Genomic DNA, 72,089 nt, shown 5'->3' with positions numbered 1-72,089 from the left:
CACCGGGTCCTTTGTCCCAGATTAAGGGGTAAACCGCGATGGTGCAAACTTTTTAAGGATATCTTCGACTAAAATTTATGCTGAAAAGGGAGACTTCTGAATTCCCTGAATGGCTTGTGTTGCTGTTGTGCCTACGTCAACACTCTTCATTACTTCCTTCTCCTTTCTAATCATCTCTCTAACCTCTTCTCGAGTTAAACCTATTACGAGTTCTATTCGAGTGGCTACCATAGCTACCTCCATTCCATCTTCCCTTGTAGGGATTAATAACACTGTGCTTCCTTCTGTACTAGAGGCATGGCAATCCTTACTTGCCGCCTGAGGATCCTTCAACATGCTATATCGTTCCACCTGCTGTCGATCGTCGAGACACTGACTCAAGTTCCGATTATATTCTACCAAATCATTCATCTTCTTCTGCATTTCCTCCTGCTGTTTTCTCATTGCCTCCAACATCTTAAGAAGCTGTGCTTTTACGGTCGAAGCTGTTGGTGGGCGCGCATTGACTTCATTTGTTCTTGTGGATCTCACCATTGTTTCAACTGAAATCAATTTACTGTTGATGAGCCCACGAACGGCGTTAGTTGTATGCAGTCTGAATCTAGTGGACGAGTCTGATAGTCTCAACCCGCACTGATCTAAAGTCGTTTCTAGCGTCTCCCTCCTCGCAGCGGTCTGGTACTTGTCATAGATACTCTGACGCTCAAGTTAGAGAAGTAGAGGAACAATAATCAACACTGGTTAGCTCTTGATCTCTTCAATCCCCCCTTTTAATAGTGTTTATTGTGTTATTTAACCCCCTACCTTACCCTAGGATTTCCCCCTCTATAGGCTATAATCATGGGATTTCTACTAGTTCTGCGGGGTTGTTTACCTAACTGGGATATTCTAGATTGATCGAACTTATCTACAGAGATCCCTTCCGGGATTTCTGGGATTTACGTGCACGCAACAGTATTGTGATTTCCTTGAGGCCTGGCCTGCATTGCCTGGCAAGACTTGCTTCACTTATTGCTACATTGCCCTGCTAGTCAGGCTAGGGAGGTCTCCGCTCTAACCTACCCTACTTGTTGGACAGGCTTCATGAGCTAATATGTGTCAGGTACCACTTAGCTGACTTGGACACGTGTAGGGTTAAGATCATTGCGCAATTTTTTTCCTTTACAACTGGGATGGCAATCCTAACATGTCCTACGAACACGACTCGAAAACAATATGGAATTAGTGAATTTGGTCAAGCCTAATTGGTTTTCGACCATAATAATGTCGACCAATCTAACACAATTATAAAATGGGTTATTTCTAAGTCAGAGACACCAACCCACTTAACCTGTTTGACATGTTTAATTCAAAATTTTATTTAAGAATTTTTAAAATTACTTATTTTTCTTAGAATTTTTTCATAATACATTTGTTTTCAAATTTTATAAAATATAAACGGTGTTTTGAAATATTTTTCAAATAAATTAAGGTTTAATTTTTTTTAGCCTGGGAAAGAAAAACACTCTCCTTACTTAGTATGGAAAGTTTCCTAACTACATTATCTTATGGGATCTGAAAAAGAAATCTAGTGCCATAGGGACGTAGATGATAAAATTATAAGAATGATGAATTTTTTTTCAAAGGTAGAAATGAAACTTATTGTTTCCACTTAAGATTAATGTTTTACTTAACAGGTTACACAGTCGGGTTAGGTTACCTATGTGATAAATGTGTTGGATTTGGGTTGAAATTTTTAACACCGTTATTAAATGGGTCAAGTTTGGGTTGGGAAAATATTTAGAATACCCTTAACTAAACAGGACATGAACACAACACAATCCAATCCATTGCCACCCCTAACAAATTTGGAATATTTTGTTTTCGTTTTCGATTTTCAACAAGAATTTATGTTGGAATCATACTAGCCTCGCGAATTAACTTCAAAGAAGAAACAAGATTGTAGACACCCAATTTGAACGGGCCCTCCCACTCAAAAGGGCCTAAAAACATCAAATTTTCAATAAAATTCGCCAATGGGCCTAAAAAGCCTGATTCATCCAAATGTGACATTTTTTTATCAATTCGAATATTCCTAAGACCCTTAAAAAAGTTTTAATGAATTTATAATAAGACTTGGGATATCACTACTTCCCCTATCTTTCACCGCTCCACCCTCGAAATCAAATTACCCCAAGCCCGCTTAAAACCTAAAAACCCTCAACTCACAAAAAAATCATTTTTCACTTTATCCAACCTAACCTACACCTAATTCCATATTATCCAAACCCTAAAACCCACAAACCATTAAGTCCCATATTAAGCTAAACTCTACCCAACCCCAAATAACCTACAACCTTCCAAAAACCCAAGTCCAACACTCCAAAGCCCACAAACCATTATCCATATAAAATCCACATCCACACCCATAACCCTAACCCACAAACCATTATCCATATCAACCAATCACCCTTTTGATCATCAAATGGGACACATGTCACTACCCCAACTCACCTCCCTCATTCAACTACCTACCCCCATCACTTTTATCTAATAAATCATCTACCCACATTACCTCTTTCTAAAAATCATCTTAACCCAAACCTTTCCCTAATCTACCCACATCATCTTTAAAAAATCATAGCCCCATCTCAACTCCTACATTTTCTCTAACTTACCATCATCATTACTTACAAATTCATTTCCACAAACCAAACCCACACCCCTCATCTCCAATCAAACACTCATTCTCTTCAATCAACTCATCTAATCACCCACCTCCCCATCCCTTTTGGACACATGTCATAATCCCTTAACCCTCCCAAAATTCAATCAACTAACCCTTTACACAATCCATTCTCCTAATCTAAATACCACTCCTATTTAACTTATATAACACTCAGTTAATAAATCACTCCCTTACACCCACATTCTCTCCACCACACATTACTCATTTCACCTCACCAAACACTCCACCCAAATGGATTGGTTATGATCCAAACCATTTAGATCAAAACAACTATCCATTTACCCTCATTACACAACTACTCTCACCCCAACTCTAAATTTCATACCCCCACCTTCAAAACCCATGCCATTCTCTACTCTTTCATTCATTCACCCCATTATAATCCTAAAATAACCTCTAAGCACCTATAAATACCCCCCTCACCTACCAAAATGGGCACCAAGTCTAACAAGAGAAAAATCTTCTTTCTATTCTCTTCTACTCTACTCTCATACTCTCACATAATTTTAAAAAAATATTCTCCTAATTCTACTAAGGACTTAAAGAAGAAGAAGAAAAAAGGGAAGAAGAGATCTAGGCTTCAAGGTGGGTCAAAGGAACATATACCCCCATCTCTCTCTCTCTCTTTCTCTACCTTCTCTATATCCCTCTTCTACTATCCCCTTCATCTTTTTAAATTTTTTTTTTTATTAAAAAACTTCTAATATGTAATGCTTCCCCCTATCTCCGATTGATCCGACTTCTGTTTGGTTGAAAGTATAGGGGTTGTAACCATTTTCAAAATAAAATTATTTTTAAACCTTCGAATCATTTTGAGGCAACCGGTATTCGGGTCCTTCTCAACCCATGACCCCTAACCACTAGACAACACTCTTCAAAAACATGTTAGTTCAAGGCTAAACTTCTATATAGGTCATCTCCTTCGATGAGATGTTCCCTATAGTCAAAGCCGATAATGAATCCCTACTTAGGGTACAAGTCACTAACACGTGACACCTTTATTTTATTTATATTTTCATCCAAAAAATGACAGAGTTGTATTGATGTTACCACCACTTGGTGGGGAGAAAGGGGTGCCAACACTTTTCCTTTTCTCCAATTAAACCGCTTATCCCGAACTCAAGTTAATTGGTATCTTATCAAATGAGAGTCACTAAATGATAAAAATGACGCTTTTCTAAAAATGTACATCGGGTGACCATTCACACCTTTTGCAGATATGAATGATGGCGACTCCAAATCTTCGTAGAAGTGATATTCGTAATCGAAAATCGCACATCTACAAAGATTTTTTAAGACATTTCAATCAATTTCATTAATGTACAAGAGAAGAGCAGGGTCAAGGGGCACATACTCATTTTCTCTATAGTTGTACTACACTCATGACTTTGTTGGACATTGCGTTCAACATTGCATTGATCTGGAAATGAATAGATAACCATAACTTATTTCTCTCGAGATACAAGTAAAAAAATCTACGATTTTCTATGCACTTTCACGTCAACACAATGTGGAAGACAGTGTCCAACAAAGTCAATTCGGTGTTCTCCTTTTTTATAGAATGGGGATAATATGACTCCCCCACATTGCATACTCAATCGACTCATTGACATGGAGTGTACCAAAAACATAGACTTCATGCCTCTGGATACTCGATCATACATCCCCATAAATCTGTGCAGTTGTGTATGTGAGGATGTACAATTGTGTATCCCAAAGCATAAAGTCTATGATTCTCGTATAGCCCACGTTAGGGAGTCGATTGAGTATGCCATGTGGGGGAGTCATATTATCACCACTATTTTTTATAACCTAGGGATATATAGTAAAGAAGATGTGGTAGAGCCACCTCAAAAAATCGCACGGTTTTGTTAAACTTTTAAAGCTATCTTTGGAAGGGTAGTTAGGTATTTTATCTTAAAAAACTACTTCATATGTCCTTTTGAGAGTAATATTCTAGAAAGTATATGCCAAAGATTTCATATTCTTGATGAGAGGTCTTTTTGATATATTTTTTTATTAAAATAAAAAACTATGTAGTCATTTTCGCAAATTTTCTTTTAGTTGACTTTTGGTCAAATAAAATAAAATCATGAGATACCTCTCATTAAAAGAAATAAATAAAATCCCATGCTGGCAACCCTTTCCAACTTGGCCGAGCATTCTTTGACTCATCCAACCTTTTAAAATCATGAGATGCCTCTCATTCTAACAAACGAAGGTAGGTTGCAACTTACTTGAGTCTTTAGAATGCAAGACTTCAGAGTTTTGGTTTTTATCATAAACATAGGAATCAATTATTTAATTTTTCAACTATTAAAATAAAAACAATGGGATAGAAATTTACTTGAAAATTTTGTATTAAGTATCTATTAACTAATATTTGTTCAATATTTGAAAATCTACAACGTGTGAGGAGCAAACTTATTAAAATCATTGTGTCATTCTTTTACCTTAAGGAAGTTAACAACCTCCATTGTATTTTTGTAAATAACTTTTTCGAAGTCTTATAATACTTACAAAAATGCATATCTTCCACACTAAAAAAAAATAAAGATTCATCTCAGCGGTATTCATGTACGAAAAATAATTATAGAGAATGCGAGATATATAAAGTAATGTTGTGTCATCAACCCAAAGAGAAAGAAACACCAAATCATCATTCAAAAAACAAAGAAATACTAGGTCTAATGCAAGCATTAAATGATGGCCACCTCTAAAATAATTCATAAAAGTATTCTCTTATCCTTTTTTACCAAAACATGTATAAAAAATGGAAAAATTCTCAAAATACATTATTCAAATTTATTTCGAAAATGGTAATGTACCATTTTTGAAATTATTTTATTTTATTAAAGCGGTAAGTTTTGATATGAACAGTAATTTCCATATTTTTAGTACAAAAAATACCCTTTTTAAATTTCTATTCAAATTACTTTTATAACATCCATTCTTCTTTGTCATCACTCATGACTCAATGCATTGTTTCCAAAATACAGCAACTATCTTTAACGGTGCAGAAGAATTTCAAAATTCATTCTTTACAAATTTTTAATCTATTTGGCATTAATTAAGAGAAATAGTTCGAGTGGGAATCAAGCATCGAGATAAGTAATCCAGAATTCAAAATGTGCATAATTGAAGGAGCTGAAGACCAATAAATTTTTTTATACCAAATGGACCAAATGCGGTGAACAAGAACAAGAAGAAATAATAGAAATCACAGAGAGGACCAAAAGAAAGAGATTCAAGAAATTGGAGAAAAATCAACAAGGAGTGGACGAATGGGTTTTCTCAAGTGGTTAGGCTTTTACTTTTCAGCATCTAAGATTTTTCCAACTCAAAATGTATATATATATTTTTGTCAGAAGTGATTGTATAAAGTAGTTTTACTTTGTCTTTAATAATGAAAGGAAAGAGTCTCAACATTATTTGCTAGAATATTTTTCTACAAAGAACATTTGGGAATGGTATAATATTCAAAAGTCTTATTCCTAAATAATATTAAAGCCTTACTATTTCAATAAATAAGTGTAGAATGATAAAAACATGATTATTTGAAATTGTAACATCTAATGCTTATATTTACATTCACATTCCTATATCATTATATTGTGATGGTATGGTAGCACTAGCATATATAAATGATCCTAAATACCATAAAAAATCGAAGTACATCTATATTCGTTACTACTACATTCGAGACATGGTTGCACTAAAAAAAGTAGTCCTATCACATACTTCTTCAGGTCAAATGGTAGTAGATTCTATGACTAAACCTATTTCTCAAGACATTTATCATACTCATGTTAGGAGTTCAAGACTTCGTAGGTGTTGATTTGTGATTGTAAAGCTTTTAGATTTATTATCACTCTTAGATAGTTCTTTTTATATATATTTATTCCTTTCATTTGATTATATCATCATTATAATGCGTTCTTTTTTAATTATCTTATGCCCACACACTTTTAACTACGTTTTTTGAATATGGACTTGATTTTCATCATCAGTCTAAGGTTATTCCCTCACATAATGACGACCTTGGCACATAGATTGCAAGTATGAAGACTTTGTTTAGACAATTAAACCCTAAGAGTTGAACCAATTTACAAGGCGCAATGATTGTCAGTTTGATAATTGTATTAATTTCACTTCGAATATTATCGAGATGAGATTCATTGGAATCAAACATGATTCGTAGACTTATAAAATCATATAGCCTTACAAATTCAAATGTGAACTTTAATCTGATGCTTTGGTAAGTAATTGGATTGGGAAGTTCAACTTAGGCACTTACTGTGTTACTAGAGTTAGACCCGTATGATGTCAAGGTCAACAAACTCTTAAGGACCTCTACCATAGCATGTAAGTCATACTACATGTGTTATTTATTTTTTGACATTTTTTTTACCTAAATGAATAAGTGAATGATTCGTTATTTCCTTACAGTGTCAGTATATTGAATAATTATGCGATTATTGTACCCTTAGTAACTAATGTCTATGTCGTAAAGTAGCGGTTAATGTTTACTGATTCTAGCATGATACCTATGACTAGGGTTGATAAGGTCTAATGAAATATGATTGGAAAAGTAACTTAACTAAAACTAAACAACATGAGGGCTTGAAGAAGATTATTTAGCCTCACATTTTAATGATAAATTGTACACAATGACTAGAGCTTATGTCGGCACTGATATTTCTACTTTCAAAAGAATTTTTTTCTATGTTATTTTACTAAATTCATAAATTTACAAATTATTTTAATTTTGAAAAGAAAGCTCGTGCATTGTGTACATGGTTGAACATTGTTTGAGCTTAAGCTCATGATGATTTAGAAAATGCACAATCTGATGTGGCCACATAAGTCTGGGGCATATGTGAGTTATAGTAGATGAGATGTGTTTTTTCACTTAGATAGAAACTTGGCATAATGTTCTCTCCGGAAGATAAAATCTTGTTGGTCGCACACCTTATTCCCTTGTATGAATAAAATACATGGATAAGTTCAGTTGAAGAGACGATTGTTGAGTCCCACCATGGATGAGTGGGAAATGTTGGTTATTTAGGCATACATGTGGACCCAACTCACCAAGTCACGTACTAGGATTCTTCTAGGAGTCAGAATCCCAGTGAAATTGAGTCGCTGTTATATTAAGAGACTGCAATCTCTTTACCTATTTTATCTCTATAAATAAATTATAAAGACGTGAACAAAAAAAAATCAGTATTCTCTTTATTTCCTCTCCTCTTTAAGTTCGGTAGATTTCTGGGTTTCTATCGAAGTCCCTAGGATTTAAAACGTAGAAAGAACCGTGACTGCTCTAATAACGTTGACGTAACGCGTGTTTGAACTTTTTGATCTCCGACGATCGATTCAATGTAACATAACTCTAGGTTTGAATCTCTGCTGCGTTTAACAGGTACGCTCCCTAAAAATCTATCAAAATCTATTGTCATTGTTTTTACATGGTAGAAAGCTTAGTCTCTCTTGAGAGACCAATCTTGATAGTTCTTAGTAGTCCACCTTCCGCTGGCGGCGATGGCATTTCTATTGGTGGACAATTACTTATCAACTTCTATTAATTATGTCTATAGGCATTTCATCAAACAATTTTCCTTCACATCAATTCATCATCAGCTTCCATCTTATTTTGTTTTCTCCTCCAACAACTCATTTTTATCATCAAGATTTGAATCATTTTCTTCAAAAAAAAAAAATTTAAAAGAAAGCAAGAAGAAGATGAAGAAGTGAGCATAGAATCCCCAGGTTTAATGAAGCTGAATTCGTTGTCTTCACATTGGATCAGACAACACTTTTAACAACCATTGAGATGTCATTGCCACAATTTGTACTAGTTAGAAGAAAATGGCGCAAACTTTAAAGGAGGGTATATACTCTTTCTCATTAATAGTATTTTGCATGTAAATATTATTGGTAGAGTATTTGGTGCAATGCTTTGTCATAAGATATGTCGTTAGATGCACCAAATCATTTCTAATAAGAGATTAATAATAATTAATGATAAATAATTTGGTGCATCTTAGTACACCTTATTACATTGCATCGTACCTAATATTCTAATAATTTCTATATGTAAAATACTATTAATAAAAAGAATATTCGTCTTCCATTTTTTTCTAACTACTGCAAATTGTGGCAAAGACATCTCAGGGGTTGTTACGAGTCACTGTCTGCTTTTTACCTATGCACTAGAGGTGGAATTAATGAATATAGTTGGACATTTGCATATACATATAGGTTTAAATTATTGTAGAAACTTTTATTTTGAGTATAATTAGTAAATTTTATTTTCATAAATATTTTCTATTATCTACAAGCCTTAGCCAAGGTAAGAATTTTTCTAATTAGTTAGATTCCTTTTTTAGTGTTTTATGAAAGTGGTATGAAATTTGTATATATTACAAAACTGGGTATTCTTTTAAAATAATTTTTAAATTAAATAATCATATTGTTACTATTTTTCCTTTGAAAACCAATATATGTGCCCATTTTAGTAAATTATGTATATGCCCTTGATTTAAATTCTTATTTTATTCCAAAAAAGTGTATAACATTACATTTATAGCCTTACGTTTGAAGAAATACAAATAATTTGTTAAATAATTATCAAAATATATCAAATTAAGCAGCTTCAAAAAAAAAAAAAAAAAAAAGCAGAAGTTTAATAAAGGGCATATATGATTTCATAAAAAACTTATTAATATTTTACAATTATTTTTAAAAATATCAAATTTTGTAATTTTATAAAATGTTGATACCCATTTTTATTCTCTCTACCTAATTTGCACTGGTAGTTCTAATTGGTAGGCCATATCTCTTTTGGTAAAAATATAATATTTGAATTTCTATGCGGTTGCCTAATGATTTGACTTGGTCCTACTCTTCACCATCTATAAATTGGACAAAGGTCACCGTAACCAATACATCTTCAAAGATATCTCTTCTTCTGCCCCAATACTGGTCTCCTCTCAATCTATGTAATATTTATTTTTTTGGTATCTTTTTCTTCTATAATAGTTAAATAGCTGAAGATGAAGGTCTCTGTATTAATATTGTTGTTTGGGCTAGTGTTGCTTCTTTGCAAAGGGCGTGTGTCTACGGCAGTTACTTGCAACGCCATCGAGTTGGCCCCTTGCTATAACGCAATACAATCAGGGGCACCACCATCTGCTACTTGTTGTAGTAAATTAAGGGAACAAAGGCCGTGCCTTTGCAAGTATCTGAATGATCCCAACCTCAAGAACTATGTGAATAGTCCGAATGCAAGGAAGGTAGCAAGCTCATGTGGTGTACCCTTCCCAAGTTGCTAGTTCACTACTAGGATTCTCCTTTATACTTATGCGTGAATTAACGAGTGAGTTTTGAACTCTCTTTCCTCCTTTACTCAATCGTTGTAAAGGTTGGAGTTGTAGGAGGGATCAAATAAAATGTAATCTTATTTCTATAATAAAGGGGAGAAATATTCATTTCCTAATTTTTTTATTTCTTTGATTCAATGATGAGAATGGGTTGGATTCTTTTTTATATCTAGGGTGCAATTTATTCTTTAGAAAATACTTAAAGAGATTTACAAATATTATAGAGAAAATTTGTAAAATTAAAGTTAAAGATACTCTTAATTTTAATTTTGAAAATGGTAAATTCTCATTTTTGGAATTAAGTTTTCAGAATGAATAGTGCGCTTGAATGGGAATTTCACAATTTTCAAGGATTTTTTTGCTAAATCAGTAAATTTTTTACTGAGAATAATTATTTTAGGGGAAAAATGATCATGATATATTAGATTTGGGAATTTTAACAATACCCTTAACAAAATTGATGATATTAGGTTTACAACTTAAAATGAAATATTAAATTTACCCCTAACTGAAGATCAACAGCCTTTTTGTTAATAAATTGAGGGTGAAATTTTGATTTTTCTCAAATTTGGATCTATGTATTCTTTGGGAATTGATGAATAACTTTTCTTTCAACACAACCCTCTTTTAGACCCACTAAAAGTGCGCATAATAGTAATTCAGATACAGTGCCCCTGATAGTGTCTCACCAAATATAGGGATGGCAATCCTAACATGTCCTACAAACACGACTCAAAAACGACACGGCATTAGTGAATTTGGTAAAGCGTAATTGGTTTTGGGCCATAATAGTGTTGATCGGTCTAACACAATTATAAAATGGGTCATTTCTAAGTCAAAGACACCAACCCACTTAACCTTTTTGACATGTTTATTTCAAAATTTTATTTAAGAATTTTAAAATTACTTATTTTTCTTAAAAGTTTTTCGTAATACATTTGTTTTCAAATTTTATAAAATATAAAGGGTATTTTGAAATATTTTTCAAATAATTAAGGTTTAATTTTTTTTAGCCTAGGAAAGAAAAACACTCTCCTTACTTAGGCCCTGCTTGTTTGCATTGCAAACCGTTGTAAAAACAAAATTTTATGATTATAGAATTTTTCGTTTACTAGATTTTACTTAATTTTGCAATTAGAGTGTTTGATTTTGTCCAATGCAAAATTTTGTGCTTACTTGATTATTTCAAAAACACAAAAAAATAAAAATAAAAATGCAATATATGTTTTCTTTGAAAAAATATCCTATTCTTATAAAATATAATTTAAAATTTAAACAAATTGACATTTAATTCCATCATTTTTAAATAAATTGAAAAATTGCAAGTATTCATTTTCATAAGGGATTGAAAGATGATTACCCATTTGAACCAACATTTGAAAGATCTTTCAATTTGATCCAACCAAAAAGCTAAATTAATAAATAAAATAAATCTCAAACCTACTATTGTCATTAGTAGAAATCAGATATAAACAAACTTTTAACATGAGCAAATAAGCTAATATTTAACTTAATCCATATTAGTGGGTTGATGTGTAATATGTCAACTAACTAAGCTCTTTTTTTTTTTTAGGTAAGCAAGCAAGGGATTATTGGTTAATGGTGATTTAAACCTTAGGTCATGGGATCAACTCTCCTCAAGCCTTACCACTTAGCTAAGTGGCACCTTCATTATCAACTAACTAAGCTATTCATATAGGGTGAATCATACTATTAAGGGTAGTTGAGATGATAAGGGCGATTGGGTATGCTCCCAAGTCACACCTGTGAATCTTTATAGGCCCCTCCACTTAAAAAGTGGCTATATTTAACTGCTAACATGAGCTAGGGTGTTTGATATGTGCGGCCCGCCAAAACAAAACAAAAATATAGGGTAAATTACTATTTCGTGAGCTGAAAATGAGTTATTTACAATTTCAACCACTTTTCATTTTAATTATCAAAACGTGAACACTCATGTTGGGGAATGATAGAGAGAGAGAGAGAGAGAGAGGTGAGAGGTGAGCTTGGATTATTCTTAGATCGTGTGGAAAAGATGAAGATAAAAACATAAAGTTTTTTAAAGGTTTTTACACTACAAAGTTTTACGGTATTTTCGGTTGTTTTTTATGAAATGTCACGATTATTTATGGTGGGGCTTACAAAAATATTTACATCCAAGCAGCTGCATTCGACAAATCATTGTAAAAATTTTTATTTGCGATTTTTTACGGGGCAAACAAGCAGGGCCTTAGTATGAAAAGTGTAAAACCCCGAGTTTTCAATTCGTATCTCGAAGAAAAATAAATAGTGGAATTATAAAAAAAATCTTGAAAGTGGAAATTAGGGGTAAAATTTTAGGATATTTCTGATCATTTTTAATGGAATCTGACCTCACCATTAGATTTAAAATGATTGAAAAACATAGTTTAGCCTGTAAGCACGCTTAAGTATGAGTCCAAATATAAAAATTGTAAAATCCTTGATTATTGAGTCGGACCAGGCTAAAATAATGATTTTTAGCTAGAGCAAGAATTATTAAAATTTAATTATACCATTGGATTTGTAAAGAAATAATATTGAACATGAACTATTTATTTGTCATTTTTGAAGACTAGAAAGTTGAATTATCGTCAAAAACGAAAATGACATAAATTTTAGAGGTCACTTCAAGCCAAAAATGTAAATTTTTGTTAAAGATAAAATTTGTAAAAATTGACCATACCATTAGATCCGGAATGAAAAATTAAGTGAAATAGAGTATTCATTCGTCATTTTTGGAGTCTGGACGGTCAAGTTATCGTCGATCGAAACAATAGGCGAAATATCAATTTCGTCCCAAATTTTATATAAATAAAATTTTAATTTTTTTTAAACTTGTCTTCTCCAACAATTCAACAGCCAATGAAAATTAAACAAAAAAAATTCTTTTTTTTTTTTGAATTTCAATTGCAGATGTACGACAAATGGTTTACTGTCGTCGATTAATGCAGAAAGGAAAAACGTCTACAGCCTTACTCTCTACAAAATCCACCCAAATTCCTTTCGTTTTCTCGTCTTTTTCACCCCGTATCGTCAAAAATCAGTTGTACGTATATACAGGAATTTTGAAACTTTGACCTCGGATTTCATCCGTTTCGGTATCCAACCGTCCTTCGCCGTAGAAGGGAGAAATGACGACGACATCGAGATCTTCAAAACCATCAGGCCGATTTCGAAAATTAGCCATCTTAAAGCATAAGTTACCTTGATTTTCGTGCCATTCGCTTCGATTTTCGCACACGTATTTCAATTCCTTTGCATAGAGATTGTAAGGAACTTTCAATTTCTATTAGTAATCATAGATTGTGAAAATTGCATTTAGGATTTTATCTGAAATTTTTTTTATGTATTTTTAAAATATAGAATTCTTTTGTTATTTAAAAATTCATGCCAGAAATTGTATGTTTGAAATGTTTAATTGTAATTTTTAACAAATTATACGTGGGTAAGGTATTTTAACAGGTTATTTCCATCAATTGGTTCTTGTGCACTGCTCGGACACCATTTTAATATAAAATTTATATTTTTTTTTCAATATTATTGATAAAAATAAATTCTTTAGTTGAAAAATGTGATTTAATATTCAATGAACTCATATTGAGTTGATGAATATCAGAAAATGGATATTTTATTGAAGAGATTGAAAACTATAAAAATCAAAAAATGGGAAAAAGGTATGAAAACAGTAAAATGTCATAATCACACCCGAGGGGTGATGTTTGCATTTTACATTGTTGTGTTATGTGTAGGTTGGTGAATGGGTATCCAGGGATAATATTACTGATTGCATGTTTATTTACTTTCTGTTAGCGAGAGACGCTGTTTATGTTTCCGTTTTGTTATTTATTTTATGCCCTTTGACCACACTTGCATGGTAGGAAACTGGATATCTATTCTCAACCTTGTATTGTTAATTTCTCTTTTGTTTTCAAATGAAAGTAATATATATACGTAGCTATTTTGTGAGTTGTTAAAGAGTTTATGAATGCTTGTAGGGATAGTGCGTCATATCATCCGGAGTGGTGAACTATCCTGGGATGTACGGTAGAGACCACCAAGCTCATACGTGGTATGGGATGCGTATGAGAGTGGAGTCACAACTGGAATCCGGGTTTATTCCTCTCTATCTTTACTAGTGAACTTGTAATGTAAAGGTGATTGTATACGAATGGTTTGGATATTTGGGAATCACATGCACGCCTGATAGGCATAGACGAAGATGATTAGTCAGTGATCACTAACAATGTATAGTAGTCGAACGTTCTGATACATCGAAAAGAGACTCATTGCTTATGGTCACATCAAACGGCCAGCTTGAGTCGGATGAATGGTCAACCAAGTGTGGTAATTGCAGCGACCGGCCACAAAATCAGGAACTAAAAGCCAGAGAAGAATTGTAACATCATGTCCCAACTGGGAACGATCCAGTCGTGAATCTTAACTCTCTAATTCAATACTCCACCATTGTGTATTATGTATATGTTGTCTTATTTTGATATATAAAATGAAATGCATGTTTAATGTTTTCATTTGATCAATTATATTTATATACAAATAAAATGTCATAGTGAGTACTGTTGATTGATGTAATGTTAGTTTTAAAATGTTTAATTGCTCATCCCTAGCTATATGTACCAGTTAATCGTAGTTTCTTCTGTAAAATTTTGCATATTTTAAAATGATTTAGTATGTTTATTCGCTCATGTTATGAGAGATTATTGGCAGAAATTGTTTGATTTCCTACTGGGTAACCATTGTTACTCACCCTTTCCTTTTCTATTTTTTTAGTTTCAGATCCGAAGCTTGGTGAGGCAGGTGTAGAAAACGAGTGAAAACCATCTGGTGGGTCAAATAGACAGCCAGAGTTCGTCACTTGGTGAGTATTGGGGTTATATCCCCTAGTGGTGTCGATTTGTCCAAAAGTATTATAGATTTTGTTCTGAGCGTTAGGACTTTTGTTAGAGTGAGAAATTTTTGTATAATCTCATGTATAAATTTCTTCTTCCGCACTTTGATCTATCATACGATATTAGATGTATATAGGCTTCTACTAGTTATTATATTATTTATTTATATGCAGGATTGTATGTTATTTTATCAGGTGCAGGTTAAACGCCTTGGAATGCTAATATAAATAGAGGAGACCATGCCGAAATTTTAAGGTACCACCTAGTACCTCGAAATCTGACATGGGGATTTGTGTTAGTGTTTGGCGGGGCGCCACAGAAAGTTTCCTAACTACATTATCTTATGACATTTCGAAAACGTGATCTAGTGTCATAGGGACGTAGATGATAAAATTATAAGAATGTTGAATTTTTTTTCGAAGGTAGGAACGAAACTTATTGTTTCCACTTAAGATTAAAATTTCATTGAATGGGTTACATGGTCGGTCAGGTTACCTATGCAATAAATGTGTTGGATTTGGATTTAAGTATTTTACACCGTTATTAAATGGGTCAAGTTTAGATTGGGAAAATTTTTAGAATACCCTTAACTAAATACGACACAAACACAACACAATCCAATCCATTGCCACCCCTAACAAATTTGGAAAATTTTGTTTTCGTTTTTAATTTTCAACAAGAATTTATGTTGGAATTAACTTGAAAGAAGAAACAAGATTTTTTAGGACATTTCGGTCAGTTTCATTAATGTACAAGAGAAGAGTAGAATCAAGGGGTACATACTCATTTTCTCAATAGTCATGCTACACTCATGACTTCGTTGGACATTGCGTTCAACATTGCAATGATCTTGCAATGCATAGATAACCATAACTTATTTTTCTCGAGATACAAGAAAAAAAATCTGCATTTTTTTATGCACTGTCATGTCAACACAATGTGGAAGATAGTGTCCAACGAAGCCAGTTCGGTGTTCTCCTTTTTTATAGAGTAGGGATAATATGACTCCCTCACATTACATACTCAATCGACCCATTGACATGGAGTGTACCAAAAATATGAACTTCATGTCTTGGGATAATCAATCATACATCCCCATAAATCTATACAATTTGTGTATATGGGGATGCACAGTTATGTATCCCGAGGCATAAAATCTATGATTCTAACACAGTCCAAACCAAGGAGTCGATTGAGTATGCCACATGGGGGAGCCACCTTTGAAAATCACAAGGTTTTGTTAAACTTCAAAGTTATCTTTGAAAGGGTAGTTCAAGTATTTGTTTTCTTAAAAAAACTACTTCATATGTCCTTTTTGAGAGTAATATTCTAGAAAGTATATTCCCAAGATTTTATATTTTTGATGAAAGGTCTTTTTGGTATATTTTTTTATTAAAATAAAAAACTATGCAGTCATTTTCGAAAATTTTCTTTTAATTGACTTTAGGTCAAACAAAATAAATCATGAGATGCCTATCATTAAATGAAATTAAAAAAAAAAACTGGCATCACTTTTCAACATAGACTAGCATACTTTGACTCATCCAACCTTTCAAAATCATGAGATGCCTCTCATTCTAACGAACGAAGGTGGGTTGCAATTTTCTTCTTGCTTGACTTACTTGAGTCTTTAGAATGCAAGACTTCAGAGTTTTGATTTTTATCATAAACATAGGAATCAATTATTTAAATTTTCAACTATTAAAATAAAAATAATGGGATAGAAATTTACTTGAAAATTTTGTATTAAGTACCCATACATAACTAATATTTGTTCAATATTTGAAAATCTACAACGTGTGAGGAACAAACTTATAAAAATCATTGTGTCATTCTTTTAAGGAAATTAATAATCTCCATGGTATTTTTGTAATTAACTTTTTTGAAGTCTTATAATACTTACAAAAATGCATATCTTCTACACTAAAGAAAAATAAAAATTCATCTTAGTGGCATTCATGTACGAAAAATGAATATAAAGAATGCGAGATACATAAAGTAATGTTGTGTCATCAACCCAAAGAGAGAAATATTAAATCATCTTTCAAAAAACAAAGAAATACTAGATCCAATGCAAGCATTAAATGATGGCCACCTCTAAAATAATTCATAAAAGTATTCTCTATTCTCTTTTTTATTTCTAAAAATAAAAAAAATAAATATAGTTCAATTTACAGAAGCATGCATTAAAATGGAAAAATTATCAAAATAGTACACTATTCAAATTAATTCTGAAGAATGTAATTTACCATTTTTGAAATTATTTTATTTTACTAAAGCTGGAAAGTTTTGAAATGAGCTGTAATTTTCATCATTTTAGTATCAAAAATATCCTTTTTTAAATTTCTATTCAAATTACTTAAATACCCTTCCATTAATTTTATTATGAAATTACTTTAATACCCTCCACTCATTCTTCTTTGTCGTCACTCATGACTCAATGCATCATTTTCAAAATCCAGCAACTATCTTTTAACGGTTTAGAGGAATTTCAAAATTCATTCTTTACAAATTTTTAATATATTTGGCATTTAGAGAAAAAGTTCGAGTGAGAATCAAGCATAGAGATAAGTAATCCAGAATTCAAAATGTGCATAATTCAAGGAGCTGAAGACCAATGAAACTTTTTTATACCAATTGGACCAAACGCAGTGAACAAGAACAAGAAGAAATAATAAAAACATGACTTTTTGACATTGGTAACATCTAATGCTTATATTGATATTCACATTCCCCGTCGTATAAAATTATGAAGCGTGGAAAACTTATCTAAAATGATATCATAATGCTATGGAAATATTGACATCCTTTATTTTACTACTGAAACATAAAATGCTAATTTTTATGAATTTTATGAAAAAAATACATTGAAAGTTGCTTACTAGTAATATTAGAAACCAAATGTCATTATAATAAAAAAAACAACGGTGGGCTCTACATCGTTATCTCCCCACGTAAGTAGGAGTTGAGATTTAAGCTTAATACAAATATCGAGCAAGATGAATGTACCAAGAGATTTAATTTTTCACAGTTGTGCTTCCTTTCCCACCCATGTCACTATCGAAGTGTGATTGCTTTGATGTGAATAGACATTGGAGGAGAAGATATTGTGTAGAAGATGATTAAAAGGATGTTTTGAGAAAATTACTGCCTACCCAACGCGCATCGTCCCAACAAATAGTGTGTGTGGAAAGTATGTGCTCCTCCTCAGTTGAATTGGCAAGACTCTTCGGATTGTTGGACAATTGGAGACCCATTAATTGAGCAATCCGAGTAGGTGTGAAAAAATCTTTGTTCCTATGAATAATCATAGAAAATTGTAAAGGTGTTATATGGTGCCATGGTCCCGACCACAACATTTGATGTCTAAAATAGATGAAAACTTAGCCAAAAGGTGGAGTACAAGCAATGAAAGTGGAGAAGGCAAAAACATTTGCAATAATTAATGAGAAAAGAAGACCAAGAAGATTTCACTAGCAGAATAGCGAATGAGCATTTAGTGTTTTGGCAGAACCATGTTGGCGAAATTTTGTAATATCATCTTTTTCTGTAACAAACTTTCCTATGATTCTATAAAAATAGGAGTTCTATCGAGTTTGAAGAGGTCTTTTTCTCAGAGAATTTTGGAAAATTCTTTAAGAGAGTCTTAGTAGATTTTGGGTGGAGAAACTCTATCAAGTTGAATTTTCAATCCATTTTTAGTGAACTTTCTTGGATTTTGGACTCTTCTTGGTTGGTAACTTAATTTAGTTTCTACTTTGTAGCTATTTCATTCTCTATAAATTAATGGATATCTCTTTTACTTCTTTGATGCCTAAAAAGATGGAATCAATGTGGTTTCAAATTCATCATCCTTGTGATAGGAACAAGGGAAAAGAACTCAAACTCAAATTTGATTTCTCTTTCTCTTTGTCTTTCTTTCCTTTCTACTTTTTCTTTTTCTTTGTGATTTTTATTGCTTTTGGTTGATTAGAAGAAGTTTGTACCCCAAAGTAGGGAGTTGAGGCTCCCAAGTAAAAATAAGAAAAGTTGGAAACCAAGATCAACCTAAACCTCAATATTTTGAAGGTTGGTGGACAAAGATTGGAAAAACAAAATGGTTTTTTCATTGTCTCCCTTTTCTTGCTTATCCTGAGTGTCACCACCCTTTGGGTCTAATCCCACAGTCACACGCACCCCGTTGGAAAGTCCTACGTACAATTGGATAAGTCATGGGTCAATCGAACCCTATAGTATGGTCCCAAGGAATTCATAACTTTGTGGGGTTTCGAACCCTTGACCTACCTTTCCCGAGGAACTTATCAAGGCTCGGCTTTCCACTACACCAACCCCTTGGTTGCTTACATTGTCTCCCTTGGTGGTGGTTTTGATTTTATAATGTTGAGCTCCATTGTTTTCCATTTGTTTGTCTTTCTCCCTCTTTTGTAATTTGTATTCCATTATTTTATAGATTTTTCCTTCTAATATTTGTTGTTTCGGCTAAGGTTAGTTGTTTGTCAAGCATTCTATCCTTTGTCAATGGTTATTCAATTTTTTTGGTCTTTTCTCTTGATTTTTCTCTTAATTTTTTCCTTATTTGCTGTCATTTACATGCATAACCATTTTGGGGTCCCCTTGATAATGGCTTGTAATAAATTTATGTTACAATTGAATGCTCATTCACTTTTACAACTTGCTTTTTCTTAAGACATATAGAGAATATTCTTTCGCTATATGCCTCCAATAGCCTTTTTGGGCCCATTTTCTTTGTTGTATAGTAGGATTTGTTAGTCGTTATTAAAGTAATCTAAGAACTGCTCATTGGAAAACAATAAAGAGGATATTTCGATACTTGCATGGGACTGCAGATTATATATTATGTTATTAGGGAGCAGATTTGTGATTATAGGATTATAGTGACGTTAATTGGGCTAGTGATCTAGATGAACGTAAATCCGTATCAGGTTATGCATTCTTGCTTGGAGTTGGTGTTGTTTCTTAGTTTAGCAAGCAACAATCTTGTGTTGCATTATCCACGATGGAGTTGGAATATATTGCATCTAATGCTACAATTCAATAAACTATGTGGTTGAGAGGGTTCCTTATTCGACGTGGTATATAGCATAATGCCAAACATCCTGTATCATTATATTGTGATAGTATGGCAGCACCAGCATATACAAATGATCCTAAATACCATGAAAAATCGAAGCACATCGATATTCACTATCACTACATTCAAGACATGGTTGCACTAAAAAAGGTAGTCCTATTATATATTTCTTCAGATCAAATGGTAGTAGATCTTGTAACTAAACCTATTCCCCGAGACATTTATCATACTCATGTTAGGAGTTTGAGACTTCGTAGTTGTTGATTTGTGATTGTAAGACTTCTAGATTTATCATCACTCTTAGATAGTTTTTTTTAATATATTTATTCATTTCATTTGATTGTATCATCATTATATTGTGTTATTTTTTAATTTTCTTATGCCCACACACTTTTAACTATGTTTTTTGAACATGGACTTGATTTTCGTCATCAGGCTATGGTCATTCACTCACATAATGACGACCTTGGCGCATAGATTACGAGCATGAAGATATTGTTTCGACAATTAAGCCCTAAGGGTAGAACCAATTTACAAGGCGCAATGATTGCAAATTTGATAATTGTATTAATTTCACTTCGAATATCGTTGAGATGAGATTCATTGGAATCAAAGATGATTTGTAGACTTATAAAATCATATAGCCTAGGAAATTCAGATGTGAACTTTAAAGCACCCTCGATCTGCAGGTTGCGGATTCGGTTTTTTGGGTTTGGGAGTTACTACCTAATTATTATGGTCTAGGAATCGAAGCATTGACTCTAAATAGATAAAATACATTGATCTACAAAAAGAACGGGTCTAGGGATCACGTTACGAGGTTGGAAGGTGTTAGGCACCAATCTCGCTCAACAAATGTCGGTTTCTACTTTTACAAAAATTACATTGCTAAAAAACAACCTAAAAAATATAATAAATAAATAAAAATTACTTTTTACCTAAGTGATTGCAACAACGGATTCCCTTAGTGCTGGTGGAGAGCGTCCTCGTGTGAGTTTTCCTATTTTTCATTTGTCACTAGATCTATTTCTCATCTCTAAGTTGAGATATCATCCTCCTAGATTTAAGTATTTTCTGATTTTTGGATATTTTTTTTGAAAGGTTTCTGGGTGTTTTTAGAGGACTTCTGAGTATTTTTTGAGCAAAAACTGGGGTTTGGATGTTAGATAGGGAGTTGGGATTTTGGATTTAGGATTTTAGGAAGACTGGTGTGTTTCTGATCTCTTTTTCTTAGGATTTCTCTTGACATGCGAGATTGGGTTGTGGAGGCTCCTATTTATAGAGTTTTTTTAGGAGCTTTTTAGTTTGACTAGGTTTCTTTTAGATAAGGTAAATTAGGGTTTAATTAGGATTTTGAATTAGGGTTTGGAATTAGGGTTTCCATTTTACATACAATGAAAGAATATTTTTTAATTTTTTTTTTGGAGAACCCCCTGATTATATTTTTAATTCTTTGGACCCCAAATGGAAGGGCCTTCTAATAAATATTAAGTGGGCCCCAAGTGGGACATCACTTAAAATTTGGCTCGTGGGCTTAATTAATTGATTTTATTGATTTAAAATTTTAAATTTAATTTATTAAGGTCACTTTAATTTCATTAATATTTTAATTATTAATTATTAATTTCAAAATTTTGAATTTTTAGGATTATAAAGTTACCTTTTGCCCTCAAACAGGACTTTTATGTTTCAAAGTTACTTTTTGATGTTTTAGGATGTTTTGAAATCAGTTTTTCATAAAAAATTCAATGGAAGTATCAGTTTGTGTCATTTATGGGTTTTTGGCCTAAAATGGTCGTGGACCCTTTGAGGGGTATTTTCGTAATTTTATCGAATTTAGTGAAAATTGGCGAAATGGTATATTTGATTTTAATTCATTGTTTTATGTATTCGTAAGGGTTTTCCTAAGCGTAACGTAAGCTTTAGGGATGTTTTGATGTTAGGAGTATTTTGATAATTTTATCATTTTTTAGTGATTTTTCTCGTAAAACTTCTTTTTGTCTGAAAATGATGATTTCTATATTTTGGGATCATATTTTCCTAGCGTAGCGTGGTTTCTAAAGTTTTGTTTGCTTGAGATACCTCATCTGAATATCTGAAACATATCTAGTAATAAATAAAAAATATTGGAATATTCATCTATTATTGGGAACCATCGCAATTGGGTTGCCGAATTGATTAATTAGGCGAGTGCGAACATGAGATGTCTATAGATGCCCTTTTTTGACAGAGGGTTGAAGCAAACTAGATAGCAAATCTATTTCATAAGATAATGCGATATCCGAATGCTTTAAGTGACAGTTCATTTTGCAGCCTGATTTTACAATTCGTTGGGACGTTCGGATCCTTAGGTTAAAACTCTCTCCTAACCTAAAAATTTGTCAGGTCCTCGAGTGCGAGCTCTCACTGACGGAGTCAGATCCTTGAATTTTAGAAAATTCTCTTTGACTAATAGAACAAATGTGCAAGTGTGTACTTGAAATCTGAGATAAATCTCAGAGGGTTTGAGCAAAAACTAAGTAAAATATAAGCTTAACTGAGCATAATCCAAGAAAACCCTTGGTGGTATCTAAACATAATTTCGAGAAAACCTTCAGAGGCATTTGAGTATAATTTCGAGAAAATCTTTAATGGAATTTGAGCATAATTCCTAGAAAAGACTCGGTGGTATCTGAGCATAATTCCGAGAAAATCCTTAGCGGCATCTGAGTATAATTCTGAGAATACCCTTGGCGGTATTTGAGCATAATTCTGAGAAAACCCTTGGCAGTATCTAAGCATAATCCGAAAAAACCTCGGTGGCATCTAAGTATAATTCTGAGAAAATCCTCGGCAGCATCTGAGCATAATTCTGAGAAAATCCTCAATGATATCTATGCATAATCCGAGAATACCCTCAGTGGTATCTAAGCATAATCTGAGAATACCCTTGGCGGTATTTGAGCATAATTCCAAGAAAATTCTCGGTGGCATTTTAACATAATTATGAGAAAACCCTCTGTGGCATCTATGCATAATCTGATAAAACCCTTGATGATATCTGAGTATAATTCCGATAATACTTTCGGCGACATCTGAGCATAATTTCAAGAAAACCCTTGTCGGTATCTGAGCATAATCCGAGAATACCTTGGCGGTGGAGTGAATCTAAGAAAAAATGAATGGATCTGAGAAAGAATGAATGGATTTGAGAGAGAATGAATGAATATGGGGAAGAGTAAATAAATCTAGGAAAAAATGAATATATTTGGGAAATAATGAATGAATCGGGGAGAGAATGAATGCCCTATTTATGGTTCTAGGTGAAAAGGTAATGAGCTATTCTTTAGGAAAAACCAAATATGAGATCAGAAACGCTTCTGTTTGAAACTCAAGATTTTTTAAAAAATTTATGAATTTTTTAATTTCTTTTGAACCTCAGGAGTTTTCAAAAAATTGCTATCAAGAGGGTAACCTTAAATTCGGGGTTCTCATTATCATTTAGGATTAACATTGATCAAGCTTGAGAACAAAATGCCCTCGTTTTATAGGAAGCACTGCACTAAAGATAAGTGAACACAATTTATAAAAAAAATAAATGCCCTTAGTGTAAAGGGAATAGTCACATACTATAGAAAAGAAAAAGAAAAGTGCCCCTTGTTATGAAGGTGTGAAATATTTGATTATCACAAGTGCAATAAAGATTTAACTTTTGATCTTGACCTTTTATATTGAAGATATTGAGTCAGGCTCAAGAAAACAAAATATTTCCTTTCGAGATTCATTATAGAATTCACCCATTTCCTTCTTGGTTCACTTAGAGAAACAAAAATTTTCAGGTCAATCGTAGATAAGATACTCATGACTTCCGAGTCATTGCCTGGTTTAGGCTGAGTACTAAGACTTGGTCATTCAAAATTTTGAAGTTTCGACTCAAACTGTCTTTTAACTTTTCAACTCAACAGATATTTTCTTTTGATTTTTGATTACTCTAATTTTTGCATAGATTGCCTTTTGAGGTTTTCAATCTAGTGAGCGTGCTCTAGCTTTTGCCTAGATCGTCTTTTTAGGTTTTCAATCTACTGAGCTTACAATTTTTTCTTTTTTTCTTTGATTGTTGCTAAGACAGTCCTTTTGAAATTTTAACTTAGCAGGCTTATTTTCCTTTACTCTAATTATTGTCAAGATCGTCCTTTCGGATTTCCAATCTTGCGAGCTTGTCTTAATTTTTGCCGAAGTCGTCTTTTCAGGTTTTCAACCTAGGCCCATTTTTCTTTTTATTCCCTTTTGAACTTTTGGAGTTACTGTCTGATCATGCTTTGCTACTTCCCTTGACTTTTTTGCATGGTACTCAGGAAGACTTTCATGGGTAAGCTTAGGACTGGATATAAAAATAAAGGAATTTTGAAGCTTAAAAATCTGAATACCCCTTGTGTGGCATTTCTTTTAAATTGTATTTTTCCTTTGAATTTTCTTCCCATTTTGACAATATTTCTTTTTGGATTTTTTTCTTTGTGGGGAATATATATATATATATTTTGATATGGTTGAGCCTGAAGTAACTTCTCAGGTTGCCTACATACCCTAGAATTTTGGGATTAGACCAAAACGTAGTTCGAATTTTTCCTCCCTTGGGTTGGGTGATCGGGCTGAGAAAGAAAAAGGCACTATTTTAAAAGAAATTTTTTGAAAAAGACTGCAAAGGACTGAGAAAGGAGATGTTGAACTGGGTAACAAAAAATTAATTAGACTAAAGATAGCCTCCTTAAATGTAGTACTGATTGATTTGGTCAAGGTTTATTGATTCTACTAGCTCAATTCCATTATGATATTGAAGTCTGACAATTTTTCCAAGCAGTATTTCCTTAATGAATAAATCTCTTCAATTAGGTTTAGATTTCCTCCTATGGTCGAGGAGGGGTGCTTAATTTTCTTTGAAGTTTCTTAGTTAAATCCTTGACTTGTAAGTGACAAACTTTGACTTTTTTATCAAATGTGTAAGTGACTTTTCTCTGATAAGTTTACACGTGGTACATAACTTCTTAGGTTGTTTTTCTTTAATCCGGTTTACTTCTTCGTACCCATGATAGGCCTAGTCTGTTTCTAACAATTGACTTTCCATCAAGACCTGGAGATACGGGATTTTCATTTCAACTAGTAAGACAACTTTCATATCATACACTAAAGAATAGGGAGTGACTCCAGTGGAAAATTGTATTGAAGTACGATGTGTCCCCAGTGTGAATGGTAACTTCTCTAACTAATCCTGGTGTGATTGACACATTTTCTTGATGATTGTTTTGAGATTTTTTATTGGCTGCTTCAACCTTTCCATTAGTCTGAGAATGTAGGGAGATGATTTGTGATATCGGATCCTGAACTTTGAACATAAAGTAATGACCTAAGCTTTGAAGTATGACCCATTATTAGAGATCAATTCAAAAGGTACCCTTATATCGACTGATAATATGTGCTTGAATGAACTTTGCAACTCGAGATGCAGTAAGGATAGCGCTGATATATCTCTATCGATATTTTTATCTCATCGAGTAAGTATCTATTCCGTGTTGAACAACACCCAAGCTTGCACCGAACAAGTTTTTTAAAATTTTTGAGTAAATTTATTATCCCCTCGTGTTCATCGAGATATAAGGTGATCCTAATCCTAATCTCTTGAGGATTTTCTTTTGTTCCGAGGTTGATAAAATTTATTTTTTTCCATTAGAGGTTGAACTCGACGTTCATTTTCTTGTTCAAGTAATTTGATTATTTTAGGAGGAGGTTCTTCGTTAGAAGATTCTCCCTCTGAAGCTAGATTATTAGTTAAATTATTATTGTGCTCAGGGTAATCAAAAATTTCTTTCATTTCATAAAAAAAATATGGGTAACAGGACTCATTACAAACTTAACAGACTTACTTGACTCAGCAGAAATAACATATTCACTTGACTCAACAAAAATAATAGACTTATAAGACACATCTAACTGAACAAGACTAACAGGACTGATAGAACCAGTCTCGACATGCAGTATAGGACTCATCACATGATAATTAGAAAGAAACTTGATCGCGACTTTGATTATAGATTGAGGATTTGGGATCCCCTTCCCAAATGAAATCGCTAAGATGCTGTGATATTCAATGAACAACTGATCAATACTGAGGGAGTCTATGCTGAGTTGCTAGTATCTAGTTTCTCTTTCTTCTACTTCTTTGCTTCTTCTTTTTTCAGGCTAGTCCATGCCAAAGAAGATTTCAAACCTCGACAGACGAGTACCCGTGATGTGATCAATAAACGACACTGGAAAACCACGTTAAGGGAAATCTTTCCCTACTTTCATGAAGTATCTAGTAAAGGTCTTACAATAAGGCTTCATTTTAACCAGATCTGTGGTGCGTCCTTGCCTTTTTACACTTGCCTTATCTCCCTTTATTTTCCAATATCCTTAGTAGGTTTATGTCCCAATCCGAATTTGCCAATGACTTCTTTGATTACTAGTGCCTCTTTAATACCCTGTTACTTACGACCTGGGTCCATACCAAGAAAAAACCTCATATTCTTGAACATATTCGCCATATAACAATTAGAGGTATTTTCTATAAGGAAGTGTTCTTTTATGGTATGGTCCCATTGGACTGAGCATATCTTTTCGAATTCGAACCTGTTGAGCTCTACCTCCTGTTGTTCTTGTTGAATCTCAAGTAACGACTCACTCTTGGTTTCGGCACTGTTTACAATCCCCACAATTTCAGCATCTTCATGAAGAGTGATCACTAGTCCATATTTGATGAATTTGACATTTTGATGTAGCGTAGAAGGTATGACTTTGCTCTGGTCTAGTCATGATTTTCTTAATAAAAAATTAAACGAAGACTGGATATCTATGACCTAGAATTCTACAGGGAAGTTAGTTATGCGTACGGACAATCGAAGATGTAAAATTCCCAATACGTTCATCTTGGTGTTGTCATATGCCTTACCACCCTGATTGATTGGCTTGAGATCTTCAGCTTTAAACCCAAGGCAAGTAACAGTCTTTAAAGGACAAACATTCAATGCACTTCCATTATCAATTAAAACTGAGGTACTCTCATTTCATTGTAGTCAATTGTAATGTATAGTTGCTTAGTATGGCTTGCTCCCTCTTTTGGGAGATCTGAGTCTAAGAAAGGCAGAATGTTCTCCACATAACTTGCCCCTACTGTATTGACCAGCTAGTCTGGAGAAGTATCAAGGGAGACTTGAGCTGTATTTAGTACTTTGAGAATGGCCTCCCTATGGGCAGTGAAAGTCATGAGCAAACCCCAAACCGAGATATTGGTCCCCTAATCTCTTCAACTACTTGATCACAGAGTCATCTTCCTCGATGATTTCTTTGATGGGATCTTCTTTCTCTTTTCTTGCCAAGGCTGTAGGATTGTAGACACGGAGTTCTGGTGGCTCAAAAACTCTTCTCCCTTGACTCATATGTTTGACTTCATCCCAAGAGAGGGAAAAAAACTCATCCTCTTTAGTCAACAAGTATGGGTCTTCATCCGTCAAAGATACGGGACTTTCTAGGTTCATTTGTGGCAAAAGATAACTAGTGAATGCAAGGCTACTGTAATGAAGTGGGGATAAACAGTACGCCTCATCTGAGGCTAGTTCAAATAGTTTGTGGCTTGTGGTGAAGACCTTGTCGGTGAAAGCTATTCCGACAATGGGGTAACTAGGTGGTTTGACTTTGATTGGATGGATTAGAAATATGGTGTCGAATGGTAATGGGGTGTAGGAAATCATGTTCAGGGTTGGTGGAAGTTGGTAGGAAGGTAGTGGATTAGTGGTGACATTTGATGATGTTGGACTAGGGATTTTGACCTTTTGTCGTCAATAAAATTTTGAATGGCATGACAGAGGGTGATACATCTATTAGTGTAATGGCTAGAGATTTGATGAAACTTGTAGAACAAAATAGAGTTGTGTCCTGCTGGCAGGGGATTCGGTAAAGGCCGGGATTGGAGTGGGATGAGAAGCCCTTTTTTTACCAGTTTCTGAAGAGCTTCGGTAAGAGAGTTCGGGATTGACTTGGGTGAACTTGATTATTAGTCTAGGCTAGAGGTTGGATTGGGGTAGCTGGTGTGTTGGCTATATAAACATGGTTGGTACTGGGTTTGGAAACGAAGAGTTTCTTGGACCTATTGTCTGAGGGGTTCAAAAGAACCCTAGAGGCAAAAATATCCTCAAGTTGGCTTCCTACTTGTAATAAGGACTCAAAAGTAGGGAGATACTAGGCGACTAGGTGTTGAGCATATCCTTGTGTGAGGTTTTTTAGGACAATTGTGAAAGCGCCCTCAATCCGCGGGGGACGTGGATCTGTTTTTGACTTTTGAGGTTTGGGAGTCGCCACCTAGTTATTACGATCTAAGAACCGAATATTGACTCTAAACGGATAAAAAACTAATCTACTAAAGAAAAACTGAATCCGAGGATCACATTACGGGGTTGGAAGGTGTTAGGCACCAATCCCTCCCGGCCAATGCCGGTCTTTACTTATCCCAAATAAGACTACATTACTAACAAAAACCTAGATAGAAAAAAATAAAAGAGATTTTACCTTCGAACGCAATGATTTTATTCCCTCAGATTTGATAAAACTACTTCTTGTACCGTACTCCTTACTTCGTTCTGTCTCCGGATTTGATTTCAGATCTCCGATGCAAGGTATCTCTTCCTTAGATCTGAATTCTTTGAATTTTGTTATCGATTTTGGGGTACTTTTGAAGGGCTTCTAGGTGTTTTTTAAGTTAGAGTTGAGGTATGGATGTCAGGTAAGGAGTTAGGGCTTCAAAATTAGGGATTTGGGAAGGTTGGGGAGGCTTCTTGACCTACTTTTTCAGAAATCCTTAGGGTTTATGATTTGATACGAAAATAGGGTGTGACGACTCCTATTTATAGATTTTTTAAAGGGTGATTTAGATAGAATTAGTGTTTAATTAGAATTCTTTTAGTTAGAGTTGTATTTTAGTTAGAATTATTTTAGGTAGAGTTGTATTTTAATTAGAATTATTTTAGGTAGAGTTATATTTTAGTTAGAATTCTATTAAATAGAGTTATTATTTAATTAGAACTCTATTAGGATTTTGACTTTTGGTCTTATTTGGTTGACTTTAAGATTTTGACTTTAGTCTTAATTGATTGACTTAAATATTTTGACTTTAGTCTTACTTAATCGACTTTAATTTTGACTTTAGTCTTACTTGATTGACTTTAATACCTTGACTTTGGTCTTGCTTGATTGACTTTAATTTTTTTGGAGAACCCCCCTCTATTATATCTTTAATTCTTTGGACCCCCAAATGGAGGGGTCCTTGCATAAATATCTTGGCAACCCTCAACAATTTTGCCTGAAAACATGATTGATCGATTTTTTTAGTTAAAATTTTTAAATTCATTTTATTAATGTTTCACTTTAATTATTTAATATTTTATTTATTAATTTCAAAAATTTTAATTATGAAAATTGTGAAATTATCGTTTTACCCCCAGAGAGGATTTTTCGCGTTTTAAGTCGGTTTTTGATGTTTTAGGATGTTTTATAATCAATTTTTCGTAAGGAATTCGATGAAAATATTGGTTTGTGTCATTTATGAAGTTTTTTGTGTGAAATGTTCATGAACTTTATGAGGCGGATTTTCATAATTTTATCAAATTCTGTGAAAATTGGCGAAATGATTTATTTGGTTTCGATTTGTTATTTTATGTGTTTGAATGTGTTATCCTAAGCGTAACGTAAGCTCCAGGGTTATTTTGATGTTAGGGTAATTTGGTAATTTGATTATTTTTTAGTAATTTTTTATCGTAAAACTTCTTTTTGTTTAAAAATTGATGATTTTTAAGTTTTTGGGGTTATATTTTCCTAGCGTAGCACGATTTCTACAGTTTTGTCAGTTCGAGATATCTCATCCGGATTTCTGAAATATATTTGGTAACAAAATTAAGCATTGGAATAAGCATCCATCATTGGGAACCGTTGCAATCGGATTGACGAGTTGATTAATCAGGCGAATGCAAAAATTGGGTGTCTACAGATGTCCCTCTTTGGCAGAGGGTTGAAGCAAACTAGATAGCAAATTTATTTCGGTAGATAGTGCGATATCCGAATGTCAAAACTAGTGAAAGTTCATTTTACAGCCTGATTTAGCAATTCGTCATGGTGTTCGGATCCTTGAGCATAAAACTCTCTCCGAACTAAAGGTTGTTAGGTCATTGAGCGAGAACTGTCATTGACAGTGTCAGATCCTTAAATTTTTAAAGAATTCTCCTTGGCTAAAAAGTGCAAGTATGAGTGTGTGTATGTGTGAATCTGAGTAAAAACGTGTTAGGTCCTAGAGATCTTCTCTCATTGACAATAATGATTCAAAATTGAAATGTGCTTATGCAACGAAAGTAATCACGGCAAGGTTGAATAATGAGGTAATTGGAGTCATAACATTGGAGTTCGAAAAAGTTTGAGTTTCATTTATCAGATTCGAGCCTATTGTAGCTAAGCTTCTCGGGCTAAGGAATTTAAACAATCCTATTAATTCAATATGATTTCAAACAAAGCTGGAGTCTCGTTTCTCGGACTCTAGCTAAGGTTTACAGGAACTTAAACAATCCTATTAAAATTGGAGTCTCGTTTCTCGGACTCAAACTAAGGTTAATAGGTACTTCAAAAAACCTATTCATTCTATGATTCAAAAAGTTGGAGTCTCGCTTCTCAGACTCGAACCTAGGTTTGTAGGCACTTCAAAAAAGCTACTCATTCTATGATTCAAAAAGTTGGAGTCTCGTTTCTCAGACTCGCACTTAGGTTTGTAGGCACTTCAAAAAGCCTATTCATTCTATGATTCAAAAAGGTGGAGTCTCGTTTCTCGGACTCGAACTTAGGTTTATAGGCACTTCAAAAAGCCTATTCATTCTATGATTCAAGAAGTTGGAGTCTCGTTTCTCGAACTCGAACTTAGGTTTGTAGGCACTTCAAAAAGCCTATTCATTCTATGATTCAAGAAGTTGGAGTCTCGTTTCTCGGACTCGAACTTAGGTTTGTAGGCTTTTCAAAAAGCCTATTCATTCTATGATTCAAGAAGTTGGAGTCTCGTTTCTCGGACTCGAACTTAAGTTTGTAGGCACTTCAAAAAGCCTATTCATTCTGTGAGTCAAAAAGTTAGAGTTTCGTTTCTCAGACTTAAACTTAGGTTTGTAGGCACTTCAAAAAGTCTATTCATTCTATGATTCAAAAAGTTGGAGTCTCGTTTCTCAGACTTGAACTTACTAAGTCACGTTTCTCGGGCTTAGATTTATAGGAACTTAAACAATCCTATTAATTCATTTTATGATTCAAAATCGAGTTCAAAGTTTGAAAGATCAGGCCTTTATTGGCTTATCATGCATCTAGATTCATAATTATCATTGGACTTCGTCGGACTTTTAAGCTTTTGTAAGATTTTCTTTTTATCATGTGATTAAGAACAAAAACTTTGGAATTAAATGACCTTAAAAAATGCCCCTAGTTTCAAGGTTGGTTTTAATTGGGACTTGACTACGAGACTGATGGAATAGATTACGCTTGAAAAATATGGACTCTGGTATATGATAGATATAAGAACTGACATTTCTTTAAATTTAAGACTCCTAAGTTTATCATATGTGCAATAAGGGATTGATCATTTTCTTTCGAATTTCTTTTGAAAAATGCTTGAGCTGGACTTAAAAAATCTTAATAAACATTAGAATAGAAGAACTTTCTCTTCAAAGTGGTTGATGGTTCTACATCTTCCATTAGCGAACACTTGAATAAGTAAACATACTCTTAAAGATCCTACAATGTTCAAGATGGCTTCTGATTTTTTTTTAGTTCAATATTGTCTTCGTCGAATATGAGCTCTTGGCTGAAAAATGAATATTGTGGCTTGAATGGTTTTGCAGTTTCTGCACAAGCTTCATTCTGAATTTTTCTTCTTGGTGAGATTTTTCCTCCCATTTGATGATGCCCTAATTTTTGCCTAGATCACCTCTTCAGGTTTTCAATCTAGCGGACTTTGTTTTTCTTTTTCTGGTAATGCCCTGATTTTTGCCTAAGTTGTCTTTTCAGGTTTTCAACCTAGCAGGTTTTCTTTTTTATAGTTGTAGCTACGTGGTTTTCGTCATTACGACGGCCACAACTACTAAATATTGGAGTCGCCACCATTCAAGTTGGAAGTGGGTGTGAATGGTCACCCGAGGTACATTTTCCAAAAGATGAGATTTTGGCATTTTAGTGACTCACGATGGATAAGGGGTAGTCAAACCTCAAGATTTGGGTAAGCGGCTCGGTTGGAGAAAAGGGAAGGTGTTAGGCACCCTTTCCTCCCCGCCACGTGGCGGTAACCTCAAATAACTCGGTCATTTTGATTTTTTAAAAGAAGGTAAAAAATGTGCCACGTGGGTGCATTTGTTCCCTAAGTAGGGATTCATTTTCGGCTTGATCATAGGGTCATTTCATTAATGGAAATGACCCTTATGAACCTTAGCCTTGGGGCCCAATCATCAAGAGGGGTAAAATAAAATAAAATAGAAGAAGGGGGTGTTAGAAGAGGGAAGAGTAGAAGGTTAGAGAAAGGGAGAGGGGTGTGCTTCAAATCCACCTTGTACACTTGATCTTCTCTTCTTCTTCTTCTTCTTCTTTTCTTGAATTCTCTTGAGTTCTTAGTGAAGTATGTGAGTGAAGTTTCTTTTTAGAAGGTGGTAGGAGAGAGTAGTAGAGTAGAAGAGGGATGAATAGATTTTTTAAGGAGACTTGGTGTAACCCTTTTTGGGGTGAGAGGGGAGGTATTTATAGGTGTTTGGAGGGGGTTTGGGGGTATAATGGGGTTTAAATGTGAGAGAAGGGGTAATGGTATAGGATTTAGGAGTGAGGGGTGTGTAATTTGATGTGAGATGGAGAGTAGATATGTAATGAATGAAAATGGGTGAGGTTTAGACCCAAATGGGTTGGATCCTACCCAAACCCATTTGGGTAGAGTGTTTGATGGGTTGACATGAGTGATGGTTGGTGGTGGAGTGAAGGTGTAAGAGAATGAGTGTTAGGTTGGTTGATGAGGTGAGGTGTGTAGATTTAGGAGAATGGGTTGTGTAAGAGGTGGTTAAGTTAGTTTTTGGGAGGAGAAAGGAGATGATGCCATGTGGCAATCATGATGAGAGGGTGAGGAGTGAGATTGGTTGATTGGTTGATGGGGGTTGTTTGATTAGGGAGAGAGAAATGGGTTAGTTGATTGATGATGAATGAAGTATGGGTTGAGTTGATTTTATTGGAGTGTTTTAAGGAAGGTGATGGGTAGAGGTATGGGTGGTGATGTGGGGTTGATGATGGTGATGGATTAGGGTATGGGTGGAGGTGTAGTTGGTTGTTGATGTTAGAGGATTGGGTAGGTTAGGTTAGGGTAGGGTATGGGTTGAGGTAGTTTTGGAGAGAAGTGAGATAGGTTAGATGAGTTGTTTAGAGCATAGTGATGGGAGTGGGTGATTGTATGAGGGAGGTGAAGGGTGGTGATGACAAGTGTCATCTTTTGATGTTGAGGGGTTGATTGGTTGATGTGGGTAAGGATTGATGGGTTGGGTTGTGGGTTGGATAGTGAATGGATAGTGGTTTATGGGCTTTTAATGTATTGGGCTTGGGTTTAAAAAGGTTTGTGGGTTGTTTTGGATGGGATATCGGATTTGGAGATGGAACGATGAAGGTTGGATGAAGGGGTAAGCATCCCAAGTCTCACATTTTATTTTTTTTGATTTTTTTTGATTTTTTGAAACCATCAAAATGCCATGTGTTGGCGAATCGGGCTTTTGGGCCCGTTGGGAAATTTATCGATTTTTGCATGCGAGTGCGGAGCGACGACGTTGAACAACTGTAGGATGGGTCACTATTCTTTTTGCGAGTCCTCGAGACCATGAGGTGGTCTTAGGGGCATTGATTTAACCGTGGTTATTACTTTTGGTGTTTTGGGCCTTAGGGACCCGTTGGCCCCTTTTGTTGGAAAATCGGTATTTTGCATGGAGCGGGGTAGATGGGAGTGTGCCGAACCCTTTTGGTGGACCTATTAACCCATTGAAAGGTATTAGTGGCTTGGGTTTTGGCGAAAATATCATTTTCCGATGATTCGGGCCATTGAGGCCCGTTAGTCGAACTTATTGAATTGTTTTTGGGCCCCTTCGAGTGAGGGCCCATTTAAATTGAAGTGTCTACAACTGCCCTTCTTTGCAGGAATTGCGTGCAAAGAACTGCAAAGAATAGACCAAACCCCTATTTGTACGGGCCCGACAAAATTTTGCAAAACACGACTTCGAATTATCGGTTGAATTGATGGCTTTTGCATAAAAAGGGTTACTCAAGCACGGGGTCTGACAGAGTTACCTTATTGATTCTTTGGTCTCGATGGCGCGGAGCTCGTGTGAGACCTCAGATTTGACGAAGATTGGATGATTTTTTTGAAATTTGGGTATTTCTTGGTCGTGTTCTAACAAATCGAAATTGAGTGCAACTCGAAAGGTTTTTCGATGTTTGATTTTTGATTTTATTTATTTATTTTTTTTTTGCTGATCCGTGCTTAAGACACGGATGACGTTTGGAGTGATTTGAACCGTGTCTAAAACACGGATATTATTATTTTTATCTCATCCGTGTCTGGGGCACGGATCAAATTAAAATCGTCTTTTTCCGTTCTAGTGGCACGGATGGCATTGTTTAGGCCTTATCCGTATTGATGACACGGACCAGTACGAATTTCAAACGGTTAAAGCCTGCGCGCCCTTTCATTTTCAGTTTCTTCTCCGTTTTCCTTCGGTTCTTCTTTCTCTCTGGCGACTTTTGACGATTCACCTCTTGCCTCTTTGTTTTCTCATTAACTTCTCCCCTATTTTCTTTACTTTCTCTTCCTTTTCATCGATTTGTTCCTTGGGTTTGCTTGGGAGAGTAAACGGGCGTGCGTGTTTGCGTTTGATCGTTTAAAGCTTCGAAGAGCTTGTTTGGTCTTTGATTTCGCATTGAGGTAAGTCTTTAATTGATCCTTCCTTCTCTTTCTTGCTTATTTGATCCATGCGTAGTCTATATCACTGTTTCATGTCACTTCCTTTTTGATTTTGCTTTGTATGCTTCACATGCCATATGCTCCTATTTTTCATGTATTTTACAGCGAATGCACCTGTTTTCCACCCTTTGAATCTTTGTTATGCTCGAAAATGACGTCACTCGTTGTCCCCTTTTCTTGTTATCATTTCTTTTTTACATTTCGACCGGGTGTATGTATTGTTGGTTCATGGAATTGGTGGGGGTATTGGGATTATTTTGATAGATGGAGTTTGGGGCTTGAAGAAATAGATGATGGTGGTTTGTTGCGGGGTGGTTTGAAGTTGTTAATGGATCGTATGGACGGGGATTCGGACTGGTTGCTTTAGGTAGTTTGGCTCCATGTTAACTGGGATCGATTTGACTTTATGGGTGGACTGGATTAATCGGGTTGACTTAGGTTGACTGGACTGAATGAGTCGACCTGGTTTCGACTGGATTTAATGGTTGACTCGATCTCGGGTTGATTGGGTTTGCCTGAGCCGGACATGTTCACTGGGTCGAGTTGACTAGGTTTTAGGTTGAGTCGACCCAAGTTTGGTTTTGGTTGGATGGGTTGGACATAGATTTGACCTAGATGGGATGGATTTGACTTTTTGGTTGACTAAGTTGGGTTGGTTTTGACCGGATTCGTGGGTTGACTTGATCTTGGGTTGACTGGGTTTTAGGTTGAGTTGGTCACGTTTACTGAGTTGAGTAGGGTTGGATCGGTCTTGGGTGAGTTGGTCGAGTTGACTGGGTTTTAGGTTGAGTTGACCCAGGACGGGTTTGACTTGACTTGGTTAGGTTTAACCTAGGCAGATTCCTCGAGATACGGGATTTTTGCGTTGTTGATTGATCACATGGCGACTTGCAGATGGGTAGAGAGCGGAGGAGCCGAGTAGTGCATCAGTCATCCGATGATGAGGAGGAGGAGGCGAGGCCCCGGACTCGGGCTCGCTTTGCATTGGGATCCGGCGTGGCCACAGAGTATGGTTGGCCGAGACAGCCTTCACGTAGGCCTGATTCAGCGTCGGTAGCTGGTTCTTCGTTTGGCAGCAGGGCAGATGAGGTCAGTTCTTCTCACAACGGTCCATCTGAGGATCTGTCGAGCGGTAGTGGTAGAGGTCAACGCGATGGCCGAGGTCGGGCAGATAGGACCGTAGGCGCCGGTAGAGTTGGTAGAGAGGTTCCCAGGGTTGAGATTCCTGCAGAGGAGAGTGAGAGAGTACCAGATACCTCTCTTCTCCGTGGATTAGGGAGGCATGTCTCTATGTTGGTTCGTTTGGACATCCCTACACCCTATCCTTCAGCCAGTTTCAGGGGTAGGTGGAGTGCCTTTCTTTCTATGGCCGCCCTGTTCTCGGATGATATTCGGACGCAGTTTGCCACCGTGGGCTTTGGTGCTTTCTTGCAGATACCGTCTTTCAAGGCGGATCGACCCTTGTTCTTGGCCATGGTGGAGAGGTGGTTTCCGGCGACTCATTCATTCCACATGCCAGAGGTGGAGATAGGCATCAGGCCTTCAGATTTTGTGGCGATTACAGGTATCGCGATGGATGGAGAGCCTCTGCCTTTGACTCTGTTATCTATCCAGGAGGTGGGAGAGCTGTTGGGCATCACTAGAGTACCCGCTTCTATGGTGGGGAAGCATGGTAGGATTAGCACAGAGGTGTTGGTGGGTCTACTGTTGATTGAGGGAGAGGATGGAGCTCCGCCTACTTATAGAGAGAGATCGGCCCGCTTCGGTGATCGTGATTTCGACATTATTTTCCGGATCTGCTTTCTCTTTCTCATTGGTAGCTGTTTCTTCTTAGAGGGCGATTCTTCAGTTTCCACCACATTTCTCTCTGTTATGCATGATATCGATCACATTGGCGATTTTGATTGGGGTAGCCTCATTTATGGTACCATTCTGGCTGGTCTTGATCGAGTAGTGGTGGGCATTACTGCGCCCCGTGGAGCTGGCATCTCTACTCGATTCTTTTGGCATTTTATTGAGGTAAACTGGGTTCTGATTTTATTTCTCTATCTAATTCTCCTTCCACTTCCTATTTTCTCATCTGACGCCTTGCTCTTTCTTTCAGATCTTCGTTCACGTCTACTTTCCCTTTTATCTGCCCACCCGTCGTCATCCTGACGAGGGTTACCCATTGGGGGCGTTTTGGGCCACCAGAGATGCTAGGGCCATTAGGAGCAGCCCCAGGAGTGCACGGGCCCACATCGACCGGTGTCGTCTTCGAGACGTGAGTACTTGAACTTTTCTCTTTCGTTTGGCCTTAAACTTTTCTGTTTTTTGACTATCTCTTTTGCAGATCTTCTCTGTTACTTTGCGAGACCTTCCCCGCACCGTTAGCGGGAGGCAGGAGGTGAGGAACGCCTATAGGCGTAACACCAGGCGACAGCGCTACCCCTACTTTATTGGTGAGCAGAGATATACATTCTATCTAGGGGAGCGCTTGTTCTTTCAGCATGACGGGAGTCTTCGCATCCCTGTCGCTCCACCTGAGCCTATCTCGGGTGCGATAACGGTGGATGAGTATTTTGCCCAGGCGAGGGGCGTAGATGCTGCTGGACTGGTGAGAGGGGGTGACTACCAGGCGTGGTTCCGAGAGGCCTCTATTGGGTGTATTATGCCTGCTGTCACTGCCCGGGCCGGGATCACTGAGATTGGAGGGGTCCTTCTACAGGACCATGCTGTCACGGTATATATTCTATCATTGCCTTCCTTCTTTTAGAATTTTCTGCTTTTTGTCATTCTTACTTGGTTGATTTTCTTGTTTTCAGGCTGATGATCTTCGTCGTCTTCGAGAGGGTTACGATGTGATCGAGGCCCAAGCGGCGAGGGCAGTAGAGATGGAGAACAGGTGGAGGGCCTCTAGGGCGGAGGTGGAGGGCCTCTAGGGCGGAGGTGGAGGAGCAGGCTGCTCGGTTGGAGGAGCAGGAGGCTCGTCTCGAGACTCAGGCGGCCCGGATCCAAGAGTTGGAGCTGGAGATGGCCATGCGTGAGTCTCGCTTTCAGGCTGAGATGGTACGTCATTTCGCTTACTTTCTGTCTTGTAGCTCGTAGTTCACGGTATTAAATTTTGACTGGTTCCAACATATGATATTTCCAGGACTATCATCGACGCCGAGATGGAGCGAGCACCTCTGCGCGGCCTCCGACACCTCCTAGGGTAAGTACTTACATTTTAGCCGTTCATTTCTCTACCCATGCTGCATATATCATTTCGTTCATTTCTATATCCATGCTGCATATGTCATTGTGCTTTGTTTCTCTTATTTTCAGGCCTCCCCTTCTACCGGACCTGTTGTCCCCGGCGTTGATCTCGCGGGTACTACGGAGCAAGATGCTGCCCTGGATGCGGAGCTATTCTTCACGGATTCGGAGGGACGGTTGCGGATGCACGGCCTACCTTCTTCCGGGGTGTCTGGCTCGGGTGCTGTGGCTGGATCTTCTTCTGGAACTATCCCAGAGACTCAGAGTGCTCGGGACGATGCTCCCCCCTCTGTCTGACTTTGTTTTTTTTTTTTTTTTGTACCTTGCAAAACATTGGATGTTTCTATATTAGACTTTCAGCTATTGTACGCAGACATTATAACCTTGGTATATATATATGCATTTATGCTCATTGTTCCTTGTATTTGTTACATTGTCATGACTATATGTGTAATTCATTCGAACTTCTCGGGTGAGATATCGTTCATTGGGGGTTCTTGAGTCCTTTCGAGTGTCGGTGAGTCTATTGGCGGGTAAAGGGGTGCGACGAGGGTCCCAAGGACCCTTCGAGTGTGCTCTTGAGTGGTGTGAGTCGTTTGGGACTCATGGCGAGTAATGTGGTCCTTCGAGGTCTAATTTGGCCTAGTATGATCTTGACGAATTCCCATGTGCCCGATATATATCTCGAGAAATTTTGCGAGCTTTGAAAACATTTATCGGGCATGTAGGAATTCCGGGGTTACCAGCACTTCTACTGACTTGGTTTCGAGGTTGAAGAATGTTCTGGTCCGTGCTCTCAGCACGGATGGACTTTTCAATGGTTCATCCGTTCCAAGAGCACGGATAGGGCATTTTATGTCTTATCCGTGCTATGGGAACGGATCAGTCATATCTTGCTTCATCCGTGTTGTTGGCACGGATGAGTTATCTTTGATTGCATCCGTGTTTTGGGCACGGACCAGCACGATGTACTTTAGCTTTCACCTTGCCCTAACATCTCACTTTCACCTTTACTTCCTTTTTTTACTTTTGGCCGATTTTTAATCTTCTTCTTCCTTCAAGCTTCTTCTCAAGCTTTATGGAGGTGTCATCCACTCTTCCCAACTTGAAAAGGTATGGCATTGTTGACTCTTTTTTGAGTAGTTGGATAGATAGCATGGATAATGATGATAGAGCTCGATGGTGCTTGAACAAGTTGGGGTTCACCCTCTCGTTGCCTAAGGTCCCATTGCAATGGGGTTTGATTGAGGCTATGTTGGGGTATTGGATTCCCGAGCTTAATCTTTTCCGGTTTGGGGTACATGAAATGACTCCCACTATCGAGGAATTTGAAGTATTGTTGGGGCTTGAGATATCGGGCCCCGTCGTGATTCCGCCTTTGCGTGATGGATTCCGGAGTGAGGCTTCCGAATTTTTGGGCATAAATCGCAAATTTTTGAAGATTCCGGATGGCGGATCGATTTTGAAGACAATGTCCAAGTCTTTTTTGGTGGACCGCCTCACGGATCCCTCGAAGCCTCTGATTCATTTTAATGCTCTCACTTTGATGGCGGTGAGTCAACTCTTGTTCCCGGGTGGCGGAGACATCATAGATCTTTCTCTTATTCACGTTGTGCAACAAGTCCGGGAGGGACGCCGGTTGGCCCCGATGCTTTTGAGTGGAATGTTCCAGTCTCTCACGACTTGTTCTTTGGGCCGCGATCGGACCTTTCGGGGATGTGCTCCTCTCCTGCAGGTAGATTCCATTTTAGTTTGGTTTAAAATTATGAATTTGAATTTATTAGTTTCCCAAGTTTTAGAATACTCCTGTTATTGTAGCTCTGGTTCATGGATCATCTGGCTTCGACCGAAGTGGTTAATCGCCCCTTTTGCGTGAATGCCGATCTCGTACTGATGATGTCGAAGCGAGCTGCTCCTTTTATCTCAGGCGGCAAAGAAGAATGGTATTCTTTTGTCGGCAACCTTGATGATGAGGAAGTGAGATGGGTTGGTGCCTTCCAACCCCGAGGGTCCCCCGTGATTGCTTTTGATGGGGCTCGTTTCCTTGTTTTGATTGGTCTTCACGAGGCAACTCATTACGTACCACTTCGGGTTCTTCGTCAATTTGGCTATGACCAAGGCGTGCTCCTCCCGGAAAATTTTAGTGAGTTGGTTGGTCCGTTGTCGACTATACTCTTGAGTCGACTCGTGAAAGAATGGGGTCGGGTTGAGGTTCTGAGTCGACCCATCTTTGCAGCACACCAGTTCTCGGCATACTTGCATTGGATTCAAGAGCTTGTTTCTGGGAGACCATCGGTATCCATAATTCCTCGGACACGTCCCGGCGCTTCATCTTTCTTTGATTACAGAGATCGAGTTGAGGAGTCTCAAACCGATCATCGTCGAATTCAGGCTATTTGGCTCAAATTCGAAAAGAAGATGCAGAAAGAGGTTACTCGACTGACATCTGCCCTTGTCCAGTCCGGAAGTGGTGATAGTAATGAAGTGGCTAGGCTTCGAGCTGAGGTTGATGAGTTGAGGGATCGACTTGCCCAGTGTCCTCATTTTGAGGACTTTGCAGCATACTTGGTGAGTCGTGATGCTTCAGATGCCGAGAAAGTGATGGTGAGTCAGGCTGCCCGGATCCGTGCTTTGGAGGAACGCCTTGACTCCTTTTTCATTTCTCACCATGACATTTGATTGACTGCGTTGTATTCGCCCTTGTCTTTTTTTTTTTTTTTTTTTTTTTGTATTTTCTTTTCCTTATGCGGATGTATGCAAAATGTCGAAGGACTAATGCAAAGAAAATAGGTTTTGTACTTACTTGGCCTCAGGTATATCTATTGTTCTTGAAAACTTGAGGTTTTGTTGAATACATTCTAGATTTGTCATCATTGGCCAAAATAGTAGTTTTGAAATGCAATTTTGTGAAATGCCTTTATCAAATAAGTACGATAAATTCAGAGTTTGCAAAATCTTTGGTTGTGACGATTTTGGTGTTTTTGCCCAACACGGGTGATGCAGATGTCGATTATTCTTTTGGTTCCTTTAGAATCATTCCCAGTGCCCTGGTGTCGGAAGGTCGTTATCCGTTTGGGGTCTTGGAGTTTTTGGATGGATTTTGCCGTTCACAGTTTATACTCTTGCGGGCCAGGAGTTTTTTTTTTTTTTATTTTTTTTTTTTTTACCCTTATTGCCCCTGGTGCCAGTTACGGTTTTCACCAGACCCGGTTTCCACATTTTTGCGCATCGACGTCCTTTTTGGGATTTTCATCGTGCCGGTGGCTTTGATCTTGCCATAGTCTGATTCTTTTACTCATAGCGTCCTTTCGGATTTTCACTATGCCCTTTCAGACTATGCTTGTATCTTTAGATTTTTACATTACAATTCTGTTCGGAGTCTCTGTGTCTCTGTGGCTTGGTGACTCAAGTTGAGCTGCGAGATCGGCGACTCTACTCTTGTAGTGGCACTCTTTCTCGAGTAATAGATCTGGATTCCCCTCTCGAGTTTGCTGACGACTATTCGTGGTTCGGCGACTCAAGTTGAGCTGCAAGATCGGTTACTCTACACTTTGAGTACTCTTTTTTTTCGAATATCCGACCTGGATTCCCCTCTCGAGTCTTCCAACGACTAATAAGACTTCGGAGATTCGGACCAAGTCGCAAGATCATCGATGCTGTCATTGTCATTGGGTTGCCCTAAGACATTCCCTGATCAAAAAGGTCTTTTGTTGGGACGAAACGTTGGCCTAGGCTAGTGGTGGTGAAAGGTTACAAAAAGGATTAAGGTCTGGATATATTAGAGCGGTTTAGACATGGGGCTTGTCTATTTTTGTTTCGAAAAGGTGATCTGCATCTCCTCCCAGCGTCTCTCGAACTTGTTTAGGCTGGAGATTTGGGTCGAGCTCAGATCAAGTGTCCGAGTTTTTTTTTTGACTTTTTTAATTTTTTTTTTTGTATTTTAGGTTTTTTTGTATTTTTTTTTTGTATTTTTAGCCGTTCACAGTTTATCCTCATGCGTGCCAGGAGTAGCTGGATGCTTTTGTTTTGATGATGATCTCTTCTTTTTTTTTTGACTTACCCCTGTCTTAGGTTAAGAAATGAACGTGATGGCTCAAAAGGGTTGACTAGGGTTAGATTTGTTGGTTTAGAATAGCAAAGATGGCCTTTCGTCATTTCAGGGTCAATTCTCAGGCGTAGTATTTTTTGACAGTGTCAGCATTGATCGGTTGCGGGAAGACTTGTTCGTCCATCTCCGTGAGGATCAGAGCTCCTCCCGTCATCACCTTCTTCACGATGAATGGTCCCTCATAGTTCGGTCTGAATTTTCCTCTGGCGTCTTCTTGGATCGGCAATATCTTCTTTAATACAAGGTCTCCAGGCGAGAAATCCCTAGGTTTGACTTTCTTATTGTAGGCACGAGCTATTCGCCTCTGATAAATTTGCCCATGGCAAATGGCTGCGAGCTGCTTTTCTTCGATTAGATTTAACTGGTCGATCCGAACTTGGATCCATTCGGTTTCATCTAATTCTGTTTCTTTTAAGATTCGGAGGGAGGGAATCTCCACCTCTACGGGTAAGACTGCTTCCATTCCGTAGACCAATGAATATGGAGTTGCCCCGATCGAGGTTCTAAACGAAGTTCGATAGGCATGGAGTGCAAAAGGCAACATATCGTGCCAGTCTTTGTATGTAATTGCCATCTTCTCGATAATTTTCTTAATATTCTTGTTGGCTGCCTCAACTGCTCCATTCATTTTAGGTCTGTATGGTACGGAGTTGTGATGAGTGATCTGGAAATCTTCGCACATCTTGACCATATCCCTATTTTTGAAGTTCTTAGCATTATCAGTTACTAACCCGCTGGGAAGCCAATACCTGCAGACAATGTTGTTCTTGACAAACTTCAGGACATTGCTTTTGGTGACGTTGGCATATGACGCAGCTTCTACCCATTTGGTGAAGTAATCGATAGCCACTAGGATGAAGCGATGTCCATTTGCAGCTTTTGGCGAGATTGGCCCGATGACATCCATTCCCCAGAGGGAGAAGGGCCAGGGCGTAGTCATGTTATGCAGCTCCGAAGGCGGAGCATTAATCTTGTTGGCGTAGATTTGGCATAGATGGCATTTGCGAACATGCTGGTAGCAGTCACTTTCCATTGTCGACCAATAATACCCCATCCGCATGATCTTCTTTGCTAGCATGTGGCCATTCATATGAGGTCCACAAACTCCACCATGTACAGTTTCGATCAATCGCTTTGCTTCGGCTTCTGCAACGCATCGGAGTAAGACCTCGTGGTGTGACTTTTTGTACAGGATGCCATTGCTGATAAAAAATTGCCCTGCCAATCTCTGAATGGTTCTGCGATCGTTAGGCGTTGCATCTGAGGGAAGGGTTCGATCTTCGAGATATGCTTTGAGGTCTGAGTACCAAGTTTTTTCCTCAGGTTCTTCTACTTCGACGGGTAGACAATAGGCTGGCTCGTCCTGAATTCCAATCTCAATTGGGTCGATGACCAGATCTTCTGAGATACTAATCATGGAAGCAAGGGTAGCTAGTGCATCGACGAACTGGTTCTTCGCTCTAGGCATGTAGGTGAATGAGATTCTGTGAAAGTGTGAGCTTAGTTCCTCTAGATACTCATGGTAAGGGACCAGTCTCTGTTCTCGAGTTTTCCATTCTCCAGTCGTTTGATAGACTACCAGGCTTGAATCTCCGAAAACATCAATCTCGTCTACTTCAAGATCTAATGCTGTTTTTAACCCTGCTATGCATGCTTCGTATTCGGCTTCGTTGTTAGAGCATTGAAATTTCAATCTGATTGCGATCGGTACATGGGACCCGTCTGGTTTAATCAAGACTGCTCCTATTCCGTTTCCTTTCTGATTAGCTGCTCCGTTGAAGTACATTTTCCAACCAGGTCCTTCGTCATCATCGTTTTCTATCTCGACCAATAGTATGGCTTCATCCGGGAAGTTTGTTTTTAACGGTTCATAATCAGGCAACGGGTGCTTGGCGAGGTGGTCAGCGATGGCTTGCCCTTTGATGGCTTTTTGGGTGACATAGGTGATGTCGAATTCTGATAACAATAACTGCCATTTCGCCGTGCGGCCTGTTAGTGCTGGTTTTTCGAATAGGTACTTCAGGGGGTCCATCCTGGCGATAAGCATAGTCGAGTAGCTAAGCAGATAATGGCGTAGTCGTTGAGATGCCCAAACCAATGCACAGCAAGTCTTTTCGAGTGTCGAGTATTTTGCTTCGTAGTCGGTGAATTTCTTGCTGAGATAGTAGATGGCCTGTTCTTTCCGCCCTGATTCATCATGTTGTCCTAGAACACACCCCATAGATGTTTCTTGCACTGAGATGTACATTAACAGAGGTCATCCTGGCGTAGGAGGGACTAAGACTGGTGGATTGAGCAGATATTGCTTGATTTTATCAAATGCTTCTTGACAGTCTTTGTTCCACTTCTTCGACGTATCTTTCCTTAATAGCTTGAAGACTGGCTCACAGATAGGCGTGAGTTGAGCAATGAAACGGCTAATGTATTGTATCCTTCCCAGGAAGCCCTGAACGTCCTTTTTTGTAACGGGTGCCTTCATTTCTAGGATGTATTTAGTCTTTGTTGGATCTATTTCAATGCCCCTTCTGCTGACGACGACTCCCAGCAGCTTGCCCAATGTTGCCCCGAATACGCATTTCGCTGGATTTAGCCTTAAGCTGTACTTCCTCAGCCTGTCGAACAACTTCTTTAGATTGACCAAATGATTTTCCTCAATGCCAGACTTAGCGATTATGTCATCTACGTAGACCTCCATTTCTTTATGGATCATGTCATGAAATAACGCGGTCATCGCCCGTTGGTAAGTTGCCCCCGCGTTCTTTAACCCGAACGGCATGACTTTGTAGTGGAAAGTACCCCATGGTGTGATGAATGCTGTCTTTTCTTGGTCTTCTTCTGCCATCTTTATCTGGTTATAGCCTGAGAAGCCGTCCATGAATGAGAACATGTCATGCCCTGTTGTACTATCAACTAAAGTGTCGATGTGTGGTAGTGGAAAATCATCTTTAGGACTGGCCTTGTTCAAGTCTCGATAGTCGACACACATCCGTAGTTTTCCGTCCTTCTTGGGTACTGGTACAATGTTAGCTAGCCACTCTGGGTACGTAGAGACTGCAAGAAATCCCGCTTCGAATTGCTTCATGACCTCATCTTTGACCTTGAGGGTCCATTCTGGTTTCAGTCTTCTCAACTTCTGTTTGATTGGCTTACTTCCGGAAGCGATGGGTAGCTTGTGTACAACGAGATTGGTATCTAACCCAGGCATATCTCTGTATGACCATGCGAAGACGTCCTGATAATTTCGTAGAAATTCGACCATTTCCTCTTTTTGTTGTGATGTTAGTAAAGCCCCAATTTTGACAATTCGCGGGTCCTCTTTGGTACCGAGATTAATTGAGTCTGTATCCTCGATGTTTGGCTGAACACCTCTTTCGTGGCGTTCTACCAAGTCTTTGATTTCTTTGGGAGGGTATTCCATTTCGTCCTCAGACTCTTCTTCTATCCCCATGAGGTCGAAGTCGAGTTCTAGATTGAAATCATACTCGTCCCTTTCAAACTCTGTTTTATCTGAATACTCATTTGATGGAGGCAAATCCCTTGAAAACTCTTTTTTTTGTTTTTAAACTATATCTATTTTTTTGGGATTTTGAAAGTTTTTTGATTTTTTTGATTTTTGAGAAATTTTTGATTTTTTTGTCTTTTGAGAAATATTTGTTTTTTTGTGATTTTCTGGATACCTGAAATAAGAAGAACAACCATGCAAACTTGTTAATAAAGGTAGGGAGCCCCCAAAACAGTCTTCGCCCGCATTATGATCCTCGGGCAAATTGATGTCGCCTAATGGCATTTTTTTTTTGAGGCCTCGATCGCCTCAAGTGTCAGTGGGAATTCCTCCCAGTTGTGCAATGTCTCCCCTTCTCTGAGGGGGCGGATGAGATGAGCAAGTGATTTGTTGGATGATTTGGTTGGTGGTTCGGAGATTACCATGATCTCCGATTGAATGTTGTCAGGTTGGGGCATAATCCCTCCCAAGCTTGGTGGGATGATGACTGATGCCCAGTCAATCCCTGATGAAAATGGTGAGTCGTTCTCTTGGTTGGTAGTAACTTTAGTAGGCTTTGGAGCAGTCTCTGATAGACTTTCATCGGAATCCCCATTGAATAGAACATCAATGCCTTCTTCAAAGGATGATTGGGACTCTACGATTGGGTCTTCTTGAATGTTCACTGGTTCAGGGTTTACCGTTCTTGGCTTTTTTGCTGATGGCAGTTCTGATAAGTCGTCAGGTCTAATATGGGACTTCGGAAAGCTAACACTGATGTGAGGGACTCGGCCCAGATTCCAGATGTTCGGATCACGATTTTGCTTTCTGGCTAGCCGAAGTTCTTTTTTCTTGTCATTCATTTCGGCAATATCCCTCTTTGTGGGTTTAAACCCTAAACCAAAGTAAGGAATATGCTTCCTGGCTTCAACCGGTGTAGCCCTTCCTCTTCCTCCCGGTCCCAACCCTTGCTTGGGTCGGTATCCCGATCTTTTCATGATCCGACCAACCATAAGGTTCGCTCTTGATAGCTTTGCCCTTACCTTTTCTCTCCCCTTCTCGATGTGATTGACCGCCGCGAATTGGTACGAATGGTAGAGTGCTTTGTCTTTCGTCATTTCTATATCAATGAATGGCACATCTGGCGCTCTCCCAGCTGGAATAAGGTTCTCCGCCAATACCGATATCATCCTCTGCCCCATGATAAATTTGACTCTTTGGTGCAACGAGGAAGGTACCGCTCCGGCAATGTGGATCCAAGGTCTGCCCAGTAACAGGTTGAATGTCGTTGGTATCTCCATGACTTCAAATGTTATTTCGAAGGTGCAAGGACCTATTGTGATAGGTAAATCCACCTCTCCCAGGGAATCCCTTCTCGAACTGTCGAAGCCTCGAACAACCTTATTATTGGGTTTCACATATGACCAGTCAGCGTTGAGCTTCCGGAATGTTTCAAGTGGACAGACGTTAAGTGCTGAGCCATTATCGATTAGTACTCTGGCGACCATCATGCCCTTGCATATGACCATGACGTTCAGTGGTTCGACATGCCCCGTCCCCTCAGGCGTGTATTCATTCTCTGTGAAAATAATAGGGTTGGGGGCCATGATCTGGCTGACTGTTTGTTCCAACTGTGATGGTGTCGTGGTTGAAGGTACATGTGATTTTCCCAAAACTCTCAGCAGTGCCTCCTGGTATTCTTCTGATTTTTGCATTAGTCCCAGGATACTAATCTGAGCTGGCTGTTTGTTTAATCTGTCTACTGCGTTATGTTCACACTTGAGGATGAGCTTAATGAAGTCTGCAGCTTCCTTGTCGGTGACCCTTGCCTTTTCTTTGTTTTCTCCTCCTTATACAGCTTACCCTTCCCCTTCGCTTTTCTTTTTTCTTTTTTCTTCTCTGTCCCTCTCTCCACGGTCTCTTTTTTTCGATTTTTGTCCCGATGTTCCCCATTTCCTGGCAAATTTTGGCATTTTCCTATCCTTGTCGTATGGTCGATATCTGCCACTATTGTTTCTTTCACTGTTTCGATTCCCGTGGTGGTGGTGATAGTGGTCTCATAGCTCCAGGGGACTGCCTGTTTGGAGCTGTAGGGGAATGGTTTGGGTGAGCGTATGATCATGGGGGGTGGATCGGGTTTCATGTTGAGGATGAGGGGTGGCGGTGATGGTTTGGAGGCAGTGGTGGTGTATGGAATGACGAGTGGTGGACGTGAGGATGGAGCGTAGGGTATGTGAAGGGGGGGTTGAGCTGATCTTTGTGAATATGGCGGTGTATACAGTATAACCAAGGGGGGTCGGGTTGGACTTTGATGGTTGGATGATTCGCAAGGTATGACTAGAGGTGGTCGGGTAGCAGCATTTTGATGAGTGGGATGTATGGTGAGGTCGGCCATTCTGAGAGGTAATTGTGGATTTGGAGGTGGATTGGTTGTGTAGTTGTTGACTGTGTTAACTGACGATATCTTTGTCTTTGGCTGGGTTAAGTGGACCCTAATTTTCTCCTACCGGTGCTATCAGATCCGAAGGATTGAAGTTGAGCTCTCCGTAGACGACATTTACCCTGTGCCCACTTCCTTCTCCATTGTGAGTGGGTAGGGGGTTTTGATTGACATTTCTGCTGCTGGGGTGGGTTGGCAGGCCCATCTAGGATGAGGGCCTTTTTATCAATTAAGTTCTGTACTTGATGCTTTAGCTGCCAGCATTGGTCCGTAGAGTGCCCTGGTGCACCCATGTGGAATTCGCAGAATAAATTAGGGTTGTATCCTGGTCCTTTGGCAGCCTCCGGATTTGGTGGGCGTTTTGTGAGATACTCACCTTTGAGTAGGAGTGGTAGTAGTTCTGATAATGTCATGGGTAACCTGGTAAACACACTATTTACTCGGTTAGGTCGTGCCTGCTGATTTTGCCCGTATAGTGGTGCCTGCTGTGCAACTGGTGGAGGATTTGCCCTGAATTGATTTTGAGGGGGAGGGTTCCACATTGGTGGTGCTGGTGCCCATGAAGTTGTCGGTGTTGGCGGTCTCGGTGCCGGTGAGGGAATGAAGAGGGGTCGGTTTGGCTGTACGTTATTGACCTGAGTTTCTTCCCTCTTCTTTCCTGGAGGCACTGGCTTTCTCTGAGGAAGGATTCCTGTTGTTGCCCCTAGACTCGTGAAATCGAAGATCAGACCGGTTCGGATTCCGTCCTCGACCCTATCTGCCACTTGTACTAGGTTCGAGAATGTGCCTGTGGTGTGTCCCACCAGATGAGTGTAGAAGGCATGCCCTAGTGTTGAGATGAACGTAGTATTCATCTCTTGTTCTGTCATTGAGGGCCATACTTGTGAGGCAGATTCTCGCCATCTCTGGGCGTATTCCTTCACCGTCTCCCTCTGCTTTCTTGTCATTTTGGCCATGTCATTTCGATCTAGCCCTACATCAGTATTGAACCGGTAATTTTGCCAGAAATATTTCGGCTAAGTCTTGCCAGTTCTTAATGAGTGAGTGATCTAGTCCAGAAAACCATTTGAGCGCCGGCCCGGTTAAGCTCCTTTGAAACAACTGTACCAACAATCTATCGTCCTCGCCGTACTGGCACATGGAACCACAATACAATTTCAGATGCGACAGCGGACACCCTATACCGTTATATTTTTCAAACTCCGGGCATTTGAACTTGGCCGGCAGTTGAGCATTAGGGTAGAAGCACAAATCCTTGAATCGGGTTCCGCTCATAGTGTTGAGGCCCTTCATTCTCTTCATCTCTTCCTGTAGAGATTCGATCTGCTGCGGCCAATTTTTCGTCTGTAGCTCTGTACTCGCATTCATCGTCGGAATGACCACTGGGGCGGTCGATTCTGCGGAATATAAAGCGGGGGCCCTTGGTATTCAGGCATTGCAGGTGGCATCGTAGTCTGGGGTCCTGCGGAGGTTGTTCGGGTAACTCTTGATTCGACCCGGATGCGTGCTGTTGTATCGTTTGCCCTTGTAGGATGCTGGCGTTGGCTAACACAGTACTGACTATTTTTCTTGCCTTTCGATTATCTTTAGTAGTGCTGTTATCTGCGGGTCGATACCTGATGCTTCGGTCACTGGAGGTTGTGCCGGTTCGGAAGAACTCATGGTGACGGCGGATGACCGGAGAAAATAGGGAGGCACTTCTGGCTGCTTGTATTTCTTTCTTTCGTTTGGCCACCTGTGAGATACAGACAACCAAGTGTTACTATCTTATTCACAAAAATGAGGATGCATGATGTTTTATTAGATCAGGTAAAGTTGTTTATTGTGTGTTTTGACGAAGTGGTAATTGCTCGCTGCGGAGCTGGTATCAAAACGGAGTTGGTAAAATATTTTACAAACGAATTACATCAGCCAGGACTGGCATCGACACGGAGTCGGCATCAACACGGAGTTGGCATCAGCACGGAGCTGGTATCGACACGGAATCGGAAGAATATTTTGAAAGCAGAATTATCTCAGCACGGAGCTGGCATCGACACGGAGTCGGCATCAACACGGAGTTGGCATCGGTACGGAGTCGGGAAACTATTTTGAAAAAGTAATTTCATCAGCACGGAGCTGGCATCGACACGGAGTCGGGAAAATATTTTGAAAAAGTAATTTCATCAGTCGGGAAAATATTTTGAAAAAGTAATTTCATCAGCACGGAGCTGGCATCGACGCGGAGTCGGGAAAATATTTTGAAAAAGTAATTTCATCAGCACGGAGCTGGCATCGACACGGAGTCGGGAAAATATTTTGAAAAAGTAATTTCATCAGCACGGAGCTGGCATCGACACGGAGTCGGGAAAATATTTTGAAAAAGTAATTTCATCAGCACGGGGCTGGCATCGACACGGAGTCGGGAAAATATTTTGAAAAAGTAATTTCTGAGGTAAATCGAGTTGGAATAACTCATATTTGGTAGCCTCCAATTCAGTTCTATGAAATCATCGTCGGCCAGGCGGATCTCCAAGGAAGAGGCGACGCACAATGGCACTCTTAAATCACCTTGTTCCCTGAATAGACGTGGTCTATCCCCCTCGTATCAACAGGGTAAGATCTTTCTAGGCACCGACTTTGATCAAGGACTGCAATTAGTGCTTTCTGAAATCCTTTGTTTTTTTTTTTTTTTTTTGTTTTTTTTTTTTTTTTGAATTCCCTTGGATTTGATTGATTTGTTGTTATCTTTGCTAGATCGTGAACTTGGTTCGAAATTAGGTCTAGATCCGAGTCTTAGGCCTAGTTAAAACGGATCCAGGTTGTAGTCCTAATTGAAAAGGATTTGGATCTGGGTCTTGGGCCCAATTGGTATGGATATGGATCTGGGTCGAAGACCATGTTTGAAATGGATCTAGGTTGTAAACCCAGTTTGAAAACGGATCTAGGTCGCAAACCCGGTTGAAAATGGATCTGGGTCGTGGACCCAGTTGGGTTGGATTTGGATTGTGGACCCAGTTGAACGGATCTGGGTTGTGAACCCAGTTTGAATGGATCTGGGTCGTGGACCCAGTTGAACGGATCTGGGTTGTGAACCCAGTTTGAATGGATCTGGGTCGTGGACCCAGTTGAACGGATCTAGGTTGTGAACCCAGTTTGAACGGATCTGGGTCGTGGACCCAGTTGAACGGATCTGGGTTGTGAACCCAGTTTGAATGGATCTGGGTCGTGGACCCAGTTGAACGGATCTGGGTTGTGAACCCAGTTTGAATGGATCTGGGTCGTGGACCCAGTTGGGTTGGATCTGGTTTAGATGGGTACAAGTGGGGACCCGACTCACAAAATTGTTTCGAGTTGGCAAACCCGCAAACTCCTCCGTTCCTTTTTTATTTTTTATTTTTTTATTTATTTTTTTTTATATTTCTATATTTCTTTTGTTCATCTATTTTTTTTTTGCTTTTGAAAACATTGATTGCCAAAATCCATTTTAATCGATTTGTCCCGAAACTTAGGATTTTCTTAAGGGTGTCATCACCGTTTGATCGATAGTGAGCGGGCCCTTTCAAAATGGGCTGTCGAGTTCATTTGGTAGCGTTGAGTTCACTCTGGTCCGTGTCAATGGCGCGGATTGTAATTTATCTTTTGTTATCCGTGTCTTGGGAACGGATGAGACATTTTCTGTTTCAACCGTGTTCCCAACACGGATGACACACATTTTAGTGTATCCGTGTCATGGGCACGGACCAGAATGAAATCCAGTTTCTGGAATTTCACAGGACAGTTTCTTTTGGCCCCTGTTTTTCCATGTCGCCCTGTTTTAAGTCCTTTGCTCACTGTTTTTCTTTTCTTTTTTTGAACATGATGCAACAAGCATTCTCTCCCCTTTACCTAGGGGAGGTGAGAAAGAAACAAAGATAAATCCTACGGTCTACGTGTGCCTCTTTGGGCTTACAACTTGGGCTTCGAGGCCCGAATACATCAAACACTTACAACTTTGCCTTGGGGGTCGATGTAAAATTACAATTTTGTGTCCTAGCTCATCTAGCCGGGCAAATGCATGAGTTTTATAGGTGGCTTCACGGCTACCCGATCTTCAAACCTCGATGCATACCGAAATACACACGTCGTTGGTTGGTGATCGGGTTTGATGTGTTCATTCCCGACACTTGAAATAACGATCTCAAGCCGTGGAACTACTAAGCATCGGGGCTAAGTATGTTATGGGGTGGGGTGGCTTGGAAGTGAGGCTATGCTCGCAAGTGCACGTGTGCATTTTCATATTCATTATTTTTTTCATCGACCCCCTTACAAACGTCATAAACAAGAATGTAAGTAAATATTACAATTGTGGACACAAGAATGTCATCGAAAGAACAACAAAATACACACAACAACAAGAAACAACATTAGTAAACTAAAAATCTTTTTTTTTTTTTTTTTTCAAATGATCGAGTTACTCGCGAGGGATGAGCCGAAAAGTCCCCAGCGGAGTCGCCAGCTGTAGCTACGTGGTTTTCGTCATTACGACGGCCACAACTACTAAATATTGGAGTCACCACCATTCAAGTTGGAAGTGGGTGTGAATGGTCACCCGAGGTACATTTTCCAAAAGATGAGATTTTGGCATTTTAGTGACTCACGATGGATAAGGGGTAGTCAAACCTCGAGATTTGGGTAAGCGGCTCGGTTGGAGAAAAGGGAAGGTGTTCGGCACCCTTTCCTCCCCGCCACGTGGCGGTAACCTCAAATAACTCGGTCATTTTGATTTTTTAAAAGAAGGTAAAAAATGTGCCACGTGGGTGCATTTGTTCCCTAAGTAGGGATTCATTTTCGGCTTGATCATAGGGTCATTTCATTAATGGTAGCCTTGGGGCCCAATCATCAAGAGTGGTAAAATAAAATAAAATAGAAGAAGGGGGTGTTAGAAGAGGGAAGAGTAGAAGGTTAGAGAAAGGGAGAGGGGTGTGCTTCAAACCCACCTTGTACACTTGATCTTCTCTTCTTCTTCTTCTTCTTCTTTTCTTGAATTCTCTTGAGTTCTTAGTGAAGTATGTGAGTGAAGTTTCTTTTTAGAAGGTGGTAGGAGAGAGTAGTAGAGTAGAAGAGGGATGAGTAGATTTTTTAAGGAGACTTGGTGTAACCCTTTTTGGGGTGAGAGGGGAGGTATTTATAGGTGTTTGGAGGGGGTTTGGGGGTATAATGGGGTTTAAATGTGAGAGAAGGGATAATGGTATAGGATTTAGGAGTGAGGGGTGTGTAATTTGATGTGAGATGGAGGGTAGATATGTAATGAATGAAAATGGGTGAGGTTTAGACCCAAATGGGTTGGATCCTACCCAAACCCATTTGGGTAGAGTGTTTGATGGGTTGACATGAGTGATGGTTGGTGGTGGAGTGAAGGTGTAAGAGAATGAGTGTTAGGTTGGTTGATGAGGTGAGGTGTGTAGATTTAGGAGAATGGGTTGTGTAAGAGGTGGTTAAGTTAGTTTTTGGGAGGAGAAAGGAGATGATGCCATGTGGCAATCATGATGAGAGGGTGAGGAGTGAGATTGGTTGATTGGTTGATGGGGGTTGTTTGATTAGGGAGAGAGAAATGGGTTAGTTGATTGATGATGAATGAAGTATGGGTTGAGTTGATTTTATTGGAGTGTTTTAAGGAAGGTGATGGGTAGAGGTATGGGTGGTGATGTGGGGTTGATGATGGTGATGGATTAGGGTATGGGTGGAGGTGTAGTTGGTTGTTGATGTTAGAGGATGGGGTAGGTTAGGTTAGGGTAGGGTATGGGTTGAGGTAGTTTTGGAGAGAAGTGAGATAGGTTAGATGAGTTGTTTAGAGCATAGTGATGGGAGTGGGTGATTGGATGAGGGAGGTGAAGGGTGGTGATGACAAGTGTCATCTTTTGATGTTGAGAGGTTGATTGGTTGATGTGGGTAAGGGTTGATGGGTTGGGTTGTGGGTTGGATAGTGAATGGATAGTGGTTTATGGGCTTTTAATGTATTGGGCTTGGGTTTAAAAAGGTTTGTGGGTTGTTTTGGATGGGATATCGGATTTGGAGATGGAACGATGAAGGTTGGATGAAGGGGTAAGCATCCCAAGTCTCACATTTTATTTTTTTTGATTTTTTTTGATTTTTTGAAACCATCAAAATGCCATGTGTTGGCGAATCGGGCTTTTGGGCCCGTTGGGGAATTTATCGATTTTTGCATGCGAGTGCGGAGCGACGACGTTGAACAACTGTAGGATGGGTCACTATTCTTTTTGCGAGTCCTCGAGACCATGAGGTGGTCTTAGGGGCATTGATTTAACCGTGGTTACTACTTTTGGTGTTTTGGGCCTTAGGGGCCCGTTGGCCCCTTTTGTTGGAAAATCGGTATTTTGCATGGAGCGGGGTAGATGGGAGTGTGCCGAACCCTTTTGGTGGACCTACTAACCCATTGAAAGGTGTTAGTGGCTTGGGTTTCGGTGAAAATATCATTTTCCGATGATTCGGGCCATTGAGGCCCGTTAGTCGAACTTATTGAATTGTTTTTGGGCCCCTTCGAGTGAGGGCCCGTTCAAATTGAGGTGTCTACAATAGTTATGTCCTAACTTTTGCCTAAGTCACCTTTTCAGGTTTTCGACTTAGCGGGCTTTTTTTTTTCTCAATGGACTTGAATATTTAACTCGACAGCTTCTTGGTTCCCTGCACCTTAACCGAATCAATTAACATTCAAGAGGACTTAATCAGTAGGCTTAGGATATGATTCAAAAAGAAAAGATATAAGGCTCAACTTCCCAAAATGCCCCTAGTTTGATATTCTCTTTTCTATCAATTATTTTGATTTTTTCTAAATGCCCCTAGTTTGGCATTCTTTTCTTTTATCAATTCTTTTGATTTTTTTTAATGCCCCTAGTTTGGCATTCTTTTCTTTTGAACGTTTCAATAGGGGATTTTTCTTTTAGATGACACTTTTTTTAAGAGAATACATTTTTTTTTGCATGATCGGGCCTGAAGTAATTTCTCAAGTTGCCTACGTACTCCAAATATTTCTTTTTTTTTCTTTTGGGATCAAGTCAAAACGTAGTTCATACTAAGATTCCCTCCCAAGGTTGGTCGGTATGGTTTAAAAAGAAAAGGCTATTGCTTTTATATATTTTTTTTTAAAGCTGCGAGGGGCTAAAGAAGGTTATTTTTTTTCTTTTTTGATATGATAGGATAATTGTTCGACCAAAGAAGGCCTCCTTTGGTGAAGTGCTAATTGATTTGGTTAAAATTCTAGGAACTTGATGTCTTAATTGTTCTGTCAAGGAAAGTCTTCTTTTGAAAAAAAATAATCTTCAGTCTTCTTCTAAGAAAAAGTAATCTTCAGTCTTCTTCTTAGAAAGAGTAATCTTCAATCTTCTTCTATGAAATTGAGTGTGATTGAGTTATTTATATTTAACTGTTCAACTTTTCTAGAACTTCTAGAAAATCTTTTATTCTTTTGTGAATGAAAACTCTCCTCTCTCAAGTGAAAAACCTGATGGATCCCTTCTTGTGGGTCTTAGTACCTTTGTCGATGGTTTCAACTACATCATTCTTGATCGATGAACTTTGATTTTTGAAAATCATCATTGACTTTATATCCTCATGAGACTATGTAGGAACGTTGTTGAGCTTCTCAAGTAAATTTATTATTCTCTCATGTTCCCCTGAAGATAATGTATCACCAATTTGCACTTTTTAAGTGTACTCTTTAATTCTAATATTTATTAAGTTTGATTAGTAAGCTCTAAGTCAATCCTCATGTTAGATATTATGCTTAAATCATTATTACACGCATGATAATCAAAAGTTTCTATATTTTATTGGAATTGAAAAACATAGATAGACTAAAATTTGAAAGTAAAAGAAACATTGACGTAACTGAAACAACTAACTGGATTTAAAGACTGGCGAAAACTGGATTGAAACTCAAAGAAAAATCAGGGACAATTATGTACAAAGTGAGAAGGTCCTTCTGGGTGGATGGACTACTTGGACTTGACATTGGTACTTTGACTAGACGACTTTTTTGACGAACCCAAAATGACACAGATGAGGGTTTAGAACATTTAGGAGCACCTAAGATTAACCATCGATTCTAATGGTTTGACTCTTGACTACATGATTAAAATTTTGATATAAATTAGTCCTCCGGTGGGAAATATCGAATCCAAATGCACTATAAGTTTATATTGACCAAGAATGTGAGAAAGACTAGTCACAGGTCTACCCCTGATTAGGATTGAATCTTTAATCTGACAAATTAATTTGATCCTGAGATCAAATCTTTCTATACAAAGTGGTCTGGATCTTTAAAAGTGAAACCAATTAGTCCAACTGAGTTGGTATTGATCAGTTTAATCCATTTGTCAATTGGGCCAACTAGTTTAAGTGGTTCAAATTAATCGGTACATTTCACCGATTGGGTCGGACCGATATTATTGGTATAATTTGAATGATTTGGATCGGTCCGCCCACTTACCTGTTGGTTGAATTGATTAGAGCAACCCGGGAACACCCATAGTAGGTTCGAGTCTTGACCTATAGGAAAGCTTCTAGACTCTAGGTTTACTACATGCAATGCAATTTATCTGGCCACCCTTGCCCAAGCACACCTATATACCTCTCGATATGTGGTGACTTGGTTTGATATACCGTATAGGTGATAATCTAAAATCTCAACTCACTTCTCTGAAGCCAAAAACAGCCAGTTTGATCCCCAGTTGAGAGGTGGCACACAATGCTAAGTAAGGGCCCACTTAAATACCTCTCGTCTAGAATAGACGTAGTCTATCCCCTTCGTACAGTAGGATACAGTGGGGCAGGATCTGGCTTAGGCATCGATTTTGACCAAAAAGTGCAATTGATATACTTGGATTATCTTTTATATACCTACGGGTACGAATCAAGAGTTGTAGCTTTCATAAATGGTTTGGCATCCCACGAGGGGATCGACCACGTACTAGTACTACGTTGGCAATCGGGATATGTGACTGTGTGACTCACAATAGGTCAAAGGCTCAGGTCGCTCCAGCCTGGGTGCATCAAATACCTCTCAGAATCACCTGATTAGACGGTATTGATGCCCTAGTTTGATATACCTTAAATTATGTGACTGGAGTTGTGGTTTTCATGAATGACGTCGCATCTCCGAAGAGACCAGGTCACGCACTAGTGCCACGTTGGTTATATGGTACGTGTAAGTGTGCAAAGCAATAACATAAACGTGCTAGTGGTGTGTGCAAAATAGGGTGGGGTGTGCCCGGGGCCTTTTCCAAACAAATGGGCCCATGGGCCTGATCATACCATCACACATTGACACCATATGAATATTAGCCAAAATAAATGCTAGTCCAATAAAATCATTAAGATCACCAATAAGCACATCAACTATATATCTGATCAAGATCAATGGCAAATCAATTAATGAGCATGGCATATAATAATTGATCAAGCAAGCATTGCAATAGGCATGATTTTTATAATTTTTAAGTTCCAATCAATGATTACTTTTGAGTGATCCAAAATAAATCGAGATTTCAATAGATGTTACATTGATGATGGGATGATAATTGTTGAGATGAGCTCGCTTTCAGGAGTATTAACTATGCTAACACTAGATAAATTCGGATTTTCTGTGAATTAGAAAAATATAATCCGAACTTGCATCGATGATATCTAAGGCTCCCGATAATGAAATCGAGTGAATTTAGGTCCTAAATTAATCTACTCGATGGGATCTACATTTTATTAATAGGTGCTCAGACCTAATTCTAACTAGAATGTTCCGTAAAAACGTTTTAACATTGCTGTCCCAACCTTCAATCAGTAACAATTCCAGATTTACAGATTGAGCTTGCATCGATGATATCTAAGGCTTCCGGTAACGAAATTGAGTGAACTCAGGTTCTAAATTAATCTACTCAATGAGATCTACATTTTCTTAAAGATGCCCAGACTTAATTCTCATTATAATATTCTATAAAAACGTTTTAACATTGTTGTCCTAACCTTCATTCAGCAACAATTTCAGATTTACAGGTTGAACTTACATCGATGATATCCAAGGCTCCCGATAACGAAATTGAGTGAACTCAAGTTCCAAATTAATCTACTCGATGAGATCTATATTTTATTAATAGGTACCCAGACTTAATCTCACTAGAATATTCTGTAAAAAATATTTTAACATTGCTGTCCCAACCTTCATTCAGCAACAATTCCAGATTTACAGATTGAACTTGCATCGATGATATCCAAGGCTCCCGATAACGAAATTGAGTGAAATCAAGTTCTAAATTAATCTACTTGATGAGATCTACATTTTATTAATAGGTTCCCAGACTTGATTCTCACTAGAATATTTTATAAAAATGTTTTAACATTGCTGTCCCAACCTTCATTCAGCAACAATTCCAGATTTACAGATTGAATTTACATCGATGATATCCAAGGCTCCCGAAAACAAAATTGAGTGAACTCAAGTTCTAAATTAATGTACTCGATGAGATCTACATTTTATTAATAGGTGCCTAGACTTAATCTCACCAGAATATTCTGTAAAAAATATTTTAACATTGCTGTCCCAACCTTAATTCAACAACAATTCCAGATTTACAGATTGAACTTGCATCGATGATATCCAAGGCTCCAGATAACGAAATTAAGTGAACTCAAGTTCTAAACTAATCTACTCGATCAGATCTAAATTTTATTAATAGGTGCCTAGACTTAATTCTTACTAGAATATTCTGTAAAAATATTTTAACATTGCTGTCCCGACCGTCATCATTCCATCATTTTCATATGTCAATTTGAATATTTCATTATTTAGGTATCATAAAAAAGTGATCCTTAATTGGAAAAAAATGCAATACCCAAAATCATCCATAATCAAGCAACAAAAAGAAATAAATAAATAAACAAATAAATAAATAAATAAATAAAATAAATCGAACTAAATAATAATAAAAACTAGGTCAGCATGGCAATGCTCCCATACTTGGGATTTTTCAAGTCTGATCCTCAATAGTCCCAGTGGAGTCGCCACTGAAATCGTCGATCCGCGGGGGACGTGGATCCGCTTTTTTTACTTTTGAGGTTTAGGAGTCGCCACCTAGTTATTACGGTCTAGGAACTGAATATTGACTCTAAACGGATAAATAAACTAATCTACTAAAGAAAAACTGAATCCGAGGATCACATTACGGGGTTGGAAGGTGTTAGGCACCAACCCCGCCCGGCCAATGCCGATTTTTACTTATCCTAAATAAGACTACATTCCTAACAAAAACCTAGATAGCAAAAAATAAAATAGATTTTACCTTCGAACGCAACGGTTTTATTCCCTCAGATTTGATAAAACTGCTCCTTGTACCGTACTCCTTACTTCATTCTGTTTCTGGATCTGATTTCTGATCTCTGAGGTAAGGTATCTCTTCCTTAAATCTGGATTCTTCAAATTTTATTATCGATTTTGGAGTATTTTTGAAGGGCTTCTAGGTGTTTTTTAAGCTAAAGTTGAGGTATGGATGTCAGGTAAGGAGTTAGGGCTTCAAAATTAGGGTTTTGGGAAGGTTGGGGAGGCTTCTTGACCTACTTTTCCTAGGATTTATGATTTGATATGAAAATAGGGTGTGACGACTCCTATTTATAGATTTTTTAAAGGGTGATTTAGATAGAATTAGTGTTTAATTAGAATTCTTTTAGTTAGAGTTGTATTTTAGTTAGAATTATTTTAGGTAGAGTTGTATTTTAATTAGAATTATTTTAGGTAGAGTTATATTTTAGTTAGAATTCTATTAAATAGAGTTATTATTTAATTAGAACTCTATTAGGATTTTGACTTTTGGTTTTATTTGATTGACTTTAAGATTTTGGCTTTAGTCTTAATTGATTGACTTCAATATTTTGACTTTAGTTTTACTTAATCGACTTTAATTTTGACTTTAGTCTTACTTGATTGACTTTAATACCTTGACTTTGGTCTTGCTTGATTGACTTTAATTTTTTGGAGAACTCCCCTCTATTATATCTTTAATTCTTTGGACCCCCAAATGGAGGGGTCCTTGAATAAATATCTTGGCAACCCTCAACAATTTTGCCTGAAAACATGATTGATCGATTTTTTTAGTTAAAATTTTTAAATTAATTTTATTAATGTTTCACTTTAATTATTTAATATTTTATTTATTAATTTCGAAATTTTTAATTATGAAAATTGTGAAATTATCGTTTTACCCCCAGAGAGGATTTTTCACGTTTTAAGTCAGTTTTTGATGTTCTAGGATGTTTTAGAATCGATTTTTCCTAAGGAATTCAATGAAAATATTGGTTTGTGTCATTTATGAAGTTTTTTGTGTGAAATGTTTGTGAACTTTATGAGGGGCATTTTCGTAATTTTATCGAATTTTGTGAAAATTAGCGAAATAATTTATTTGATTTCGATTTGTTATTTTATGTGTTTGAATGTGTTTTCCTAAGCATAAGGTAAGCTCTAGGGTTGTTTGGATGTTAGGGGTATTTTGGTAACTTGATTATTTTTTAGTAATTTTTATCGTAAAGCTTCTTTTTGTCTAAAAAATGATGATTTCTAAGTTTTTGGGGTTATATTTTCCTAGCGTAGTACGGTTTCTACAGTTTTGTCAGTTCGAGATACTTCATCCGGATTTCTAAAACATATTTAGTAACAAAATAAAGCATTGGAATAAACATCCATCATTGGGAACCGTTGCAATCGGATTGACGAGTTGATTAATCAGGCGAGTGCAAAAATGGGGTGTCTACAAATTGCCACTTGTTCTTTCTCTAAGGGTCTATCTCACATTTGGGCAACCTTAGCTCTCCAACGACCAATGAAATCACAAAATAAATAAAAAATAAAAAGAGAAAGATATTGTCTAAATGAGGGAAAAAAGTTCAAAGAAAATGACAAAAAAATTAAAAGAAATGCCACATAAAGGGTAATTGGGTTTTGAGCCTCAAGTCTCATTTCTTTCTTAGCCTACTTCTAAGCCCACCTATGGAAGTCCTCTTAAGTATTGTACGAAAAGGTCAAGTAAAATAGCAGTAATTCTAATAGTTCAAAAGAGAATTTTAAAAAAATAATGCTTGCTAGGTTGAAAATCCAAAATGACAACTTAGGCAAAAATCAAGGCAAGCTCGCAAGGTTAAAAATCTGAAAAGACGACTTTGACAACAATTACAGCAAAGAAAAAAGAAATGAAAGAAAATTGTAAGTTTACTAGATCGAAAACCTGGAAGGTGCTCTAGGAAAAAACTAAAGCATGCTCGCTAGATTAAAAACCTGAAAAGGCAATCCAAGAAAAAGATAGAGCAACTAAAATAAAATTTTCATTGAGTTGAGAATCCAAATAGGTAATCTGAGCCAAAACATCAGAAGTTCGAATGACCAAGCTTCAATACCCAGTTTAAACCAAGCAAAGACTCAAATGGCACGAGTATCTTGTCTATGATTGATCTTAAAATTTTTACTTTCCTAAGTGAGCAAAATGGGAAAGAACATGATCTCCAAGACGAATCTCGGAAGTGAATGTTTGGTTCCGATAGTTGAGCCTGACTCATGATCTTTAATAAAGTTGAAATTAAAAGTTGAACCTTTATTGCACTTATTGTAATCTAAGATATCTAGTTTTCATATTGAGGGGCATTCCTCCTTTTTCTGAAATGTATTTCTCTTCCCCTTACACTATAGGTATTCGTTTTCAAACTATATTTAATTATCCCTAGTGCAATGTTCCTTGTCAAACTAGGGGCATTTTGTTCTAAAGCCTGATTAATTTCAAGCCTAAAAGATAAGGTTAATCTTCTATTTGTTTTGCTCAAAAAATAGTTCATTACTTTGTCACCCCGAATAGGTAGAGTAGGACTCCCCAAAAAATAATTCATTACTCTTTCACCCCAAGTAGGTCGAGTACGACTCCCAAAAAAATAAGTTCATTACTCTTTCATTCAGGGTAGGTAGAGTAAGCCATTCAACTTTTACTCAGATTATGTTCAGACCCTATTAAGATTTTTCTCAGATTTTGTTTAGATTTTTACAGATTTTGCTCAAATCCCATTAAGATTTTTCTCAGACCCTGTTGACATTTTTTTCAGATTTTATTCAGATCTCGTTTAGATTTTTCTCGAATTTTGATCAGATTATACTCAGTTATGTTTAGATTTTGCTCAATTATGCTCAAATTAGGCTTAGTTATACTCAGTTTATGTTCAGATTTTATTCGATTTCACTTAATTTTAATTCATAATTTTCTCAAGTTTTGTTTCGATTTTATGTAGATTTTACGTAGTTCATCATTAAGTTTGTTATCTTCCCAACATGAATGCTCAGATTTTATATAGATTTTACGTAGTTCTTCATCATTAAGTTTGTTATACTCTTAGCATGAATGCCTGGAATGGAGGTGTACTTTTTCAAAATCATCATTAGACTGTTGCACACATGTGCACTCTGATTGCATTTGCATTTGTTAAGGAGAATTTTTTAAAATTAGAGGATTTGACATTTTTTGTGTAGGGAGAGCTTACCCTCAAAGATTTGGACGTCTCGACAAATTAGCGAATCAAGTTGCAAAATGAGCTGTCATTGACTTTAGCATTCGAATGTCATACTATCTACCACAATAAATAGGCCATCTAGTTTGCTTCCACCATCTGTTAAAGAGGGGCATCTGTAGACATCCCCTTTTTGCATCTGCCTAATTCGACAATTCATCATCCGATTGCCGTAAATTCCTAATGATGAGCACAAAGAACTCGAAGGCTTGTGAGTACTGTCCTCAATCTTTCTCATTTCAAGTCTTTTCATCTTCCCTATTTGTTACGACTCGACATAGTAATTTACACACACTGAAGATCGCTACACCTCATACTTGATTTAGCAAGCACATACGCTTAGGTTCGCTACACAATTCGATAACTTAAAGACCTTACTACGCTAGGAAAATGTGACCTTGAAACTTAGAAATAATTACGTTAGGACTGAAAGAAATCTCACATCAAAATTCATAAAAATCTATAAAAATCAACAAAATGACAAAAATACCCCTCATGAATTTCGGGCCTCTAAAAAATCTCAAAAGTACAGTCAATATACTTAGAAATTTAGGAAAAATCACAAAAATTGACCAAAATGCCATTAAATGTCCAATTCTAACCTAGAGACCTTAACCCTTAGGAAAACATGATAAAAAAATCAGAATCAGATCAAAATCAAATCGAAATCAAATTAAAAATTTAATCTAATGAAAGTCAAATTTAAATTAAAAATCAAACTCAAATTAAAAATCCAAATCCAATTAAAATTTAAAATTAAAAATGAATCGATCGATTAAAATTTAAAGAAGAATTTCATCAAAATCATATTAAAAATCCAAATTAAAAATTAATTGAACAATTAAAATCAAATTCAAATTCAAATTTCAAATCTAAATTTATCAACCAATAAAACAAAAGTTAAAAATTATATCGACTAATCAAGCAAAAATTAAATCAACCAATCAAAGATTAAACTAAAATTCGACTGATTAATCTAATCAAATTTGAAGTAAAATACAAATTATCAAAATTAAAACTAAAATTTAGTCAACCAATAAAAATTTCAAATTAAAAATCAATTAACTCACAAAATTGAAAATGAAAATTGAAAAATAGAGAATATAAAAATCGATCAATCATGACTTAATTGATGAACGAGTGAGTAGCATGGGATCCCCACCCTCATTTTCCTAAAAAGAAATCAAAGCAAAAAAGAAAAAGACGTTAAAAAAAAGTAGAAAAATTTAGAAAGTTTTTCTATTAAAGTAGAGAGGCATCACTCTTTAGGAAGAAGGAATTGTTGAATGTTTTTCTTCTTGTCCATTAGATCTATGTCCTCTTCTTTCCCCACAGCACCAACGCCCCAAGAAAGCTTCCTCTCTCTGTCGAACTCTTTTCTTCTCCTCCATTGGCCCCACATCTTCTCAGCCCTCATCTCTCTCACGTATTGCCCAGCTCCTTTTTCTTTTTCTATTAACGTTTGCAACATCATCTCTTAGCCTTTATCTCTCACATTTTGCTCAGGCCCTTCTTCTTCTCTGTTAGCGTTTGCAACATCATCTCCCAGCCCTCATCTTTCACGTTTTGGCCGGCTCCTTCTTCTTCTTTGTCGGCGTTTGCAACATCCTCTCTCTACTTTCATATCCCTCACATCCCAGTACAACGTCCCCCTCTCTTCCTTGATCTTCTTCAAGTCCCAACACAGCTTACTCTCTCTACCATCGTCTCTCATATCTCCACAGCAACAACAACCCAAATCTCATTTCATCTCTCTCTGTACTAAAGAGTCCAACACAAATACCCGTAGTCACAACCACAACAACTAGCAAAATGAAATAACACATCCCGAGTACTCTTGACCCAAACATAAATGCACGGACCCTCTCTATTCAAAAGTAAATAATGGAGATCGAGTTACTGATCCAATAACTCAAGTTGATGTTTTCAAGTCTTCTCAAGAACCATTGCAAGGAATTGGCGGTCCGATGACTAGGGCAAGGACAAAGAGGATGGAAGAGGCATTGCAAGGCTTGATTGTGGAAGTACAATACAAAGAGGCCATTCTAGAAGATTCTAAGGCTAATTTTGAAGATATCAAAGTTTCATCAAGGATGGTCAACTATCTTTTTATGCAAGAGATCAATTTGGAAGCAAGGGTTAATTGGGAATTTTTATGTTCTAATTGTCCTTAGTTTTGATTTCTTTATTTTTCAAGGACTAATTAGAACCAATCTTGATCTAATTTGTCTATAAAAGGGTACCTCATCTTGTAATTGAGACACAATTGATAATTTACATTTTATGAGAATTGAAGTTTCTTCAAGACTTTGTTTTGTTTCATGTGTTCTAGTTTGAATTCTTTATGAGATCTTTATGAGTTCTTGTTCGAGTTCTTGAAAGAGGGCATGAATCTTCGACTTATCAAAGGAGTGATCATCCTTTGTGGCGTCTCAAGATTGGGGTTTTAAGGACATAGATTCCTTAAGGTTCTAATCCGATCAACATCATCTTTTGTTTCTACACAACTTGTGTTTCCTTCAAATTAAAAGATTCCTGAAGAGATCATCAAGAGGAGTTTTCAAGAGGAATCATATCATTTGGTATCAGAGCATTAAGATTGCTGAAAAATAGAACATTATTGAAGGAATTCTTCGAAGATTCGGGTAGCGTAACAATTGGATTGGAGAACAAAACGGGTAGATCTTACTTCCCAACAAAAATTCATACCAATTCAAAGCCAATGACGGTTGGAAACCAAGCTTTTATTATCCCAAAATCAAATTTTGTTACATTCTTGATTGGAATCTATGACCATTCATTAGATTTCTGTTATTGTTACATTTTTTTTTTGCTCTCATTTGTTACTGTTTTGTATTGTTGTTAAAAAAAAAAAATTTTTTTTTTGGACAGCCACAATAAACATTCATTGTTGTTGAATTGTTGTATTGTTGTTAAAAAGAAAAAAATTCTATCCACTAGCCATTAAAGAAGAATCCACATCATCAAAGGGTGATATTGTCTTGCATTTTGTTACTGTATCATTAATGATACCAAACGTTCTTTTCTGTTTTTGTTTTAATGTTCTTAATGATTCAACTTGCTGTTTTCATTTGTTGTGACGTTGCTGTTTTTTGGTGATTTTGAGAGTTATATATAGACCTACTGTGTATTTCTTGATTTCTTGTTAAAATTTCAGCAACATTTCTTGTTTAAAACACAACGTTCTATTGAAAACTCAGATCTGATCAAGGAAAAATTAGATTGAACACAACAACACAAATTCGTGATTACCAAGATCATCCTCGAACTTGTTTTCAGAAAATTTCTTTCGTAATATTATTTTTTTTGTTGGGCTGAGATAAAGAAAATAAGAAATCGTTATTGGTTGTCTATATTTGCTTCTTGCTGTTCATCACGTTCGCTTCGGAAAAAAAAATGATTGATATTCGTTGTTCGTAGTACAGAAAAATTGATAAAATTGGAGTTGCTAACTTCAAACGGCCATAACTTTTGATCCAGATATCGAAACGACTATTAGTGCATATCAAATCAAAGCTCTTTTCGAGATCTACAAGTTACATAAGGAAAGGTCTAGTTCCACACCGTTTCGACCTTCAATTCCATCGTTTTCATCACTTTCTGGGACTTACAAGATTGTTGCATTTTTTTTTTGTTTTCGTTTATTTTAACTTACAGGGTTTCAACCATGAGTAAGGAAGGAGGAGAACCACATGAGACCAACTTAAAATTATTCATCAAGGCCGTTCATGACCAATTTAAATTATTGAATTCAAGGTTGGACAATATGGAATCCTCTAATGAATCTAAACCATATCGAAGACATGAGTTCGACGGAGAAGAAGATATTCATTCCGAAGCGGAGAGAGTACATTATCGACGGGATAAGAAAGTAGATTTCAAAGAAAATAACAATTTGGGTAGCATAAAGATGACGATTCTGACCTTTCACGAAAAAAATGATCCTGAATTATATTTGGAGTGGGAAAGAAAAGTTGAGCACGTTTTTTATTGTCATAATTATTCTGAGGATAAAAAAATAAAGCTAGCCGCCGTGAAATTTACAAACTATGCTAGTATATGGTGGGATCAATTGGTGATCAATAGGCACAGAAATGGTGAGAGACCTATTTGATCATGGGATGAGATGAAAGTCAGTGATGCGTAAAAGATTTATTCCTAGCCATTACTATCAAGATTTGTATATCAAATTGCAAGGGTTGGTTCAAGGTTCCATGAGTGTAGAAGATTATTATAAAGAAATGGAGATTGTCATGATTAGAGCAAGCATAGAGGAAGCAACCATGGCTAGATTCATTGTCGGATTGAACAAAGAGATTGTTGATGTGGTTGAATTGCACCATTATGTGGAGATGGAAGAGTTACTGCACAAAGCCATTAAAGTGGAAAAGCAAGTCAAGTCTAGAAGTTTCAGATCTGGATCATCTTTCAATAGTCCGTGAAGACCAAATTGGAAAGACAACCAAATTTTTTTCAAACCAAAAGAAGAAGCAAGGTTGAAGAATTCTGTTTCTATTTCTAAAGATAGACCTGAAACAAAGCCTCTTATTAAGTCACGCCAGATTAAGTGTTTTAGGTGCCAAGGGTTCGGACACATTGCTTCTGAATGCCCAAACAAAAGGGTTATGGTTGTATTGGCAAACGGAGACATTGAAAGTGCTAGTTCAAGCGACAACGAGATGCCTCCATTAGAGGATTGTTCTGATGTTGAAGTAGAAGAGCCTGTGCATGGTGATTTACTTGTCACCAGGAGAGCTTTGAGTATACAACCTAAGGATGAAGGAGATGAGGAGCAACGTGAGCATATTTTTCACACAAGATGCCACGTGAAGGATAAAGTCTGTACATTGATTATTGATAGTGGGAGTTGTACCAATGTTGCTAGTACCTTGTTGGTAGAGAAGTTGAATTTGAAATGACAGAAACATCCTAAACCGTATAAGCTACAATGGTTAAATGATTGTGGAGAAGTGAAGGTAAACAAGCAAGTCGGGTTCCTTTCTCAATAGGCAAGTATGTGGATGAGATTATTTGTGATGTGGCACCGATGCATGCTGGTCATATATTGCTCGGTCAATCATGGCAATTTGATAGGAGAGTTTCACATGATGGGTACAAAAATCGATATTCTTTTGTAATGAACAATCGAAAAATTGTATTGGCCCCTTTCAAACCTTTGCAAGCTTATGAGGACTAGGTCAGGATAGCAAGTGAGTGCAAAAAGAGAGAAAAACCAAGGTGTGGGCAAAAAGTAGAGCAAAGTGAGCAACATGGAGAGGAAAATAAAATACTGAGTGTAGTTGCTGAAAAATATGAGGTTAAAAGTGTAATGATGGCAAGGCAACAAGTATTAGTACTTATACACCAGGAAAGTATATTAGTTGTTGTTGATAGGTTTAGTAAAATGACCCATTTTATTGTATGTTTTAAAATCAACGACGCAACACATATTGCTGATTTGTTCTTTAAGGAAGTAATGCGATTGCATGGATTGCCTAAGTCAATTGTTTGTGAAAAAGATGTTAAAATTCTACGTTATTTTTTGCATACTTTATGGAATAAATTAGAAACTAAACTTCTACTACAACATATTTAGTTTGCATATAATAGGACTATTCATTCTACTACTTCATTTTCTCCTTTTAATATTATTTCTGTTTTAATTCTTTAACACCTATGGATATTTTTCCTTTGCCTACTAATGAGCATGTTAATTTTGATGATAAGTAAAAAACAGATCTTGTGAAATATTTACATGTCAGAATATAGGCCAACATTGACAGGAGGAATGATCAATATGATAAGCAAGCCAATAAGGAGCATTTAAAAGTTGTCTTCCAACTTGGAGATTGGATTTGGGTTCACTTGCGTAAGGAGAGGCTCCCTTCACAAAGGAAGTCAAAATTGCAGCCTAGAGAATATGGACCATTTCTAGTTTGGAGCGAATCAACGATAATACCTACAAATTATATTTCCCAAACAACTATGGTAATGTTAGTGTAATTTTTAATGTTACTGATTTATCTTTGTTTGATGTAGCTGATTTGAGGACGAATCTTTTCGAAGAAGGGGAGAATAATAGAGATCGGATTGATATTCCCAAGTCTTCTCAAAAACCATTGCAAGGAATTGGCTAGGTCAAGGACAAAGAGGTTGGAAGAGGCTTTACAAGCATTACAAGGCTTGATTGTGGAATTACAATATAAGGAGGCCGTTCTAGAAGATTCTAAGACTTAAATTGGAGATATCAAAGCTTTCCCAAGGATGGTCAACTATATTTTTATGCAAAGGATCAATTTGGAAAATCAAGTGAGATGCGAGGGTTAATTGAGAATTTTATATCCTAATTGTCCTTAGTTTTGGTCTTTATTTCCTAAGGACTAATTAGAACCAATCTTGATCTAATTTGTCTATAAAAGGGCACCTCATCTTGTAATTGGGATACAATTGATAATTTACATCTTATGAGATTTTGAAGTTTATTCAAAGAAACTTGAGTTTTTTTTCATGTTTTCTTTATGGGTTCTTTATGAGTTTTCATTCGAGTTCTTGAAGAAAAGACATGACTCTTCGACTTATCAAGGAAGTGATCAATCCTTGTGGTGTCATTAGATTGAGGTTTCAAGGACTTAGTTTCCTTGGGGTTTTAGTCCGATCAACAATTTAATTTGTTTCTACACAACTTGTGTTTCCTTCGAATTAAAAGATTCCTAGAAGAGATCATCAAGACGAGCTTCCAAGAGGAACCATATCATTTTTCTTACTGGTTTTCATTTATTTAATGGTCTTCCATTGGATATTATGGATTTCAATTTGAAAACTTCGTTTCTTGTTTTCTAAAGTTGTTTCACCACGATTACCTATTGATCTTTCTTGGCTGGAAAATTCAGCAAGTATGTCTCTATTGAATATTCTAAATTGCTGCTCTTTTATGTGCTTTAATATCGATATTCTTGAATGAGTTTACGGTTGCTGGATTTTTTTTTTGAAATCTTTCTCAGATTTCCATCTGTGAATCAAACTTCTTGAGTATTTTCGACAATATAAAGAGGAAATAACTTGCTGGAATGTTTTTTAGGCGATAACTTCTTGTTGCTGTATGTGTTGGTCATCGAATTTTGACGATTGCTGTAGGAAATAACTTGCTGAAATTTTTTTTTCTTGATGTATAGGCGGTAACTTGTTGTTGTTGTATGTGTTGTTCATCGAATTATGATGGTAAGTCATCTTGTGTGAGTTTACGTTGTTCTTGAATGGAATTTGATAATTGATTCCATCGTCAAGTTGCTATTTTGAGGGCTGTAATTGTTAGTTTTTTGAGTTTATTATTTGCTGCCGAGTCAGATTAAAACAGAAAAAAAATATAAAAAAAATAAAGAACGTGATGGCTGATTTGTTTTTACAAATTGTTAAAACCTTAAGGAAAAGAAAACATTTCTTTAAAACACATTTTCCTTTGAACATTGGATTACCATTCAAACAAACCACGTTGCTGAATTCTTGTTGCATATCCGATTTGATTAGAATATAAAAAAAAGGGGATGGCTATTCGCTATTTGTAGTTGTAGAAAATTGATAAATTGGAGCTGCTAACTTCAAACGGCCATAACTTTTGATCCGGATATTGAACGACTATTAGTGCATATCAAATCGAAGCTCTTTACGAGATCTACAAGTTGAATAGGCATAGCCTCGTTCCACACCATTTCAACCTCCAATTCTATCATTTTTATCACTTTCTAGGACTTACAAGATTGTTGTATTCTTTTGTTGTTTTCGTTTATTTAAAATTACAGGTTTCAACCATGAGTAAGGAAGGAGGAGAACCATATGAGATCGACCTGAAATTATTCATCAAGGCCGTTCATGACCAATTTAAATTGTTGAATTCAAGGTTAGACAATATGAAATCCTCCTATGAATCTAAATCATATCGAAGACATGAGTTCGACGGAGAAAAAGATGTTCATTCCGAAGCGGAGAGAGTACATTATAGACGGAATAAGAAAGTTGATTTCAAAGAAGGTAACGATTCTGACCTTTCATGGAAAGAATGATCCTAAATTATATTTAGAGTGGGAAAGAAAGGTTGAGTACGTTTTTTATTATCATAATTATTTCGAGGAAAAGTTAAAGCTAGCCGTCGTGAAATTTACAAACTATGTTAGTATATGATGGGATTAATTGGTGATCAATAGGCGCATAAATAGTGAGAGACCTATTTGATCATGGGATGAGATGAAGTCAGTGATGCATAAAAGATTTATTCCTAGCCATTACTATCAAGATTTGTATATCAAATTGTAAGGACTGGTTCAAGGTTCCATGAGTGTAGAGGATTATTATAAAGAAATGGAGATTGCCATGATTAGCAAATATAGAGGAAGATAGAGAAGCAACCATAACTAGATTCATTGTCGGATTGAACAAAGAGATTGCTGAGTGGTTGAGTTACACCATTATGTAGAGATGGAAGAGTTACTGCACAAAGCTATTAAAGTAGAAAAGTAAATCAAGTCTAGAAGGTTCAGATCTGGATTATCTTCTAATAATCCGTGGAGAGCAAATTGGAAGGATAACAAAATTCATTTCAAACCAAAAGAAGATGCAAAGTCAAAGTGATGTGGTTCCTCTTGGAAACTCGTCTTGATGATCTCTTCTAGGAATCTGTTAATTCGAAGGAAACACAAGTTGTGTAGAAACAAATTAAAATGTTGATCGGACTAAAACCCCAAGGAAACTAAGTCCTTGAAACCTCAATCTAATGACACCACAAGGATTGATCACTTCCTTGATAAGTCGAAGAGTCATGTCTTTTCTTCAAGAACTCGAATGAAAACTCATAAAGAACCCAAAAAGAAAACATGAAACAAAACTCAAGTTTCTTTGAATAAACTTCAAAATCTCATCAGATGTAAATTATCAATTGTATCCCAATTACAAGATGAGGTGCCCTTTTATAGACAAATTAGATCAAGATTAGTTCTAATTAGTCCTTAGGAAATAAATACCAAAACTAAGGACAATTAGGATATAAAATTCTCAATTA

At 37.3% G+C, this 72,089-nt stretch overlaps 2 protein-coding genes across 2 annotated transcripts; both read left to right on the top strand.

Moving 5' to 3' along the window:
- The first annotated feature begins 9,665 nt into the window (after positions 1-9,665).
- On the top strand, positions 9,666-10,226 carry LOC147398236 (non-specific lipid-transfer protein 2-like). The gene has a single exon (XM_086448958.1). It carries the CDS (start codon positions 9,784-9,786, stop codon positions 10,060-10,062), a length of 279 nt encoding a protein of 92 aa, XP_086305084.1. The 5' UTR covers positions 9,666-9,783; the 3' UTR covers positions 10,063-10,226.
- Positions 10,227-36,085: 25,859 nt separating this feature from the next.
- Positions 36,086-38,112, top strand: LOC147398235 (uncharacterized). Its single transcript, XM_086446680.1, has 4 exons — positions 36,086-37,210; positions 37,296-37,454; positions 37,524-37,913; positions 37,996-38,112. Exons 1-4 carry the CDS (start codon positions 36,086-36,088, stop codon positions 38,110-38,112), a joined length of 1,791 nt encoding a protein of 596 aa, XP_086302806.1.
- Positions 38,113-72,089: the final 33,977 nt, after the last annotated feature.

The sequence above is a fragment of the Akebia trifoliata genome, chromosome 7, assembly GCF_017979445.1.
Source record: "Akebia trifoliata isolate Shusen 1 chromosome 7, ASM1797944v1, whole genome shotgun sequence".
NCBI lineage: Eukaryota > Viridiplantae > Streptophyta > Magnoliopsida > Ranunculales > Lardizabalaceae > Akebia > Akebia trifoliata.
Note: the sequence above shows the minus strand (reverse complement) of the source record. Positions and strands in the feature narration are given on the sequence as shown.

Excerpts from the sequence above, each read along its gene's own strand:
- LOC147398235 (XM_086446680.1), top strand. The coding sequence starts at position 36,086 with ATGGGTAGAGAGCGGAGGAGCCGAGTAGTGCATCAGTCATCCGATGAT. Across the intron at positions 37,211-37,295 it reads TCTTTTGGCATTTTATTGAG|ATCTTCGTTCACGTCTACTT; the intron begins GTAAACTGGGTT and ends TCTTTCTTTCAG. Across the intron at positions 37,914-37,995 it reads TACAGGACCATGCTGTCACG|GCTGATGATCTTCGTCGTCT; the intron begins GTATATATTCTA and ends TCTTGTTTTCAG.
- LOC147398236 (XM_086448958.1), top strand. The coding sequence starts at position 9,784 with ATGAAGGTCTCTGTATTAATATTGTTGTTTGGGCTAGTGTTGCTTCTT.